This window comes from Manihot esculenta, chromosome 3 (genome assembly GCF_001659605.2).
Source record: "Manihot esculenta cultivar AM560-2 chromosome 3, M.esculenta_v8, whole genome shotgun sequence".
Lineage (NCBI taxonomy): Eukaryota > Viridiplantae > Streptophyta > Magnoliopsida > Malpighiales > Euphorbiaceae > Manihot > Manihot esculenta.
Window position 1 is genome coordinate 13975840 of NC_035163.2, and position 72089 is coordinate 14047928.

At 31.9% G+C, this 72089-nt stretch overlaps 4 protein-coding genes across 5 annotated transcripts; all 4 read right to left on the reverse strand.

Annotated features, from left to right (window-relative positions):
* Window positions 1-23051: 23051 nt before the first annotated feature.
* On the reverse strand, window positions 23052-24562 carry LOC110612246 (xyloglucan endotransglucosylase/hydrolase protein 22). Its single transcript, XM_021752977.2, has 3 exons — window positions 24149-24562; window positions 23789-23982; window positions 23052-23560 (listed from the first exon to the last, which is right to left on the reverse strand). The coding sequence occupies exons 1-3, from the start codon at window positions 24413-24415 to the stop codon at window positions 23158-23160; spliced, it is 864 nt and encodes a 287-aa protein (XP_021608669.1). The 5' UTR covers window positions 24416-24562; the 3' UTR covers window positions 23052-23157.
* A 13990-nt stretch (window positions 24563-38552) lies between these two features.
* On the reverse strand, window positions 38553-42476 carry LOC110611884 (inosine-5'-monophosphate dehydrogenase 2). 2 transcript variants are annotated; one of them, XM_021752426.2, is made up of 5 exons: window positions 41940-42476; window positions 41180-41766; window positions 40507-40686; window positions 39600-39857; window positions 38553-39066 (listed from the first exon to the last, which is right to left on the reverse strand). In XM_021752426.2, the coding sequence occupies exons 1-5, from the start codon at window positions 42343-42345 to the stop codon at window positions 38995-38997; spliced, it is 1503 nt and encodes a 500-aa protein (XP_021608118.1). In that variant the 5' UTR covers window positions 42346-42476; the 3' UTR covers window positions 38553-38994. The 2 variants fall into 2 exon arrangements, with proteins under 2 accessions (XP_021608118.1, XP_043811374.1); XM_043955439.1 differs by lacking the exon at window positions 39600-39857.
* Window positions 42477-56923: 14447 nt separating this feature from the next.
* LOC110612363 (extensin) lies at window positions 56924-58934 on the reverse strand. Its single transcript, XM_021753133.2, has 3 exons — window positions 58734-58934; window positions 57349-58200; window positions 56924-57274 (listed from the first exon to the last, which is right to left on the reverse strand). Exons 1-3 carry the CDS (start codon window positions 58819-58821, stop codon window positions 57243-57245), a joined length of 972 nt encoding a protein of 323 aa, XP_021608825.1. The 5' UTR covers window positions 58822-58934; the 3' UTR covers window positions 56924-57242.
* Window positions 58935-63399: 4465 nt separating this feature from the next.
* Window positions 63400-66873, reverse strand: LOC110612372 (zinc transporter 1). Its single transcript, XM_021753145.2, has 3 exons — window positions 66138-66873; window positions 65225-65374; window positions 63400-63824 (listed from the first exon to the last, which is right to left on the reverse strand). Exons 1-3 carry the CDS (start codon window positions 66747-66749, stop codon window positions 63519-63521), a joined length of 1068 nt encoding a protein of 355 aa, XP_021608837.1. The 5' UTR covers window positions 66750-66873; the 3' UTR covers window positions 63400-63518.
* Between the last annotated feature and the right edge of the window lie 5216 nt (window positions 66874-72089).

Genomic DNA, 72089 nt, shown 5'->3' on the forward strand with positions numbered 1-72089 from the left:
GCCCTCATCAAATGCTCCAATGGGGTAACTCATCATACATAAGCTTGGTGGAAAACATAACCTCATATCTCATATCATAAAGACCATGTACATGCAAGTGGGATTAATAATCTGTATTGGTCAAGCACAACTCTATCCTCAATATTCAAATTACATAATCATAACTTAAAACTCTTTTACATTACATCATAAAACAATTGTCATGTCCACAATCTAACTATTACATAACATCACTTCGTGCTCTGGCTAACCTCCTGGTCTACCCTGTACCTGCACATCTGGGGTTAGGGGAGAGGGGTGAGCTATAAAGCCCAGTGAGCAGAATGGAGAAAACATATATTAAATTATTTCATGCTTCCATGAAATGCAACACATCACAAACATATCACATAAGGATGGTATTGTCACCTATAGTCCTCAACATAGTCCAATCGTGCCAGGGGCGTAGAATGGGCCTCACTGGTCTTCCTCTTACATACATAACATAACATAACATTCCAATATGCCAGGGGCGTAGAATGGGCCTCACTGGTCTTTCTCTTAACATAGTCCAGGGGCGTAGAATGGGCCTCACTGGCAATCCATACCGTATCATCATCATATCATACCATAGGAGGACTAGAGGATCATCCAATAGCCAATCCGCATCCACATCATATTATGCAATGCAACATATTCGTGAATACTAATGCAAACAACCTAAAATATCACATGGCATATATGATGCATGAACATGCTCCAAAAGTTATATTTCATTTATTTAAAAACTTAAGGTTCATTCCACTCACCTCTTAGCTGAAGCTCAACAGACTCTGAAGCAGCTATCTCACTGCTGGGGTCCCTGATTTCTCGGGTCCGAACCTACACAGGTGGACTCAAATGAGGGACCGAACATTCATGAACATGACTCTAAAATACTCCCCAAAAACCCCCTAGAACATCATGAAAACATCACATAGAAATATGCATGAAATGGCTGAACAGTGCACTTTCGGCGGCACCTTCGGCGGCCGAAAGTCCTGGACAGATCCGAAAGTCAGGCACTTTCGGCGGCACCTTCGGCGGCCGAAAGTCCCAGACAGAGACGAAAGTCTCTTTTCGGGGGCAACTTCGGCAGCCGAATGCTGCCTCCACAAAAAAGGGTTCGGCAGCCGAAAGTCACTTCGGCGGCCGAACCTGAGCTTCTCCCGAAGGGCAGAAACTCAGCTCCTCTATGCACATTTTGCCTCCCAAGCTCAAATCATGTAAAAACTAGTTCTAAAACATGCATACCTCACATACATTACACCTAGGGGTCTCAAGCTATCATATACCCCAACTACAACACTTCAAACACACAAAAACAAGCTACATTGTTCATCAAAGCATCAAAACCCATAAACTCAACATATACCCCAACATGCATTTCTACCCATAGATCTTGCATAAAACTTAGTTAAAACACATAAGGAGCTTAAGATCGGCTCTTACCTCTTGAAGATCGAGAGGGAGACGACCTAAACTTGGAGATTCACGAAAATGAGCTCCTGAGTTCCCAAAGCTCCAAAACTTGTTTCAAAAGCTTAAATCTTCAAAACCAAGGGAAAACAAGTGAAAATCTTGAAAGATTTAGAGGAAGAACATCAAAAATGGGTGAGGGGCGGCGGAAAGCTCACCTTGGCCGAAAATGGGGAAAAACTCGCCCGTTTTCGGCTAAGGGACCCTTTTATAGTGGCTGGCCAGACCACGTTCGGGGGCCGAATGTGCCTCCGCATGCATGCCATGTTCGGCGGCCGAACATGAGGTTCGGCGGCCGAACCTGGACTTCCCTCACTCATGCTTTCGGGGGCCTAACGTGCCTCCAAAACGCATGCATGTTCGGCGGCCGAACTTGACTTTCGGCGGCCGAACCTGGGTTTTCCTCCAAAGACTTTTCATGTAAAAACTCATTAAATTTCATACTTAAAATCATTAAAAACATGAAAATATTTCATAACAACATACTTTTACCCTTCTAGAAGTTTCCGACATCCGAGATTCCACCGGACGGTAGGAATTCCGATACCGGAGTCTAGCCGGGTATTACATTCTCCCCCCCTTAAGAACATTCGTCCCCGAATGTTCCTCAACTAGTACACGTATAGAAAAACAACATAACATACGTACAAAACACATAGGGACTAACCTTAAAAGAGGTGGGGATATTGCTGGAGCATAGACTCCCGTGTCTCCCAAGTGCATTCTTCTATGTTGTGGTGGTTCCAAAGGACTTTCACCATTGGGATTTCCTTGTTTCTCAACTTTCTGATCTGAGTGTCAAGAATCCGCACTGGCTGCTCTACATAGGTGAGATCCTCTTGGATCTCTACATCAGGCTCACTAAGAACCTTGCTCGGATCTGACACGTACTTTCTTAACATGGAAACATGGAAAACCGGATGGATTCTTTCCATAGATGTAGGCAAGTCCAGCTTGTACGATACACTCCCAATCTTTTGCAAGACTTCGAAGGGTCCGATGTACCGTGGAGCTAGCTTACCCTTTTTACCAAACCGAACCACCCCTTTCATTGGAGACACCTTGAGCAATACTAGATCCCCCTCCTGAAACTCTACTAGTCTTCTGCGGATGTCTGCATAACTCTTCTGTCTGCTCGCAGCTGTCTTGATTCTCTCTCTGATGATGGGTACCACCCTGCTGGTGATCTCTACTAACTCAGGCCCTGCTAAAGCCTTCTCTCCAACTTCCTCCCAGCAAACAGGGGACCTGCACTTCCTTCCATACAAAGCTTCATATGGAGCCATCCCGATGCTAGCATGATGGCTGTTATTGTAGGCAAACTCCACCAAAGGTAGATGCTGCCTCCAAGAACCGCCAAAGTCCAGCACACACATTCTTAGCATATCTTCTATGGTCTGGATGGTCCTCTCTGACTGTCCGTCTGTCTGTGGATGGAAGGCAGTGCTAAAATCCAACCTGGTACCCATGGCATCCTGCAGACTCCGCCAAAACCTGGAGGTGAACTGGGGCCCTCTATCTGACACTATAGAAACGGGAACCCCATGCAGTCTGACAATCTCGTTTACATACACCTGCGCTAACTTGTCCACAGAATAGCCACTCCTGACAGGGATGAAGTGAGCAGATTTGGTGAGTCTGTCCACAATCACCCATATGGAGTCCAATCTGTTGGACGCTGCCGGTAACCCCACTACGAAGTCCATAGCTATATTCTCCCATTTCCACTCTGGAATAGGTAGCGAGTTAAGCATTCCAGCCGGCTTCTGATGTTCCAGCTTCACCCTCTGACATACTTCGCAGGCTGACACAAACTGTGCCACTTCCTTCTTCATCGCTGGCCACCAATAAACCTTCTTTAAATCTTGATACATCTTGGTGGCTCCGGGGTGAACGTTGTATCTTGCATTATGAGCTTCTCTCATAATGTCTCCCTTAAGCCCTATGTCATCTGGTACACATAATCTGCTCCCATAGCGGAGGATCCCCTTACTGTCAAATCTGAACTCATTATCTTTGCCCGACTGAACAGTCTTGGCAATCTTCACTAACTCTGGGTCCTCATGCTGTTTCTGAGCCACCTGCTCCAGAAACACGGGTGTCACCTTCATCTGTGCAATCAAAGTACCTGTACCAGACAACTCCAACTGTAGACCTTCATTCATGAGCTTGTAAAACTCCTTCACCACCGGTCTTCTCTCCGCCGTGATGTGGGATAAACTGCCAAGTGATTTCCGGCTTAGGGCGTCTGCCACAACATTCGCCTTACCCGGATGGTACTGAATCTTGCAATCATAGTCACTCAGCAGTTCTACCCATCTCCTCTGTCTCAAATTCAAATCTCTCTGACTCAAGATGTGCTGCAGGCTCTTATGATCTGTGAAGATCTCACATTTTACCCCATAGAGGTAATGCCTCCACATCTTGAGTGCAAAGATGACTGCTGCCATCTCAAGATCGTGTGTGGGGTAATTCAACTCATGCCTCTTCAGCTGTCTAGAAGCATAAGCGATCACCTTGCCATTCTGCATCAACACACAACCCAAACCTACTCTGGATGCATCACAGAACACTGTGAAGTCCTCATTGCTAGTTGGCAGAGCTAACACTGGTGCTGAAGTCAACCTCTTCTTAAGCTCTCCGAAACTCTCTTCACACTGGTCGGTCCATACGAACCTCTGGTTCTTTCTGGTCAATCTGGTTAGAGGAGCTGCAATCTTTGAGAAGTCCTGAACGAACCTCCTGTAATAACCAGCCAAACCCAAGAAACTTCTGATCTCAGTCACTGTGGTGGGTCTAGGCCAATTAGTCACAGCCTCCACTTTCTTGGGGTCTACCTCTATTCCATTCTCTGACACTACATGCCCCAAGAATGAGATGCTCCTCAACCAGAACTCACACTTGGAGAACTTGGCATATAAGCCATGTTCCCTCAAGGTCTGCAGAACTATCCTCAGATGATGGGCATGCTCCTCTGCATTCCTGGAATACACTAAGATATCATCTATGAAGACAATAACAAAGTGGTCCAGGTACTGTCTAAACACTCTGTTCATGAGGTCCATGAATGCTGCAGGGGCGTTGGTTAACCCGAACGGCATCACAAGGAACTCAAAATGCCCATATCTGGTCCTGAAAGCTGTCTTCGGCACATCTTCATCCCTTATCCTTAGCTGATGGTACCCCGATCTTAGATCTATTTTGGAGAAACAACCCGCTCCGGCTAGCTGGTCGAATAGATCATCGATCCTTGGCAGAGGGTACCTATTCTTGGTAGTGACTTTGTTCAACTGCCTGTAGTCGATACAAAGTCTGAGGGATCCATCCTTCTTTCTTACAAACAGCACTGGAGCACCCCAAGGTGAGGTACTCGGTCGGATGAAGCCCTTATCTACCAGATCTTGCAACTGTTCTTTCAACTCTTTCAACTCAGCTGGGGCCATCCTGTAGGGAGGGATAGAGATCGGTCTCGTTCCAGGCATTAACTCTATCTCGAACTCTATCTCCCTAGCAGGTGGTAAACCTGGAAGTTCGTCTGGGAACACATCTAAAAACTCATTAACCACTGGCACTGCGGCGGGCTCTCTAATCTGACTCTCTAGCTCTCTCACATGAGCCAAATACCCCTGACATCCCCTCCTAAGCAACCTACGAGACTAAAGAGATGAGATCAAACCTCTAGGTGTACCCCTCCTGTCTCCTCTGAAGACTACCTCTGATCCATCCTGACCTCTGAACCTGACTACCTTGTCCCTGCAGTCCAAGGTAGCACCATGGGTAGATAACCAGTCCATCCCTAGAATGACATCAAAATCTGTCAACTCTAGAACCACAAGGTCGGCGGACATGCATCTCCCCTCAACAAACACTGGACTACATTGGCAGACTGACTCTGCCACTGATGGATCACACTTGGGTCCACTGACCCAGAGAGGACACTCTAACCCAGAAGTCATCAATCCCAACCTCTCTACGGCCCTCGGAGCAACAAAAGAATGAGATGCACCAGGGTCCATCAATGCATACACATCAGAACAACCAATGATGAGATTACCTGCCACCACGGTGTTGGATGTGTTAGCCTCTTGCTGTGTCATTGTGAAGATCCTTGCTGGAGCTGACGGACCTTCACCTCTGAAACCCGCTGAAGAAGAGGCTGCTCCTCTCCCTCTACCTCTGCCACTGGCTTGAGTTGGTGCTGGGGCTACTGGCTGAGCTACATTGCCTGAACCTGTCTGCTGGGACTGTGCCATAACAGCTGCTCTAGGACAATCCCGAGCCATATGTCCCTCTTGCCCACATCTGAAGCAGGCTCTGGACCCATAGAGGCACACTCCCCTGTGTGGCTTACCACACTTCACACATGCTACATTGTCTGCACCTGAGCTCGAGCCACTTCCTAATCCCAGACCTGACTTGATCTTGCTCCAGAACTTGTTCTTCTTCTGCTTCTTGGTGGTACTGCTCCACCTCTTACTACCTGAACTTAAAGAAGAAGGATCCACTTTTCCCCTACCTGGGGTTTTGGAACCGGAAGGCTGTGCTGCTGACTGTTTGACATTTCCCTCGATGATAGCACTAGCCTCCATCCTCCTAGCCATATCCACTATGGCATGAAAACTCTCTCTATCTGCTGACTGTACCAAGGAGGAATACCTGGGATGGAGCTTCATGATATACCTCCTTGACTTCTTCTGATCTGAATCAAGGTTCTGCCCAGCAAATGGCAGCAACTCCATAAACCTGTCAGTATATTCATCTACACTCATGTCATCAGTTTGCCTCAACTGCTCGAATTCTATCATCTTCAATTCCCTTGAACTATCAGGGAAAGCCCATCCTGCAAACTCATTTGCGAAATCCTCCCATGGAAGACTGTCCACCCTCGGTTTGATGTAGTTCTTGAACCACTCACGGGCCTTCTTGCATTTTAGGGTGAATCCAGCCATCTGAATGGCTCTACTGTCATCCGCCCCTATCTCATCTGTTATCATTTTGACCCTTTCCAGATACACAAATGGGTCATCACCACTGTCATATTGGGGAGCACCCAGCTTCATGTAGTCGGTCATCTTGACCTTGCTCCCTCTGGATGAGCTAGGGTTAGGAGGTTGAGTAACTGGGGCTGCTGGTTCTGTAGGTGGTGGAGGTGGTGCAACATTTTCTGAGGTAGGGTTTGCTGGATTTGGATAGTAGGGTGGAGGTGGATACATTGGGTACTGAGAGTACGGTGGATAGTATGGTGGGTATGGCATCTGTGTGGGATAAGGGGTGAAACTAGGGTAATCCGATGTACCTCCCATCGAATACCCGGGATTCTGTGAGAAAGGTGGGTAATGAGGTGGTTGAACAAAACCCGAGGCCTGAGTGCCTCCTTGAGACTCTCCCATGCCTTCCTCTGACATACTCATTCCCAAACTGCCATCCCTCCTCTGCTCTACGTCCATACTGTCCTCCACATCCACTGACATTCTCCCTTGTACTGTTCCCCTCACAGATCTGCTTCTGTCCAAATCCAAAGACCTTCTAGGGTCTCTCATTGCTCGGTCCCTGCTGGACCTGCTAGACATTGCCCTAGGCAATGCTGGAGGACGGGCGCTCATGCCCTCATCCTCGGGTGGTACTCCAGTCAATCTTGCTGATCGACGAGTTCCTCTCATTCTGTTTTCTGAAAAACAGCGCACATCACAAGCAACATTAGCATCATATGGTTCATGTGGGCACACAAGAACCCTCATCATAAACATCACATAGCATAGCATATCATTTATGCACATGTATATAATCATGGCATATCACATCATTATTCAAGACAGGACTCTACATCCTATCCTAGTGGACATGACCTTTCCTATTGTGCTTGACCTTCTATACCTCTATGAGCCCGACACTCTAGGTCCGATCATATGAACCTAGGACTCTGATACCATTCTGTAACAGCTCGGAAATCCGGACCGCTACCGGCGCTAGGATCCAGATCGGCGTAAGGCCGCCGGGACCCGTAGCAAGCCTGACATATATCCTGTAAACCTGTAAATCCCATACATGATCAACAAAACTCATAAACCTGTAAACATTCTCATATAACAACCAAGCTCAACCTGTACATAAACATAAACATATCATAAACCTCCACTGGAGCCCTCATCAAATGCTCCAATGGGGTAACTCATCATACATAAGCTTGGTGGAAAACATAACCTCATATCTCATATCATAAAGACCATGTACATGCAAGTGGGATTAATAATCTGTATTGGTCAAGCACAACTCTATCCTCAATATTCAAATTACATAATCATAACTTAAAACTCTTTTACATTACATCATAAAACAATTGTCATGTCCACAATCTAACTATTACATAACATCACTTCGTGCTCTGGCTAACCTCCTGGTCTACCCTGTACCTGCACATCTGGGGTTAGGGGAGAGGGGTGAGCTATAAAGCCCAGTGAGCAGAATGGAGAAAACATATATTAAATTATTTCATGCTTCCATGAAATGCAACACATCACAAACATATCACATAAGGATGGTATTGTCACCTATAGTCCTCAACATAGTCCAATCGTGCCAGGGGCGTAGAATGGGCCTCACTGGTCTTCCTCTTACATACATAACATAACATAACATTCCAATATGCCAGGGGCGTAGAATGGGCCTCACTGGTCTTTCTCTTAACATAGTCCAGGGGCGTAGAATGGGCCTCACTGGTCTTTCTCTTAACATAGTCCAGGGGCGTAGAATGGGCCTCACTGGCAATCCATACCGTATCATCATCATATCATACCATAGGAGGACTAGAGGATCATCCAATAGCCAATCCGCATCCATATCATATTATGCAATGCAACATATTCGTGAATACTAATGCAAACAACCTAAAATATCACATGGCATATATGATGCATGAACATGCTCCAAAAGTTATATTTCATTTATTTAAAAACTTAAGGTTCATTCCACTCACCTCTTAGCTGAAGCTCAACAGACTCTGAAGCAGCTATCTCACTGCTGGGGTCCCTGATTTCTCGGGTCCGAACCTACACAGGTGGACTCAAATGAGGGACCGAACATTCATGAACATGACTCTAAAATACTCCCCAAAAACCCCCTAGAACATCATGAAAACATCACATAGAAATATGCATGAAATGGCTGAAAAGTGCACTTTCGGCGGCACCTTCGGCGGCCGAAAGTCCTGGACAGATCCGAAAGTCAGGCACTTTCGGCGGCACCTTCGACGGCCGAAAGTCCCAGACAGAGACGAAAGTCTCTTTTCGGGGGCAACTTCGGCAGCCGAATGCTGCCTCCACAAAAGAGGGTTCGGCGGCCGAAAGTCACTTCGGCGGCCGAACCTGAGCTTTTCCCGAAGGGCAGAAACTCAGCTCCTCTATGCACATTTTGACTCCCAAGCTCAAATCATGTAAAAACTAGTTCTAAAACATGCATACCTCACATACATTACACCTAGGGGTCTCAAGCTATCATATACCCCAACTACAACACTTCAAACACACAAAAACAAGCTACATTGTTCATCAAAGCATCAAAACCCATAAACTCAACATATACCCTAACATGCATTTCTACCCATAGATCTTGCATAAAACTTAGTTAAAACACATAAGGAGCTTAAGATCGGCTCTTACCTCTTGAAGATCGAGAGGGAGACGACCTAAACTTGGAGATCCACGAAAATGAGCTCCTGAGTTCCCAAAGCTCCAAAACTTGTTTCAAAAGCTTAAATCTTCAAAACCAAGGGAAAACAAGTGAAAATCTTGAAAGATTTAGAGGAAGAACATCAAAAATGGGTGAGGGGCGGCGGAAAGCTCACCTTGGCCGAAAATGGGGAAAAACTCGCCCGTTTTCGGCTAAGGGACCCTTTTATAGTGGCTGGCCAGACCACGTTCGGGGGCCGAATGTGCCTCCGCATGCATGCCATGTTCGGCGGCCGAACATGAGGTTCGGCGGCCGAACCTGGACTTCCCTCACTCATGCTTTCGGGGGCCTAACGTGCCTTCAAAACGCATGCATGTTCGGCGGCCGAACTTGACTTTCGGTGGCCGAACCTGGGTTTTCCTCCAAAGACTTTTCATGTAAAAACTCATTAAATTTCATACTTAAAATCATTAAAAACATGAAAATATTTCATAACAACATACTTTTACCCTTCTAGAGGTTTCCGACATCCGAGATTCCACCGGACGGTAGGAATTCCGATACCGAAGTCTAGCCGGGTATTACATTTTGAGTTCCTTGTAATGCCGTTCGGGTTAACAAACGCCCCTGCAGCATTCATGGACCTCATGAACAGAGTGTTTAGACAGTACCTGGACCACTTTGTTATTGTCTTCATAGATGATATCTTAGTGTATTCCAGGAATGCAGAGGAGCATGCCCATCATCTGAGGATAGTTCTGCAGACCTTGAGGGAACATGGCTTGTATGCCAAGTTCTCCAAGTGTGAGTTCTGGTTGAGGAGCATCTCATTCTTGGGGCATGTAGTGTCAGAGAATGGAATAGAGGTAGACCCCAAGAAAGTGGAGGCTGTGACTAACTGGCCTAGACCCACCACAGTGACTGAGATCAGAAGTTTCTTGGGTTTGGCTGGTTATTACAGGAGGTTCGTTCAAGACTTCTCAAGGATTGCAGCTCCTCTAACCAGATTGACCAGGAAGAACCAGAAGTTTCTGTGGACCGACCAGTGTGAAGAGAGTTTCGAGGAGCTTAAGAAAAGGTTGACTTCAGCACCAGTGTTAGCTCTGCCAACTAGCAATGAGGACTTCACAGTGTTCTGTGATGCATCCAGAGTAGGTTTGGGTTGTGTGTTGATGCAGAATGGCAAGGTGATCGCTTATGCTTCTAGACAGCTGAAGAGGCATGAGTTGAATTACCCCACACACGATCTTGAGATGGCAGCAGTCATCTTTGCACTCAAGATGTGGAGGCATTACCTCTATGGGGTAAAATGTGAGATCTTTACTGATCATAAGAGCCTGCAGCACATCTTGAGCCAGAGAGAACTGAATTTGAGACAGAGGAGGTGGGTAGAGCTGCTCAGTGACTATGATTGCAGAATCCAGTACCATCCGGGTAAGGCGAATGTTGTGGCAGACGCCCTAAGCCGGAAGTCACTAGGCAGTTTATCCCACATCACGGCAGAGAGGAGACCGGTGGTGAAGGAGTTTTACAAGCTCATGAATGAAGGTCTACAGTTGGAGTTGTCTGGTACAGGTACTTTGATTGCACAGATGAAGGTGACACCCGTGTTTCTGGAGCAGGTGGCTCAGAAACAGCATGAGGACCCAGAGTTAGTGAAGATTGCCAGGACTGTTCAGTCGGGCAAAGATAATGAGTTCAGATTTGACAGTAAGGGGATCCTCCGCTATGGGAGCAGATTATGTGTACCAGATGACATAGGGCTTAAGGGAGACATTATGAGAGAAGCTCATAATGCAAGATACAGCGTTCACCCCGGAGCCACCAAGATGTATCAAGATTTAAAGAAGGTTTATTGGTGGCCAGCGATGAAGAAAGAAGTGGCACAGTTTGTGTCAGCCTGCGAAGTATGTCAGAGGGTGAAGCTGGAACATCAGAAGCCGGCTGGAATGCTTAACCCGCTACCTATTCCAGAGTGGAAATGGGAGAATATAGCTATGGACTTCGTAGTGGGGTTACCGGCAGCGTCCAACAGATTGGACTCCATATGGGTGATTGTGGACAGACTCACCAAATCTGCTCACTTCATCCCTGTCAGGAGTGGCTATTCTGTGGACAAGTTAGCGCAGGTGTATGTAAACGAGATTGTCAGACTGCATGGGGTTCCCGTTTCTATAGTGTCAGATAGAGGGCCCCAGTTCACCTCCAGGTTTTGGCGGAGTCTGCAGGATGCCATGGGTACCAGGTTGGATTTTAGCACTGCCTTCCATCCAAAGACAGACGGACAGTCAGAGAGGACCATCCAGACCATAGAAGATATGCTAAGAATGTGTGTGCTGGACTTTGGCGGTTCTTGGAGGCAGCATCTACCTTTGGTGGAGTTTGCCTACAATAACAGTCATCATGCTAGCATCGGGATGGCTCCATATGAAGCTTTATATGGAAGGAAGTGCAGGTCACCTGTTTGCTGGGAGGAAGTTGGAGAAAAGGCCTTGGCAGGGCCTGAGTTAGTAGAGATCACCAGCAGGGTGGTACCCATCATCAGAGAGAGAATCAAGACAGCTGCGAGCAGACAGAAGAGTTATGCAGACATCCGCAGAAGACTAGTAGAGTTTCAGGAGGGGGATCTAGTATTGCTCAAGGTGTCTCCAATGAAAGGGGTGGTTCGGTTTGGTAAAAAGGGTAAGCTAGCTCCACGGTACATCGGACCCTTCGAAGTCTTGCAAAAGATTGGGAGTGTATCGTACAAGCTGGACTTGCCTACATCTATGGAAAGAATCCATCCGGTTTTCCATGTTTCCATGTTAAGAAAGTACGTGTCAGATCCGAGCAAGGTTCTTAGTGAGCCTGATATAGAGATCCAAGAGGATCTCACCTATGTAGAGCAGCCAGTGCGGATTCTTGACACTCAGATCAGAAAGTTGAGAAACAAGGAAATCCCAATGGTGAAAGTCCTTTGGAACCACCACAACATAGAAGAATGCACTTGGGAGACACGGGAGTCTATGCTCCAGCAATATCCCCACCTCTTTTAAGGTTAGTCCCTATGTGTTTTGTACGTATGTTATGTTGTTTTTCTATACGTGTACTAGTTGAGGAACATTCGGGGACGAATGTTCTTAAGGGGGGGGAGAATGTAATACCCGGCTAGACTCCGGTATCGGAATTCCTACCGTCCGGTGGAATCTCGGATGTCGGAAACCTCTAGAAGGGTAAAAGTATGTTGTTATGAAATATTTTCATGTTTTTAATGATTTTAAGTATGAAATTTAATGAGTTTTTACATGAAAAGTCTTTGGAGGAAAACCCAGGTTCAGCCGCCGAAAGTCAAGTTCGGCCGCCGAACATGCATGCGTTTTGGAGGCACGTTAGGCCCCCGAAAGCATGAGTGAGGGAAGTCCAGGTTCGGCCGCCGAACCTCATGTTCGGCCGCCGAACATGGCATGCATGCGGAGGCACATTCGGCCCCCGAACGTGGTCTGGCCAGCCACTATAAAAGGGTCCCTTAGCCGAAAACGGGCGAGTTTTTCCCCATTTTCGGCCAAGGTGAGCTTTCCGCCGCCCCTCACCCATTTTTGATGTTCTTCCTCTAAATCTTTCAAGATTTTCACTTGTTTTCCCTTGGTTTTGAAGATTTAAGCTTTTGAAACAAGTTTTGGAGCTTTGGGAACTCAGGAGCTCTTTTTCGTGGATCTCCAAGTTTAGGTCGTCTCCCTCTCGATCTCCAAGAGGTAAGAGCCGATCTTAAGCTCCTTATGTGTTTTAAATAAGTTTTATGCAAGATCTATGGGTAGAAATGCATGTTAGGGTATATGTTGAGTTTATGGGTTTTGATGCTTTGATGAACAATGTAGCTTGTTTATGTGTTGTTGGAAGTGTTGTAGATGGGGTATATGATAGTTTGAGACCCCTAGGTGTAATGTATGTGAGGTATGCATGTTTTAGAACTAGTTTTTACATGATTTGAGCTTGGGAGGCAAAATGTGCATAGAGGAGCTGAGTTTCTGCCCTTCGGGAGAAGCTCAGGTTCGGCCGCCGAAGTGACTTTCGGCCGCCGAACCCTCTTTTGTGGAGGCAGCATTCGGCTGCCGAAGTTGCCCCCGAAAAGAGACTTTCGTCTCTGTCTGGGACTTTCGGCCGCCGAAGGTGCCGCCGAAAGTGCCTGACTTTCGGATCTGTCCAGGACTTTCGGCCGCCGAAGGTGCCGCCGAAAGTGCCCTGTTCAGTCATTTCATGCATATTTCTATGTGATGTTTTCATGATGTTTTAGGGGGTTTTTAGGGAGTATTTTAGAGTCATGTTTATGTATGTTCGGTCCCTCATTTGAGTCCACCTGTGTAGGTTCGGACCCGAGAAATCAGGGACCCCAGCAGTGAGATAGCTGCTTCAGAGTCTGTAGAGCTTCAGCCAGAGGTGAGTGGAATGAACCTTAAGTTTTTAAATAAATGAAATATAACTTTTTGGAGCATGTTCATGCATCATATATGCCATGCGATATTCTAGGTTGTTTGCATTAGTATTCACGAATATGTTGCATTGCATAATATGATGCGGATGCGGATGGGTCATTGGATGATCCTCTAGTCCTCCTATGGTATGATATGAGGATGATACGGTACGGATTACCAGTGAGGCCCATTCTACGCCCCTGGACTATGTTAAGAGAAAGACCAGTGAGGCCCATTCTACGCCCCTGGCATATTGGAATGTTATGTTATGTTATGTATGTAAGAGAAAGACCAGTGAGGCCCATTCTACGCCCCTGGCACGATTGGACTATGTTGAGGACTATAGGTGACAATACCATCCTTATGTGATATGTTTGTGATGTGTTGCATTTCATGGAAGCATGAAATATTTTAATATATGTTTTCCCTATTCTGCTCACTGGGCTTTATAGCTCACCCCTCTCCCCTAATCTCAGATGTGCAGGTACAGGGTAGACCAGGAGGTTAGCCAGAGTATGAAGCAATGTTATGTAATAGTTAGATTGTGGACATGACAATTGTTTTATGATGTAATGTAAAAGAGTTTTAAGTTATGATTATGTAATTTGAATATTGAGGATAGAGTTGTGCTTGACCAATACAGATTGTTAATCCCACTTGCATGTACATGGTCTTTATGATATGAGATATGAGGTTATGTTTTTACCAAGCTTATGTATGATGAGTTACCCCATTGGAGCATTTGATGAGGGCTCCAGTGGAGGTTTATGATATGTTTATGTTTATGTACAGGTTGAGCTTGGTTGTTATATGAGAATGTTTACAGGTTTATGAGTTTTGTTGATCATGTATGGGATTTACAGGTTTACAGGATATATGTCAGGCTTGCTACGGGTCCCGGCGGCCTTACGCCGATCTGGATCCTAGCGCCGGTAGCGGTCCGGATTTCCGGGCTGTTACAATGATCAATATCAATAACTGAAGTGAATCCAATTCTTCAACTAGAGCTTTTCTCATTATTGAATTCCTTTACTTTATTATTTCTTTTACTTTATTGCTTTCAGTATTAGTTTAATTCAACCAATCTCAAAACCCCCCTTTTATTTTACTTTCAGTTTATTTACTTGGTCTTGATAAGGAAAATAGGTAAGTATCAATTTCCTGTGGATTTGATCCTTTTGCCACTATCTACAGTTGCAAAATTGTTGATAACCAAAAAGATTATTTTTGACCGGCTTCGACAACCGCACAGTCAACCCCCTCAAAAAAAAAAATTTCTAGTTCCGCCCATGTTTTAGAGGACCTGTCAGGTTTACCACCTGATAGGGAAATAGAGTTTGAAATTAAGGTGTTGTTAGGTATTAGACCCATCTTTATTCCTCCTTACAGGATGACACCTGTAAAGTTGAAGGGACAATTGTAAGAGCTTATAGATAAGGATTTCATTCAATCTAGTACCGCATCTTGAGGTGCTCCAGTGTTGTTTGTGAAAAAAAAATAATGGATCTTTAAGACTTTTTATTAGCTACATTAAATTGAACAAGTCACCACTAAAAATAAGTATTCTTTACTCAAATCAATGATATGTTTGACTAGCTAGCAGGAGCTGATTGTTTCTCCAAGGTAGATCTAAGATTCGGGTATCACCACTTGAGAATAAGAGAAGAGGATGTGCCTAAGATAACTTTCAGGACTATATATGGACATTATAAGTTCCTAATAATACTGTTTAGGTTAACCAATGCCCCTGCAGCATTCATAAATCTCATGAATAGAGTTTTCAGACCATTTCTAGATCACTTTATTATTATCTTTATTGATGATATCTTAGTATATTCCAGGAATGTAGATGAGCATGCCTATCATTTGAGGAGAGTGTTGTAGACCTTGAGGGAGCACGAACTATATGCCAAGTTTTGCAAGTGTGAGTTCTAATTGAGGAGCATCACTTTCTTAGGGCATGTAGTGTCAGAAAATAGAATCGAGATAGACATTAAGAAAGTGAAAGCGGTAGAAAACTAATCCAGACCCACTATAGTAATAGAAATCAAAAGCGTTTTGATTTGACAGGTTATTATAGGAGACTTGTTCAAGATTCCTTAAAATAGTTGCTCTTATGACCAAGTTGACCCAAAAGAATTAGAAGTTTATTTGGACATATTAGTGTGAAGAGAGTTTTAAATAGTTGAAGAGAAGGTTGACATCTATACCAGTGTTGGCTTTGTCTATAAGTAATGAGAACTATAATATTTTGTGATACTTTTTCGAGTGGTAATAGGTTGGTATATTAATGTAGAATAATAGGATAATAGTGTATGCTTCTAGGTATGGCTTTGTCTATAAGTAATGAGAACTACAATATTTTGTGATACTTTTCGAGTGATAATAGGTTAGTATATTAATGTAGGATGATAGGGTAATAGCATATGCTTCTAGGCAGTTATGGTCGCAGGTGGAAGGAGCTAGTCGCCCATGGAGGAATTGGTTGCAACTGGTCATATCGTGCTTGGTCGCGTGAGTCACTTGATTGCACCTAGTAGCGCATTGAGCTACTCCACCAGTTTAGTCGCACTTGGAGAAGCCTAGTCGCACCTAGTCGTGCTCCCTCGCTAGTCTAGTCACGCCTAGAGAAGACTGGTCAAGGCTAGTCGCGGTGCTAGATAAGTTGTCCCTCACAGGTTGCCGTCATTGCTGCTGGTCGTGCACTATTGGTGGCCTATGGTTGGAGGAGAGGTGTGGTGGAGGTTTTCTCAAAATGAAAATTGTAAACATAGTATTGTGAATGGCAACTTTAAAAGAAAGAAAGGGTATAGGGTTTTGTATTTTTTAAGGGGTATTTTAAATATATATTTAATGGATTAGTGACAAATCGAATCCATTATTAATTAATAACTTACTCCATGGCTAATTCGTCATCGATCAATCAATAATAATGCTAACATAATTTTCATGTAAATCCATCGCTTTGTTTTTGTAATTCTTTTTTTTTTTTCAACAGATTTTAAGAAGTAAAAAGGTTTATATATGTCAAAATTAAATTAAAATATTATTTTAGTATTTTAGTATTTATTAATAAAAATTTAAAATATGTGAAATTATAGTTAAAAATTAATTTTATCAATTTTTTAATTATTAATGGGAAAATAATATAATTAACAAAAGAAGATATAAATGAATTTAATAATGATAAATAATGATATGATTAAAATAAAAATATTTATTTAAAAGACTTATTTATTAATAAAATAAAATTTGAAAGATTATATTATAATTTATTATTGACTTTTTTAATTTAATTTATTATATTTTTTTAAAATTATAATTAATCTTTAAGTTTTAATTTTATTATTAAAAAATAAAATTTAAAATATGAATGTAATTTTTTCGTAAACCTTTAAATTATTTTGTCCAATACCCTACCCTAAAACAAATTAAGAAAGTGGATTCTCCAAATTTCGATTAACCATCTTGCCATTATATAACTTACCTATTTATAAAAGGATCGAAATTTTTATTTCTTAAAAAAATTACAAAAAAATTATTACTTTATAATTTTAATTTAATATATATATATACAATTGCTTTTCAAATTAAATCATTAATTTAATTTATAATAAAAAGAATTCCTTTATTTCCCTTTAATTTTTAAGTATTCCTGATAAATATTATAACTTAAACCTTGAAATGTCTATAATCAACTTAATAATTATATTTTAAATATAATATTTAAAATTTTATTTTATTAATAAAATAATCTCAATTTTAAACTTTTTCTACAATATTTAATCTCTATGTTTTTCAAATTGATCTAAACATTATAATCATTTAAAATTAATTACTTAGGTAATTATTAAATCAATACCTAGTATCTAATATTTGAAAAACAAAAATCCCATGTAAATTAAATCAATACTTAGGTAATTATTTTGTACTCTTATTAAATTAAAACGAAAAAAAAATTGAATAGAAAGGAGTTCCTTTTTAGTTTGAGTGTAAACGTATATTGCGTTCAATTGTTAATTTAATTTAATTTTATTATTTTGTTTCAATATTAAATATTGAAATTTAATAGGCGTGAGAATGTAAAATTAATAAAAATATTTATTTATAAATAATTATAATATTTAAAAATATAATTTTATTAATTAATTAAAGAAATAGTCATAGATATGAAATTTAAGAATATAAGAATTGATACGGTTGAAATGAAACTGTGTCGCGATTGGTCACTCTGCCATAAACAGAATGAGAGGTGGTTGGCATCTATGGCAGCCATTCAAACACTCAAATCAGTGAACTAAAAAAAGAGCAAATATAAGAAATTGCTTAGAACTCAAGAGTAGTTATGTAAGAATGAGTACCTTGATCTTTACGATCATTGGGTTTCATACTATTAAAAAATGGAGTTAATTATCGCATATCTTGAAAATCTGATTGGTATCGGCTAATTAATAAGGGATATTGTGATTATAGGTATAAAGAGATCTAATATATAATATCTTTTAACGGTAACTTCTCATGGAGTCTCGCCCTGTAAGTTGAGAGGGCGAGTCTTGATGAAGAGCTGAGACTTGAAGCGTCCGAATCATTTTTTTCATCTGTGGAACCAAGTATTTTCTAATTAGACTCTTGCCACGTGGCCTTATCTTTGAATGTCAGTGCATGACTTACTTTGAGTGGTTATTATGTTATATCAGAAGTCTCCTGCTGGTCTTCGATTCTTTAGATTTAAAGGTGACAGTTGTCTTCACGATATTGGGACACGCGGCTTGTTTAGATTGTCCTTCCATACTCGTATCACTTTGCCTACTCCTGCCCATAAATGACGATTGCCTTATGTCTATGAAATAAATTAGGAGAAAAATAATAAATCGAGCTTAACATCCGATCACGATAACGACTTGATGATTTAATCAGGATTGGCACCCGGTCGTTAGCCTGGCGGATACCCTCCTGGTGGCTTGACCATTAAATGCCTTAGATATTTTTTGCAAAACGGGACCAACACTTAGTCATATGACTTGGCGGATACCCGTCTTGTGGTCTTGGTATAAAATGTCTTATAAACTTTTTGAGAAACTGGACTAAAGCCCGGTCGCATGGCTTGGCTCACACTCACCTTATGGCCTGGGCATAAAATACCTTAGATACCTTTTGTGAATCAAGTTTAACACAAGGTTGTGTGGCTTGGTAGATATCTATCTTGTAGTCTGGGCATAAAAATGCCTAAGAAGCTTTTTGTGAAACGGGACTAACACCCGGTCACGTGACCTGGCAGATAGCCGCCTTGTGGCCTTAGCATAAAATGCCTTCTTTAGCAATACTAACTCCTAGATTATGGCCTGGCGGAACCCGCCTTGTAGCCTAGCATAAGATGCATTATTTAGAGGGACCAACACTCGGATTATGTCTGGCGAAACCTGTCTTGTGGCCTAGCATAAAATGCCTTATTTAGCAGGACTAACATCTGGATTATGGTCTAGTGGAACCCGCCTTGTGGCCTAACATAAGATGTCTTATATAGCGGGACTAACATCCGGATTATGACCTGGCAAAACCCAACTTGTGGCCTAGCATAAGATGCCTTGTTTAGAGGGACTAATACCCGGATTATGGCCTGGCGAAACCCGCCTTGTGGCCTGGTGTAAGATACCTTATTTAGCGAGACATACACTTGGATTATGGCCTAGCGGAACCCATCTTATGGCCTGGCGTAAGATGCCTTATTTAGCGGAACTAACACTCAGATTATGGCCTAGTGGAGCTCGCCTTGTAGTCTAGCATAAGATACCTTGTTTAGCGGGACTAACATGCAGATTATGGCCTGGTAGAACCTACCTTGTGGCCTGGTATAAGATGCCTTATTTAGCGGGACTAACATCAGATTATTGCCTGGCAGAACCTGCTTTGTAGTCTGGCATAAGATGCCTTATTTAGCAGGACTAACATCCAGATTATGGCTTGGCGGAACCTGCCTTGTGGCCTGATATAAGATGTCTTATTTAGCGAGACTAAAATCTGGATTATGGCCTAGTGGAATCTGCCTTGTGGCTTGGCATAAGATACTTTATTTAGCGGGACTAACATTTGGGTTATAGCCTAGCGGAACATACCTTGTGGCCTTTTCTTGTCTCTTTCCTATCCTCGCTTCTCTTGTTGTTGGTTTTGCTTTTGACTCATCCTTTTGTCCTCTCTCAATGCTTAGACTTCATCATCCAACCTTATATACTTCTAAGCTTTATCCATTAACTGTTGGTACGTAGTGGGTGGGTTTTTGGTTAAAGAATCCATGAACTTAAGAATAATTGTGTAAGAATGCATAAATTGGTCTCTACGATTATTAGTTTTTATACTGTAAAAGATGGAGTTAATTATCGCATCTCTTGAAAATCCGGTTGGTACCGGCTAATTGATAGAGGATCTAGTGATTATAGGTATAACAAAAATCTAATTTATTATATCCTTTAACAATAACTTCCCATGGAGTTTCGCCTTATAGGTTGAATGGGCGAGTCTTGACGAAAAGTTGAGACCTAAAGCATTCATGTCTTCTTTTTCATAGATGGAAACGAGTATATTATCTGATCAGACTCTTACCACGTGGTTCTGTCTTTGAATGCCGCATGACCTATTTTAGATTGTCTTTGAATGCCGCATGACCTATTTTAGATTATTATTGTGTATACCAGGAATAAAATGATAAGTTTTTACTAAATTTTAAATATAAAATTATAATTTACCTATGAAATATCTTAGGTATAATTGTTGGGATTCTTCTGCTCCATTCTATTCATCCGGACTAACAAGCGTCACGGTTAGTGGAAACTTCTTTTTCTTGTCTTTTGCCCAAGCTCACCATTTGAGTAAGCCGCACTTGCATCCTAATACATATTCCTTGGCGCTGAGGACTGATTAGGTGAAATGATTGATTTTGGGGACATCTCTTATTGGCTGCTTGGTGTTTTTAATAAATTTTTAATAGTTGGCATGTTGAACGGTATGCATAATATACTGGGGGATTTAAATTGAGTTTAACCAAATATTAAGGAATGCAAATACAAATGGCATATGGATACCATAGCTCATGTCATAAGATATTGGATTAAATCTCATGACGAACATAATTCTGATGTTTAGTTGTTACCATTGAGTTATTGAGTTTAGAGTCCTAAACGGATTGCCAATGATAAATCGGAGAAAGTCGAGGCCCATAATAACATTTGCTTCCTATCATTATTATATTTTAACAATTTTTTTTCTTCCACCATTCATCAATATTTTTTATTGTATTTGTATGAACTTATATCATTAATTCAATTGGAATGCGAAAGGAAACCACATATGATTACCTAGACAAGGAGAAATTTCTCCTTAAACATCGAATAAAATTTTAAAATTTTTTAGTTATTTAAAATATAAATCTAAATTCATTTTAAATATATAATGATTAACTGAGATCCAGTAAAATTATTCGATACGGACATTTAAATTGTGATTTGATTTAATGGGTAAATCAATAAATTGCGATTGGTTTAATGAAAAGTGAATTCCTTTGAGATTTCATATGGATTCTTTCATGTTCGATCTTGAGGAAAAAGCTTGCAAAATATAGAAAAAAAATTAGAAGTCTACTAGGGATGTTCCGGTGGAGATCCTGCAATGCTCAAGTCAGAACTTTTTTAGTGATTCGTTATTGGAAAGAGGTGTAAAGAGAAATAAAACAAAGAAGAAAAGAGAAGAGAAAGCTTCGAGAGAAAAGAGAGGATTTGTTTGAGAGTTTCTGTGTGAGTGTTAGAGAGAGAATCTGATTACTATTTTGGATTAGATCAGTGATAAATATACCTCTGATTGTTTTGACACCCTTGTGTCATATCTCATCTTACTAAATTAGTATACTCTCTTACAGGTGTGTCAGGCTACTTATTAATGATAGGTAATTGGATAATAATTACAGACTCAACTAATCCATACCTTATTTATTATGTGTGCTATGTCAATCTGTTTCACTTATGATCCCAATGATATACTAAAAAGACGATCAGCGTGTAAGAGGTTAGCATCCTACCCTAATTTCACCAAATCGTGCACGGCTCACCCAATTGGTATTGAAGTGGGTCCTCTCGGTCACCAAAATTGATAGTGTTTAACTTAATTTCCGATTGTAATAAGAGTTTTAAAGAAGACTATCTATCCATTGCAGGTTTCAGTAAAGTTGAGAGTATTGATAATCTTCACACTCCGTGAGCTTTCTGTAAATCGAGCTTTCTACCTCCTGTTCAAAACAGAGAAAGATATTCGTGTATCCTTTCAAAATTCTATGCACACTTACTTATACATTTATTTATATTTTATCGTACACCAACATTAATTAAAGCAATTAAATAACGTATAGTATGATAACGAATTTATATCAACCAAAAGTGAATATATATATATATATATATATATATATATATATATATATATATATATATATATATATATATATATATATATATACATTACAATTCCTACAGCAAAAATTTGTATAGCAGCATAAAATTTACTGTTATAAAGATAAAAATAAAGAGGGATACATAAAGAATTATATAATAATGATAATATTGACTGACATTAATTTTTTTTCAATAGTAATATTTACCAATAACTATTTTTTCTAGCAACCATAATATTCAGTAATATAGAATTGCTACCATAAATTTTTAATTTTTAATTCTGCTAATTTCAACATAGTGAATCTCTCAAATTTACTTCATGTTTGCCCGTAAATTGATTACATTATTTTCAATATATTGAAACATTCTAGTAGAGCAACATAAATACATTATCAATCTTCACAATATTAAATAGACAAATTAAGTTTAAACAAATGGTTTAAATTTAACAATACTAAACAGACAGTTTAAATTTAATAATGTAAATTTAACAGTAAGTGCATTTGAATAAATCTGAATAAATCTGAAAGTTTTCAAGTTTTACTCTCTCAATCTCCAATTTTTATTTTAAAAAAAATTAAAAAAAAAACAGTTTAAATGTAAAGTTTAGATATCCACGCACAAACAAACAGAAATAAAGTAAAAAATTGTACAATCTCAGGACTCTCAATCCTAACCTGTATTTCTCAAAATCTAACATAACAGAGAAAAGAAAAGAAAAAATATATAATCATTTATAATCCTCCATACTACAAAGCTCGTCCAATACACATTTCTAACTTTTTTATTTTGATATAATATAAAAAAATATATAATTATTTATAATCCTCAGAGGAGGCTCCATGTGGCAGAGGGCTGTAAATTCCTATTTTTTATTCCTATTATTCATCTAATTCAAATTTATTTAATTCAAATTTCCTATTTTTTGTATTTTTTATCCAATTTCGAATGAAAATTCAAGACAAATAAATAACAATAATTGACTAAAAGAGCATATACACGACAGGAGAACTAGTCTTTTATATACATGTTTTAGCTAAATGTACAAACCTTCACATTATTAAAGGGCTACATAATTATTACTAGGTGTAGTTTTGAAGGTAGCCATCTCTTTAATTTGTAGCACATTCTAGAGGAGGGCCCTGAGGGAAGCGCTTTGTGTCAGTGCAGTAGTCATATATCATGTAGTTGTTCTGCACCCACTTCAGCCTTTGTAGGCTTGTTATATGAAGCCTCTTGGTTAGCCATTTATGTCTTGTGGGTCTTGAAGATGGAGAGCTTACACTGCAAGAAGAAGCGCCAGCAGACCACACACAGGCTCTTGCATTGAAGTTTCTAAAGGAAGCTGTGAAAGGAGCTTGTGTCCAATCTGTTTTGATAAGCCCACCTCTCGTCGCCCAGTCATCAGCATTCCAAAGACTAAAGTGCATCTTCATTGCTTGGTTCCTTGGGAATGGAATACCTTTAGAGTTCATGTTCTTGAATTGTCTTATGGGTGTGCCATCAATAAAGAAGCTAAAAGGAAAATGACATACATGACATAATAGACAAAGTTGGTCAATAATCAATATCAATAATACAATATTGGCTGATGGGTTCAGATGTTTTCTCTTCTATATATATCCACCATGGACAAAGAGAGGGTGTATATGTGGCAATCATCAGTTTTGCATTTGGTGCCACGTATAATTTTCTCTTTGTCCACGTGTGGGGCTGCTGATCTAGGGAAGTTTTCATACTTACACCACAGTGAGGGGATTCCAGAGGATGGAGTAGTTGTGAAAATCCAAAGTCGGGTCGAACCAGAGATGAAACTGTTGCTCTCTATCACCTTTACCTTGGGTAATAATATTAGTATGAACAGTGTAAGGTTCACCACTGAGATTCCCCAAGAATTCAAAGTCTATCTCATCCCATGAAGACCCTTTTGAAGCAAACTATGAAGTATTGGCAAAAATACAAGAAAAATTACATGAGTTTCTTTAACTATGTGATATTAGCACCATATGAATCCCACCAGGACGAATCTGTTTTATACATGCCAAGATTAAGAGCCAAGAAGAAAGAAACAATTTTGAATGAAAAAGTAAGAATTAATCATACGTAGTAGGAGGTGACAGTTCCAGCAGAGTTGCCAGGGACAAGCTTGAGCTGCACATTAATCTTACCAAATAGATATTCTCTTTTGGACTCAAAACCAGACCCAGAATTCTTGTCGAGAGACAATGTAATCAAGTCTCCATTGTTGAGTATCCTAGCTTTATTAGATCCCCAAACGATGACAAAATCATCATAGAAAGAAGCTGTACCAAGTGCAAAGCAGATCATTACAAGAGAGAGCAGTAATAGAAAAGGTGATGAAGTACCCATATCGTCGTTGGATGAGAAAAATGAAAAATGAAAAATGGGTTGTGTAAAGACGGGATTATATAAGCATAGTCAAGAAAGTAATGGTGGAGAATAGAGAAGGAGAGGTAGGCATTGTGCCAAGTTGAGGGCTGAGAAAAGAGAGCTGTGCACAGATGGCAGTGAAGAGTAGTGGTGATACTACGAGAAATGCATGTCACCCAAGTGACACTGCCTCGCCATTCTCAAATTACACGTTGTGCGGTGATGAATCGTAATGTTTCTAGAATATGGATTTTTTTTTTTTCCAACTAATAGAGCTAGCCCATTGGATTGTAATAGTAAGAAAAAAAAAAAAAAAAAAAAAAAAGCCTATTGGCTCAATTTCAGCCATGCATTCAGCTGTTTATAGATACCAGCTCCAAATGTTGCTTATGGTAAATCAAAAATCGATCAATTTGACAGGCATCATATAAAAATTTGGTCCAACAATAAACGAAGTGAGCTGCTTTCACATGTGTGTAAGATATGTAAAAAACCAAATTTTTTAGGATGAATTAAGAGAGTCTGTTGCTAAATAATTACTAACGAATTAAGCTTTGTATTTTCAAAACTCATTAAAAGAAAGACTAAAATATTTCTGCAAAAGATGAAATATTAATATTTAGTAATCAGTATTCGGTCAATTCAGTTTAAAATCAAACTAAACTGAATAAATTGAAATTTTATTATTTATGAAAATCGAACCAAATCAATTTTGATTTAAAATCGAATCGAATTGAATTAATCTGATTCAGTTCGATTCAATTCGATTTGATTGATTTGATTTTTTAATAATTTTTTTATTTTTTACACTTTATTTTTAATATTTTAAAATTTAATTAGAATATTTTATCTTTGATATGGTCTAATCTCTCTATATTATTAAAAATAATATATTATTATCACTAATCGGTTCGATTCGATTATTTTGATTTTTTCTGATTAAAATCAAATTGAAGTAATTGAAATTTTTAAAATTAAAATTCAAATCGAACCGAAATGAAAAAAAATCGAATTGAATTTTTAAATTAATTCGATTCAATCAATATTTTTAATTTGAACCGAATACATTTACTCTGTTAATGTCATTTGAAATCAATTTCAAAATAGAAAAAATAAGTGGATTAGTATCTATTAGCAATTATTTCGATCTTATTTTTTTTTAAACTTTTAGATAATGAAAAGAATATTTTAGTTTTAAAAATTGGATACCTTGATAATATTGACATTTTGTTTTGGTTTTTTTTTTAAACACAAGACATTTTGTTTATATAACATAAAATCATGAAATTAGTTATATGTTTTTCATGAAATTTAAATTTTTAGCTCATGGATCCTGTGTTTATAACGATAACCTCTGATTTTGTTTATCTTGCTAACAGTAAATGTAACGTAGGTTAACATCAAATGGATGATCGTGTGATAATCATACTCGATTTCATCATCGAATGGATGATCATATCTTGATTTCGTCACTCGGAGCTACTCATGATCCTTGATACGAAGAGAATGCGGCTATCATCAATCAGTCAAAGTATATACATATTTATAACTGTTAATTTAAATCGATTACTTCTTGAAAAATAAATTTTCATGAAAATAAGTTAAACCACTTTCAATTTCTCAAGAAATCAAGTAAAAATCTCAATCAAATACCTACAATTTTAATATTTTCTAAAAATTTAAAATTTTTTAGTTGAATTATTCCAACCAAATAGATACCTTAAAAAAAATAATACTAAGAGAATTATTTTATTTTTTTATTAGCGTGTAAAGTTACAATTAGAAATAAGCAGTATTAGGTTTAAAGCTACAATTAGAAGTGAGCAGAATTAATTCGATTCGATTTTTTATTTATTTTGATTCAATTTGATTTTTAATTTTAAAAATTTTGATTATTTTAATTCGATTTGATTTTAATTAAAAAAAATCAAAAAAATTAAATCGAACCGATTAGTGATAATAGTATATTATTTTCAATAATATAAAGAGATTAGATCATATTAAAGTTAAAATATTATAATTAAATTTTAAAATAAAAAAATAAAAAATTTATTAAAAATTCAATCTGATCAAACTAAATCGAATCAAATCGAATCAGATTAATTCAATTCGATTCGATTTCTAATTAAAACCAATTCGTTTTAATTTTTATAAATACCAAAATTTAATTTTAATTTAATTTTAAAATGAATAGACTGATTACACTCTCTAACTACAATCAATCCCAATCTACATACATTAAATAAATTTTATCTAAATAACTATATTAAAAGATTTAGTATAGTTCATACTATCATTTATAATAAGTCATGTGGATTCTATATATATATATAATAATGAACGGTTATTTGGTAGTTTCATCCTATGAGGTGGGCTGACATCAGAATCAAGATTTTAAATGAAGTGTAACAGAGTTTGACTGAATCCATTTAAAACTGTCCGCAAGGAGCTGTGATTCTGTTAATTATTGAAAGTATTTAACAAACGGATGTTAAGATAACAACTAAATTGAAACCTCAGAATTCTCATTGGTAAAGATAAGTTTGGTCTTGACATCCCGAAATCACAACCTTGATTGGGTAGGTTGCTGAACTAAAACCTTGTCTTACTAATAATACAAAATATCTAATTTACTTTTAGAGGTAAACTTTCCTCATAATTACACTCTTTTTTTCTTATTAATTCTTTTTTTAACTGTATATCTTCTTTTTCAGTAAATAATAATTATTATGTTATCATTTTCTAAGTCACAAATAACTACACTTTGAATAATTTTACAAGCTTTACTCTCTCATACACATTTTAGAAGGTTTTTCAAATAATGAAATAATTTAATTTTTATTTTATAATGAAATAATCTAATTTTTATAATTATCATGTGATATTTGCACATTATTATGTTTAGGGGTGTAAATGAGACAAACCGTTCGTGAGCTATTCGATATTCGATTCGATAAAAACTCGACCGAGCTCGACTCGATTTCTAATCGAGCCAAGCTCGATCTTAATTTTTAGGCTCGTTTAGTAAACGAGCCAAGCTTGAGCTCCATAGTATTCGGCTCGTTAAGGCTCGTGAGCTCGACTCATTTATGAGTTTATGAGCAGGCTCGCGAATAGACTCGTGAACAGTCTCGTTAAGTAAACTGAAATTACTATCATAAGAGAAATAAACTAAACCCTACATATACTTTCATGAGCCAAATCTAAATTTTTTAAAATTCAGCTCTATATAGTTTAGTTATACTCTTAAACTTGCATATATTTAGATCATTAAGATTTAAAAACTCATCTTTATAAGTTTACATGCTAATTTATAGATATACTTATTTAACTAAAATTATTTTAGTTTTAAACTTATAAGTTTTAAACTAAAACTCATTATACATATAAATAAATTAAATTACTCGTGAACTATTTGAGACTCAGCTCGATAAAAGTTCGACTCAGCTCGATAAAAACTCGATTCGTCTAAGCTCGTTTGCTAAACGAGCTAAGCTTGAACTTTTTAATACTCGGCTCGAGTTCGATATGAGTAAAACTCGAATTCGGCTCCAGCTCGAAAAAATTTTAACGAACCAAGCTTGAGCTCTTCAAAGCTCGGCTCGGCTCGGTTCGTTTACACCCCTAATTATGTTATTAAATAATTACAAATTAAAAAAATAATATATATTTTTATTTTATAAAAATAAAATTATTTAAAATTTAAAAATAAATAAAATGAAAATAAAATTGAGAAGTAAAATGACTTTTATATGAAAAGATTAGAGGTTAATCATGCACAAGAAACGGTAAGCTGGAGTATTAACTTTTTGTTCAGTATTCATGAGAAACGATGTCATTATGTGAATCAATTTTAATAAATTTAATGAAGTGGAATCCTGTGAAATAAATTTTATCAAAATTAAATAAATTAACTAGTGGAATCAATTTTTATTCAAATTTAATATATGTAAAAAAAATTTAATAAAATCAATTGATTAATATATTAGGATAAATTATATTGTATAAATTAATAAAAATAAAATTATATTTATTACGTCAATCAGTTGAATCCATTACATGTGATTCTATTTAATTACAAGTCAAATTAAATTAAAATAATTTCATGTGATTCATGAGTCAATTTACTTGAGATTTTAATCATATTGAATTAATTTTACTTGAGATCTTGATCAAATTGAGTCAATTTAAGATGGAGAGAATCAAATTGATCTACTATGCTTGATTCAATTTAATTATGAGTCCAATTAAATTGAAACTACTTCATTTGATTTACTATATGTGAGTCAATTTACTTGAGATATTAATCAATATGAGTTAATTCATTTGAAAATTTAATCAAATTGAAGATAGATTAAATCAGATTGAATCCACTCTACTTAATTCAATTAAATTATAAGTTAAATTAAATTGAAAAAAAAAATTCATCAATTAATTTTATTTAAAATAAAATTAAATTGAATCTACTATATATAATTTATCACGTATGATTCGATTCAATCATATTTAAATTAACTCAATTTAAAATTTAAATATGAATAAAGTCTAGTTTATATCATGTCAATTTGAAAATTGAGATATATATATATATATATATATATATATAAATTTTGAATGTGAAAAAAAAAGCATAAGATTTTTTTAACCTCAATTGCCAAATATACCACACTGGATGAGTGGTGCCCTTTGTATACCTAATGAATTAAAATCTTTCTTATCCAATTTTTTATATTATATAAACTACAAAAAGTGGCTCAATTGTATTAATATTAGCTCACTTTAGATCAACTAGAAAAATACACGATTTGAATTAAGAATTAATTTATATTATATTCACTCTATGCGAGTAAATTTAAATAGATCAATTTATATTATTTTTATAATATATGACTCAATTTTAATTTTTTATATATTTTAATTTAAAAAATAAATTTTATAGATAAATTAATTAAATTTTTATACGAAGAATGTATATTATCACATGCAAGTGTTAAAAAATATCACACGATGCTATTTTAAATAGTTAGTTTTATTTGCAGTTTTCAGAGGGAATTAAATAGGAAGATTTATCAATGACTCATTTATTCTCGATTTTCTTTCATATCAAACATGTCTTTCAGTGTGGAGAAAGGAGAGCTAGTATAGGCATATAACTTGTTAGTTGTTTCTTCAGTGAAAGAAAAATTCTCTCCTTGCAAAGTATAATTCCTATTAAGTTTCAAAAGGTATCTCTCAGCAATACCCAGCATTCAGTTTTGGAAGAAATCTCTCTTGCCGTCTCATCTCTCCAGCCGACAATCGATTTAAAAAGAAAAAAAAATCTCTCATACCATCTCATCACTACAATTAACGATCAATTTGAGCTATAAAGATTATGGTATTTTTGACCTAATCATTCCTTCAAAGGGATTTGAGTCAATTTTAATTGAGTTTGATGTAGTAAGCCTGAGTTTGTATTCTTCTTGAACCACTAAGGCCACAGGCTTTCAGCATTTTTAACTTAGTGGGTCTAATCTATAATTATCAGTCCAACCCGCCAGGAATTTTTCTTGGACTCTGATATCGCTGTTGGAACTTGAAGATGGACGTGGTCCAATTCTAAGAGTGGTGAGAGTGTGAGGCTTTAAATGTTGCTCGATTGGATTTATTGTGGTAGCCTTTTCCAAAATGTCCTTAGTCATTTTAAATTGGGCTCCACCTCCAACTAACTTATAAATCATTCATTCTTCTTTCTCTTCTTCGACGTGGGATTACTCCCGCTTGCTTCTTCTTTTTTCTATTCTCCAACACTCCCTCTCTTTTTACCGATATGGGATTCCCATCATGGGGTGAGAGTGGTGAGAGCGTTGGGCTTTAAATATTGCTTGATTGGACTTGTTGTGGCGGCCTCCTCCAAAATGCCCATAGGTATTTTAAATTGGGCTCCTCCTAACTTATAAATCATTCATTTTTCTTTCTCTTTTTCGATGTGCGATTACTCCCATCTCTTTTTCGATGTGCGATTACTCCCACTTGCTTCTTGCTTTTTCTATTCTCTAACACTCCCCTTCTTCCTTTCTCCTTTTTTTTTACCAATGTGGGATTCCCACTTCTCCAACATAAATGCTAGCCCAACCCGCCAAGAAATTTCTTGGACCTTAGGTCTTCATAGGCTATGAGGCCATTTGGGCTCTGATACTACTGTTGGAATTTGAAATTGGGCTTGGGCCAAATCTGAGAATGGTGAGAGTATTGAGTCTTAAATGTTGCTTGATCGAACTTGTTGTGATGACCTTCTCTAAAATGCGCTTAGGCATTTTGAATAGGGCTCCACGTAACTTATAAATCATCTTTTTTTTTCTCTCTTTTTTGATGTGGGATTACTCCACTTGCTTCTTCCTTTTTATATTCTCCAAAAGATTTATTGTTAAATTTTAAGGATATTGATACTTTCATTTATCCATATGATTTTCATTACAAAAAGTCCATGAGATTTATGCTCTTTCATGTTTACACAAAGAGAAATATTGAATGAAAAATCCATTTAGAATTTTAACTAATTCAAAAATTGGTAGAACTTGTACTTTTTGTTAGAAGATAAACTATATAATGTTAGAGGTGTTACAACTTTATTCTCACACTATATTGGGCGTAACTCTGGCTTTATATTCATTGCTCCCAAAATCAAGGCGAGTTTTTATGACATCTTTAATTTTCTGTTCATATTCATATTGATTCTAACATATTATCACATATATTATTTTCAATATGCAAGACATTTAAGTTATGGCATAGCAGAAGGGTTCTCTAATATGGAAGCTAAAGAATATACTTTTTTATTCCAATTATCTCCTCCTAATTTCATATGAAATTACTTTTCTCATATGAGGAGCTTTAGTTAATATGACACTTTTAAGATCATTCATTTGATCAAATATATCGTCTTCTAATTAGGTGGTAACTATTATTCTCTTGTGCCATCAAAAGATTTCTTATCATTTAGCCATTTGTGATTAAAAGGTGATATCATCGATGACTGATAGGTCCTAATCAGAGCTTTGAAATTTTTGTTTTTGAGAGATATTCTGCTTGGGGTGAGAATACAACCACATACTGAATTTCGAGAGAATAGGATTGTCTTTATTCTAATATGAACTCCTTTAAAGAAATAACTACTCTCCCCATAAAGTAGGGGCACATTCCTACCACATAAAATAAAATTGCATACTAAAATTCAAATAAAACAAACTTGCCTACTGAAATTCAAATTCTATTCCTAAATGATGACAAGGAAAGATGTGGAAGTGATTACGAGCAGAGAACATGTCCCACTATAACCTGCAACTGCATGGAGTCATGTCCTACGTAAATCACTATATGGAGTCATGACGCACGTAAATCTTTAGGCCATATAATGAGGATTTTTCTTAGGAACTCGAAGGGATCAACGAGGCTTATCAATATCCTTCCCATTGATAATGACCTTGTCCTTAAGGTCATAAGAAAAGTTATCGTGGATAACCTGTGCATCTTCCCACGTGGCTTCTTCATTTGATAAGTCCTTCCATTTAATTAAATTTCTCTACAAACTTAGAGCCCATTTTTATCCAATGAACATCCATTATAGCTTGTGGTTTCATGGTCATGGATCCATCATCAGTCGTAGGCAATAGGTGAGTGGTGAGGGAGATTGATTCTCCTTTTTTTTTTCTTAAGGAGAGAGACATGGAAAATAGGGTACAATCAGGCATGGAGTGGTAATTTGAGCTTGTATTCTACCAGACTAATCTGTTCTTCAATCTGATAGGTTTCATAGAATTTACTAGGTAGCTTTTGGTAGGCATGTTTGAAAAGGAAATGTTATTTGTATGGATGCAGTTTAAGAAACACCCAATCTCACACTTGGTATTCCACATCCCTGCGAAGGTGATCAGCTAGTTGTCATTCTATTATTTGCTACCAGTAAGTTGGATTTTATTTGCCGCAATAAGTCATCATAGTTGAATAGGTTTTGGTTGACTTCATTGATGGGACTATGATCTTCATTGAAGTGAGGAATGACAGGTGGAAAACGACCATAAAGGGCTTGGAAGGGCTCCATTCCAATGGAGGCATGGTACATGGTATTGTCCTAATATTCTGCCTAAGGTAAAAACAAATGTCATTTACAATAATAGTGTTGATTAATAAAATATCGGAGGTATTGTTCAATATAATGATTTACCACCTTAGTTTCATTGTCCATTTAAGGATGATACACATAATTCATCTTTAATTGTGTCCTAAATTTTATGAAAAATTCCTGCCAAAACCTACTGATAAAAATTGGATCACAGTCACTGATGATAGGTTATGACATTCCATATAATTTTACCACACCTTTAATGAATTTTTTTGCCACTACCTTTGCAATATATGGGTGAGTGAGGACCATGAAATGCGCTAACTTACTCAGACGATCAACCACAACCATGATGGAGTTCTTGCCGTTTGAGGAGGGCAAGTCGTCAATGAAACCATTGAAATGCCATTCCATACTTGACAAGATATTGGTAGTGGTTGGAGAAGATATGTTGGTGACAAAGTTTCAGATTTTACACGCTGGTAGGCATCACAAGATCCGACATAATCTCTAACAGTTCGATGTATGGAAGGCTAATAAAATTGTTGGGCTAATAGCTTTGTAAGTTCTCAACACTCCCAAATGTTTGCCAATTGGTGAGTCATGAAATTCAAATAAAAGTTGCTTAATGACTGAAGAGTGGGGTAGAACCACCACCCAATTTTTGTAAAGCATAAGCCCATTTTATAATCAATAAGGTTCGCCTAGGTTAGCAGTAGCTTTTTGAGTAATGTTACAATTGATGAGATTCCAAACTAAAATTAAGGGGGAATGTTATGGAAATTTTAATCTATTTAATATAGGATGTATATTCGTAAATAGATAGAATAATTTTATCTATATATTCCTATGATTATGGGATTGATATATTCCTATTATAGTTGGAGAATCCCTTCATTTATGGTATCACATCATATATATCTTAGATATTCCATTATAAATAGAAAACCCTTTTGTTGTCCCTTAGAGCAACCCAAGAGGGGTAAATTGGGTTTATAAAAAATGTTTAAAAGTAAAATCACAAATTAAAAGAGAATAAGGAAGGAATAATCAACACAATAATTTATAGAGGTTCAACTATCTCAAGTCTACATCCTCTCCTCAAGACCCTCTTGAGAGTTCAACTCCACTATCAAATCTTCTTTGGATAAAAAATAAAACCCCTTACAATTATAGAGCGAAATCCTTACTCTTTACAATTCTCTTTTTCTTACAATAGCAATCATTTGCTCAAAATCACACCCACTACAATAAATTCACTCAACAACCTTCACTTAATCTTAAAATACAAACCAATTATAACTCAAGGTAAACTTTCAAGAAATTAATGCTATGGCTCAAGGTTTTGAGAGATATAGTGAAAAAGGCTTTAATCTCAATAATTGTATACTTAGATGGTTGTTGTAACTTATTCCAGATTAAAAATACATTATATTTATAGTTCTGACATAAATATGACCATTGAAGATGCATTAAATGCAAATAGAGCCGTTTGTGTACATAAATAATCGTTATGTCATGCTCAAAAAAACTCAGGTTTGGCGGCCTAAGGTTAAAGTCCAACAGCCGAACCTTTGAAGGTGAAGAATAACTTCTTGAAAATAGACTTTCAGCGGCCTAAAGTCTATGTTTGGCAGCTAAACATTTGAAACTTTTGTCTTTGTCCTTCACTTTCGAAAGCCGAACATTTGACTTTAAGGGGCACAAAAATATTTCATTAAATCTTTGAAAAATTGTAACTTAAGTTATAAAACTCCATTTTTCAATCCGTTTGAATTCTTGCAACCTATATTTTGAGATCTTTTATTTTGATGAAAAAAATTTTCAAAATCACTCCTTTTGAAAAATTTTATTTTGGTCCCTCAAAGTCAATTACTTAAACTTGGCCATATTTATAAGCTTTTAGGATTAAAAGAAAACTTGAGCTATCAGAATTAATTAATTAAAATTGACAATGCATAAAGTAAAAATTACATTCTGATCCCTTTCCTGTGGTATGCTTCCAAATTTGACACTTTTCATTCTTGAAACTGAAGCGATTTCATTTGTTTTAATAAGAGACCTATCATCTCAACACAAACACTTTTGAAGATAATTAGTAGCACACTAATTATTTATTAGTCATCAAAATAAGGATTAGAACACTTAGGTCCAACAATCTCCCCCTTTTTTATGATGACAAATAATTAGTGGATGATAAGATAATGATCACAAGTGTAGTGTGTGAATTTTAAGAATTACTCTCCCTTAATGTGCTCCCCCTTTCAAAAATAATTTATGTCATATTTAAAATTTGAGAAGATACATAAGGGAGGTTTTGACTCAATAAAATAAGATGTAACGAATCCTATATGAATAAATGAGCCTATGAAAAAGATAGAAAAAGGCATCTCAAGAAGAACTATAATCATACAAAATATTCATAATTCAAGAGAGTCAAAATATGTTTAATTCAAAAAAGTCAAAGAGTTATCAAGGTATCATCAAGGTACTCCATAAACATCATCTAATATATGTGCATATACATATTTCACCCTTTTGACATCATCAAAAAAAAAAACAACAACAACAAAAGCACCAAAGGGGAAAAACAAGGCGAGACAAGCAAAATAAAAAGAAAGTAAAAAAAGACATAGAATATCACTGAGGTTGACTGCTGAAAGAACTATAAAATCTGCCTCTGCTGCTCAATAAGGATCTATTGTTGATCAGTAAGTCGTCTTAATTGTTGCTCCATCTGAGTCTGGCAATCAGACATGTGAGCAACCTGCAGCTCTAGGCGACACATAGCATCAAAAAGATCATATGTAGTTCGGGAAGATGTAGCTCGCTCGGTAGACCTGCCTATACTAGCATCTCTTCTAGGAACCTGCTCTGTCACTAGATCAGCAGGAGAAACATCATCCGACTCCTCCTCATCGTCAGTATCATTGTCCCTCTGTGCTGATGCTCGTACTGCTCGTCGAGCTGCAAAGTCTCTCCTAAAATTATAGAACTTATTGCCTCTCTTGGTTAGACTCATATGGAGGAGAGTAGCCTCAGTGTAAGGGTAGTACTCACTAGATAGGGGGTAAGGCAGACTCGGTGTTTGGGTCAACCCCTAGCGCTCAGAGAATGATGGTGAGATGATGACCAAAAGGGAGACAGCCCTTACTCAACCTAAAAGAGTCTGCTATGGTATGAAGCATAATGTGTGGTAGATTTAGAGCTTGACCCTCTAGGAGGCAAGACACCACAAACATGTCAGAATAGGAAAGAGCAGTCCTATGACCTGCTCGGGGGAGAACCTCGTATGTAGCAATATGATGAACAACTTTAGAGAGAGTAGTGAGGTCACATTTCATAAGTCTAGATGGTTGCTCACGCTCAGGGTCACCTGAAATAACACGAGATTGGTGAAGGGAAGAAATCTCATCAGAGATCCACTTATGAGTGGTGGATACTACCGCTCCAGAATTATGAATACCCAGGTGCTGAGCAATGATGTCAGGAGTGAGATAAATTCGCTGATCATTAATAAAGCTAACAAGGTGAGGAGAAGAGTGACGAGTGAATGTGTGCAAGTTAGTATAGAACTCCCTAACAATCCTATGGTGAGTATCAGAGGGAGTGATCAAGAGATGTTCTCAACCCTGAGCTATAAAAGGCTGAAGGAAGCCATGAGTACAAAATAACTCAATACTATTAACATGAATGGTTCTCCCAGGATGAACAAATCCCAGAGAAAAAGGCTGAAAAGAAGGATCTTTCTCTCTAACTATAGGGTATTCAAAAGGTGGAGGTGCAGAAGAGTCTGGTGAAGAAGATTTAGGAACCTCTGCTTGCCTACTTGAATGACCTCTAAAATAGGGATGTTTACGGGCTACATATTTTTTTTCCATTTTCAAAAAAAAAAAAACTAGAGAGGCATATGTTATAAACCAAAAAGAGACAATGACACAAAAAGTCAATCCATAAGCAATACAATACCATATAATAGGCAAATTTATATAACATATCACCATACCCATAAACAATATCAAAAAGAGTAAATAAAAAAATTAAACCAAGCTTTGATCAATCTATAATTTGCATTCAAAAATAAAATTATAAAACAAAATAAGAGAAATAAGACACCCATATATATATAGCAAAATATACCTAAGAGATTATATAAATCAATATCAATAATTTCTACAAAAACATAATCATAGGCAGATTAGAGAAACAAAAACAAAATTAAATCAAAAGAAAATTATTAAAAAATAAGAGAAATAAAGCAAAAAGCATAAAAAAAAGTAGATTGAGAGAGTTCACATACCTAAAATTAAAATCCTTCAAATGGATTTCTTGATAGTAAAAGAGAGTGTTTCTATACGTTTTAATGAAGGAAAAGAAGAAAAATAGAAGATTTTAGGAAAAAAATGGCATAAGGTAACCGATTTTTGAGAGGGGGACGGAGGTTCGGGAAGAGAGAGAAGACGCGTGAAGGAAATAAAGAAGAGGATGAGCTGTCACGGAGAATTTAAATCGCGCAGATTCGATGACTGAACTAAGTTTCGGCGGCTGAAGCTGGAAAAATTAAACGGTCGAAAAAAATGGTTAGACAACCGAAAAAAAAATTTCGCTGTTTATATTGCTCTTGAAACGTAAGGTTAGGCGGCCAAATATATTTTTGAATTATTTTTTAAAAAAAAATAAATAAAATATCATAAAAATATTTAAAGTATTTTAAAAAAGAAATTAAATTATTGGAGAGAATAAATAATTTAAAACGTCATTTGCATTTATTATTCATTTTAGATATGTAAATCATGATAAACTTACCTTTTATAGAAATCAAAGGATATTAAACATTTGATAAACTTTCAAATAAAAAAATAGAACAAGTAAAAGTATTTAAAAGAATTAAAATCATATAATCAATCAACAATGCATTTCTTTTAATAAAGTTAAATTTTTTATTAAGTGATATTTTTAATAATTATTTTTATGAATACAGTCATTATTAATTAAATTAGTGCTAATTGACAGCTGTGTAAGACCATTGACCTGACCCATTGCCCATAGCTATGTTAAAAGAAAGAAGTATACAGTGGATTGGGTTATCTTACAGAATTGGCACTAGTTTATTCAGTAAACTAATATGTGCCGGCAAAAGTAATTATTAAAAAAGTATGGAGCTTAGTCAGCATGGCTCATGCTATAAGTATTTTATTATCACTGAAATTAAAATTCATATTTTTTTAATTATAAATTAATTATCAAATATCACTAAAATTGCTCCTTTTATATGTTTATTATATTTATTTGCTTTATTGAATTGATCCCTTATGCATATAATGTACTTAGATAATTAGTATTAAATTTAAGATTAATTTTGATAAATCAAAACATAATTTTGCATGATAAAGCTTAAGATTTTACAATTTAGAGATAAAAATTACTGAGATTTCATTTGAATAATGAAAAATAATTAATTGATCAAATATACATTTATACTATTTTAAATTTTATTAAAAATCAATATAATCTTACTATATTAAGATCAGGATATCATTTTAATTTTATTTTTAAATAAGTCAGATGTGTTATAAAATATTTTTAAAATTTAAACTCCACAAATAAGGGTTTAAAGATGTAGTTGATCTAATTAATTAAGATAATTTAATAATTTAAATATAAATGTTAGACTTACGTTAATTAATCATCTGCGTGTTGTGTTGTGTATATTGCATGTAGGAAAGATAGTAAAATTATATACCTACTTCTATTTCGATGTGCAAATGAGTTTTAAGAATTTATTTTCAGGAGCTCAACAAAATTAAATATCTAATTTTGGTAATTTAATTAGAATTTCTGTGAATGAGAATTATTATTTATTTGTATAAATAAAATGTGTTTTTAATATTTAGTTTGCATAATTATACGTTAAGAAAATTAGTAAAAGAAACAATATAGTAAACTTTAGGAGTCAATAATAAAGGACCGAAACGAAAACAGTTTGAATTGAAGAGTAGATTGAACTGAATTAGATGGACCAAAAACACAAGCAGCTAAAGCATTATTCATTCCTTACGATAATATGAAACGTCCAACGTCCACTTATTGCTTGTAAACAATAAGGTTATTACTTCGTCTTTTCGTCCAAAGAACAATAAATGAAAAGTTCTATTAGTTCATAAATTGATAAAATAAAAGTTATTCAACTAAATCCCAAAATTGACTAAGAGATGAATTCCACACTGCTCTCATACCCTTCCAGAAAGAGCACACAACAAATTAGGCGTTTCTGCTTCTGGTTATCCCAGCAAAAAAACCTCAGCAAACTGATAGCAAATTGCCATAGCAGAGCCAGATTCCCACCTCTCTAGATCATAGCAGTAGACTCAAATGTTGCTCTCATGCTCTCCATCCCAAATGCAGGAAACCAATCATTGGCAGCAAGAATAAATGCAAGAGGATTTTTTTTTCCAATTCAAAACGCCTTCTTCTCATAAGAATCCAGCCCATGTATTCCACCTTCAACTTGTGCAGCACCTGTCCGAACCTGCACCATGTCAAGTGAATGTAGTCAAGAAAAACCACGAACATCAAAAGTAGAAAACACACACACAAAACAATTGCACATAAAACTTGAACATGTCTCAGCAAAAAAGATGAATGCAGAGCTTACAATTCATCCGCACTCTATGTGGCAGTCACTAGCATAACAGATTACACAAAAAAATGTGACCATGAACATCCATCAACAGAACATAAGAATCTCACATCAAAATTATGGGGGAAAATCAGCATTTATGATTTTGATTGATGCAAAGATTGTTACATGATTATGTCCTTTGGTTGATTTGTATAAGCTTTGAGTCAATGACATTCAGTCGAATTCCTTGGATGACTTTTTCCCCCCATTTTTCAAGCTTCAAAATGAAAAATGCAGAGAGGCCATGATCCGTAATAAATTAATAATACATAAAGATCCAGGTTCAAGTACAAAACTACAGATATTTCATAATGCATATGGACAAACAACCAACAGAACAACCTGATAGCCACAGCATAATAACATCAGGTAGGCCATACCTCAAGTCTCAAAGTCTTTGATCTCAACAAATCATGAGCAGACTGGAGAGAAGTAGCACCAAGATCTTGGAACCCTTGTTTGACTGCTTGCATGGTATAAGGCAATAACCTCAAAATAGAGCCTTTATCCACAACTGCTCCCACAACTCCCTGTGCAATCTTTAGCTTAGCTGTATCTCCCAAGTATCTTTGATCACTTCCTTTTGTCATGGCTTCTAGAGAACCCATGCCACGATATTTTTTAATTCGATAACCATCCTGCAATCAATGCCAAATCAGGTATCCACCCAAAAAGGCCAGTTCTCATATTAACTTAAGTGAAATGATTAGGCACAAGGTGGCATGTGACTGCTGGAAAACCATAGAAAACATACAGAAACATATTTCAGTACATTTATCCATTTGGATACAAATAAAATTTCCCTCTGTTATTAGACTGCCTTGTGTTCAATATGATAAGAGTAGTCTCATCTAACTCTGAAACCCAACTAAAGCTCAAGAACATTCAAAGACATAAATTTCCACTAGTGGACATGTAATAAAAGATTTGCCTTGGCCAATGCTGCCCAAGATTAGGTAAATAAAAGCCTCACAGATTATATATTTATATAGTGAAGGGGGAAAAAAAACTAAAATTGTGCTTTGTAGTTAGATTTTTCCAACATATATCTGGATACTTAATTACACTTTCAATGCAACAGAATTAGTAATTTACTAAATTAAACAAATTGAAATGATGAACATCAGAATATCAGTAAAATCAATGAGTAAGAAAAAATGGCAGTATGTAATTCCACAAAAAAAAAAATCAAAACCATTAACAAAAATTGCAAACTTCAATAAAGACACTTTGAAAAAATAAGAAGCAAATTTGCTTAGTATCAACTTTTCATGGAACCCACAATACCTTATACAAATAGGTCCCAGGAGCTTCAGTACTTCCAGCTAAAAAGCCTCCCATCATCACTGTAGATGCACCAAGAGTCAAAGCCTTGACAATATGCCCAGAGTTTGAAATGCCACCATCTGCAACGACAGGAACACCACTCTGTGCAGCTATAGATGAAACCTTGTAAACAGCAGTTGCCTGAAAAGTTTGGAAACTGTCAGCCCATCTTCAAGAAATAATGCCATGCCTAATTAACTCAACCATTTAAAATTGTATTATCGTATTCATACAACTTTCTAGTCTGTAAAACAGGTTGTGCTTGTCCACCATTATCTTTTTCTTATTTATTAAGGAGAAAAATAACTATACATAAACATGAAGAAACCTGAAAATTATCCATAGAAATTACGATGCGTAGTTCCTAATAAGCGGTCAGATAGTCTGCCAATATAACTCTTCTGATTAATTATGATGTGGTAAATCTGGCACCACTGGTATCTACACTGAAGTAGTGGGAAAGCAATGCAAACTGAAGAGTAATATGAAAAAGCTTCTTTCATGTTTAAGATATAGTCATATAGAGTAATAGGCCGTTTTTGAGTTTCAGAAAAACAATTGCAAGAAAAACCAAAGAGACGAGCCAAATAGCTATGCTAAAACTATTACACAAAAGTAGAGGAAGTGCCTTTACCTGTCCTCGTCCAACTGCACAAACTTCCTGGGTGGTACAAATTGACCCAGATCCCATTCCAACTCTCAATCCATCTGCACCTGCCTTAATCAGATTTTGCGCCTGATTCATAGTCACCACGTTCCCACCAATCACATCCAACTGTGGATAAGTTCGCTTAATATAATTTATCATTTCAATCTGATAAATGGAGTTCCCTTGTGAGCTATCCAACACCACTGCATTCGCCCCTGCTTTCACCAAATGCTCCACTCTCTCTTTGTCAGATTCCCTAGTCCCAATGGCTGCCCCAACCATCCATTTACCATCAGACCCCACTGACCCCTTACCTATCTTGGGATAGCCCTTCACCCTCTCCACCTCTTGCTTGGTGATTACATCCAGCACCTCTCCACCCTCCTCCAGCAGCACAAAATCACGCTCTTCTTTTTTAAGATAGGCATCAATCTGTGCCAAGTCGTAACTCCACGGCACAGAGATTGTTGAATCAGCAGCGCGCATATAATCAACCAATTTAGCATCTTTATCACTTAGAGACATCCAATCGGACTTGAAAACATAGCCTAATAGCTTGGACTTAGCAGTACCTAATTAAATTCAATTCCAACAAGGAAAAACCAAGTGAGTGTAGCTGTAACTGCTAAACCCAAAAAAAAATACATAAAGTTTAAATTTTCCCGGTTTCTACCAATAAGAAGCAACCCATCAACGTAAATAAACAAAAAAAAATCAAGAGCTTAAAAAAATCCAAGCAGAGTACCTGACTCGGTAACTAAGACACAAGGCAGAGAATCATCATCGAAGTGATCAACAATTCTGGAATCAGGGGACTTAAAAACAGGATTGGACAAAATAGGAACGCGGCGAGACTTAACAGATCTGACCATATGAGCTTGGTGAGAAGGGGGCATATTAGAATGAATAATACCAATACCTCCCAAGGCGGCCATAGCAGCCGCCATGTAAGATTCAGTGACGGTGTCCATAGGCGAAGATACACAAGGAATAGAGAGAGGAATATTCCGCGAAAGATTAGTAGAGAGAGAAACAGCATCAGTTGGGAAGTCGATGTAGTGAGGAAGAAAGATAATGTCGTCATAGGTGTATGAGAAGCCCTGGTTAAAGAGCCTCTCCGCCGCGTAACCGTCCTCAAATTCTACAGTCATATTTAGGGCCGCGACGAGAGGAGAGGGAGAGAGTTGTTTCGGCTAGGGTTTTAGAAGGAAGAGAGGATGATGAATGCTCAAAATGTGGAGGGAAGCCAAGGATAAAGACGGAATTGACCGAATATATGAAAACTGGCTGTGCCTGCCTGGCGACAATATAGATATATATTATAGCAATGTCCTACGTGGAGTAAACAAGCTTTGAGTGGGCCCCATTTTCAACCGAACTCATTGCTCATCTATCTACGCCATTCAATAATTTATGCCTATTTCAAAATATTCCTAATATAAAAAGTATATATTAAATTTGGTATCAATCAAATCCTAACCAAATTAGGGCATCATAGTAATCTTTATTTAGTTATCCTACTTTATATAAAATTAATATTTTATCACTTTATATACTTTTAATGGTATTTTATTTTTTAAAAAATTAAATTCATATTTTATTGAATGTAAATACTTATTCAATCACGGAAAGAATTGTCTATTCGATATTCTTTTATATTTTAAATGATGAAGGTTGATCATGATATCATCACCTTACAAATAAGGAGTCCATTCATATTTAATTTATATTTTATTTAAAAATTATTTAATTTTATATTCACGTTTCCACTAAACAATTCAAGTATGGCATGTGTTTATAAGCCATAAAAATGAGCTAAAATTTTTTATAAAATCATTATTTATATTTATATATTTTTATCTCATATTTATTTTAATTTAAATACATAATTAAACTATAAGTGTTTAAATTCAATTACAAATTTAAAAGTTAATTTTTAGAGTTACTATTATTTCATATTAAACGATAAGTAATTTAAAATATTATGAAGAGTTTCTCTATTTTATATTTTAGTATTACTTTTGAATATATTTTAAATTTATTATACAAAATATGGATACACATAAATATTTTAATATGGATACACATAAATTTATTATACAAAATATGGATACACATAAATATTTTAATATAATATTACTTTTAATACAAAATATGGATACACATAAATATTTAGCATCCAAACGTGATATATCGCCCACTTTAGGTGTCTTAATGTCACTCATGCAATATTTCGTCCACTTCAGATACCTTAGTGTCCACTTTAAACGCTTTAACATCCATTCGGATGAAATTCACCTACCTTAGGCAATATTTCGCCTGCCTTAACCACTTTAATACTCACTTTATACAACTTTTTACTTTCTAGGACGATTAGTTGTTAAAATTTCGATAGCTTTCTATCGACATAAAATATATCCTGGCCACTTCAAAGTGAATCCCACCATTCTAAAATTTTAATCGTTTGAAGGTGAGTTTTCATCATAATGAGGTGTTTTTTTATTCTTAGGATGACTATTTATTATAATTTGCTCAACAAATATCCTAATTAGCTTAACAATTTATCACTTAAATGCCAATAAATTACTAACATTTTGCAGGGCGCAAGGATAGGCAATGTCTTCAATTTTCAAAAAAATAATTTATTTAAAAAAATTTTTTAGCCAACATCTTCTTTAAAAATCTTTAAAGGAGATCACTTTCCTCAATTTTTTTAATTTGCAAAAAGTGTTTTAAAGTAATTCGAACTTTGAAGGACTACGAGTGTAAAAATCTAAAATGCTTATCTTGACATCCAACCTAAAAATTGGATCACTTGATGGGAACTAATGATATAAATTCATATAAAAATATATATTAGGTTTGGGTCTCAATGATCCAAAATGTATTAAAAATTTAGATACTAAATTTTTTAATAAAGTGGTAGAATCATAACTACGATAAAATATCATCTATATTAAATTATTATACTTATATAGTTATATTTTCTCGTATGGGATTTTATATAATTTTAGAAGAAATTATGTATTTTTTTTTAATTAAATCATACCAAATGAGATGATAATATTTCAGATTTTATAAAATTAAAAATATTTTATGTGAAAAATGTTGTTTGTGGAACTTATCTTTCATTATTTAATTTTATTTTATTTTAAAAAATAAAGTTTATTAATAAATTTATATATAAAAACCTTAATAAAGATTGTGCGAAAATTGATATTTTTTTAGAAAAAGAAATTATTTTTCTTAAAATAGTTTACTTTCTTTTTTGAGCAGAAAAATAATTTTCATTCATTAAATTTTTTAAATATCTAAATGCTAGAAATTACGAAAAATATTTTTTCTCAAAAATATTTTCTGTAAAATAAATGAACTTTAAATAATATAAAGATTTAAGTTCAACAATTATTTTTAGAATAAGTATGAAATAGTTTAATTAAATAATTTTGAAGTAAAAATTAAGCAATAATTTTTTTAAAATCAAAGGACATGATATTAATTATTCTAAATTATTTTATGAAAAAATTATATTTTAGTTTATAAGATATTATATAATTAACGGATTTATCCCTCTATTTTTAAAATCCAATATTTTATCCCTAAGATTTAATTCGGTCAAAATTATAAATCATTCCATAAAAAATTTATATTAAGTCAATGATTTATACTAGGTCAACAGAAAGATATTAAATATAATTTTAAAAATATCATTATCAATAATAAAATAAAAATTATTATTTAATTTCTATAATATAGAGAAACTCACTACTTAATCCCTTGATTTTAAAAATCTATTAAAATATTATCGACATTTTAAAAAGTTTACTAGTCAATTCCGCCATTAATTTTAATTTTATCATTAAATATTTTACTATTTAGTCTCTATAGTTTTAAAAAATTTATTAGTTGATCCCTCAAATTATTAAAAAGATTACTAATTAGTCCCTCTATATAAGAGTATTTTAGATTTTTATAATACTTAATGATTAAAAATAACGGAATGACTAAATGGTAGATTTTTTAAAATATCAGAGATATTTTAATATATTTTTCAAAATTGAGAAATCAACTAGTGAATTTCTCTGCATCATAAGATCTAAGTAGTAATTTTTCCTAATAAAAATTTCTTCCACACTTTGATTATCATATTTTCATCTACTTCGCATACCCTCTTCATTATTCTTTATTATTCATGTCTAACCCATACCCAAAACTATAAAATTTATATGTTTAAAATCTAATTTATAGTAATTGAGAAGGAGATGGAGGATCGGCTAGCGACATAAGCAAGCAGCAAGTGACATGAGTAGTCGGAAATGCAAGCAGTAAGCAGCGAGAGATAGATTTTAAACATATAAATTTTATAATTTTTGAGAGCAGTGAGCAACTCGAATGGCTGGAGACGTAAGCAGCAAGAGACATGAGTTGTAGGAGATGTGATTAATGAGCAATTTCAGTGGCTGAAGGTATGAGCAATGAGTGATGTGAGTTGTTGGAGATGCGATCAGCGAATGGTTCGAGTGGCTAAAGATGCAAGGGTGAGTAACACGAACGAGAGGCATATCAAGTGGCAAGCAATCGAGCAACGGGCAACTGAAGTAGCGAACTGACGAGTAGTAAATAGCGAGCTGCATCACAAAAACAATTTATATTGAGTTTTAATTTTTTATTTTTAAAAATTTAAATTTTATATATTTTAATTTTTATTATATTTGTTGAATTTGAATATTGAATTTATTAAAATTTTTATTTGTTTGTGAAAATTGATTTTGAGATTTTTTTTTAAATTTTGAGAGAATTAAATTTTAGAAAATAAATTATTGAGTTTGAAAAATATAGAGATAAATCTGTTAATTATGTCATATGTAAAAATATGTTATATTTGTTGAGTTAGAAATTGATATATTGAAAATTTTTTTTAAATGAAGATTGGAGATCGAAAGAGTAGAATTTGAGATCTTTCAGATTTATTCAGATACATGTATCTTCAAATTAAAACTGTGAGCGTTGAGTGTTTATATATTGAGTTTTAAAAATAAAAAGAAAATAAATTTTTTAATTATGTTATATTAAATGAAAAAATATTTTCCCCTTATTTTATTTACTTTCTAAAAACGGCAAGTAAGCTGTAAGCAAAGGAGGTGACGGGACGATACTGCTCATCGGTGGCGTGCACTATTGTTCTTTTTTCTAAAGCCGTGCACCATTGTAACCAGCGGTTTTATAGGGGGGTTGTTGGAATTATTTAATTATTTTATTTAAATAATATAATAAAATGTTATAAATAATTATATATGTTAAATTTTATTTTAAAAAATTATTAATTATTTTATCTGAGAGTATAATAATTTTGTACTTGATTCTTTTTTTTTTAAAGGAATTTTGTACTTTATTCTTTACCGTAAAATCTACTATATTAAAAATAAATCATGTTCATATAGTATCAGTGTACTAAAAAAAATAAATATTAATTTTTTTTCAGTGAATTCACTGTAAATAAATATTATTATAGATATAACAATTAAATTTTATTTAAAGAATTTATTATTATTAAATTGATAATATTAATTAATAAATTTATATTTTTTATTGTAATAAAACTTTACTATTAAGGAAAGTCATATAATACAAATATTAATTTGCAGGATAAAATAAAATGTTAAAAAAATCACTTTTCAACTATTACCAAAAGGCTTACAAAATAAGTGTTTTTTTGTGCAAAACCAGCCTTTTCAGCTTCCCGCCGCAAAATGGTTTATTTATATGACTTGACCACTGTTTATTTTACGAAGGATGATTTATATATGTAAAATAGTATTTATTAAAAAATTATTTTTATTATTTAATTTTAATTTAAAAATAAAAATATTAATAAATATTTTTAAAAAATTATTTTTAAAAAAGTTACTAATTTACTAATGTTAATATTTTAAATATTTTTTTTACCACTTAACAGTTAAAATTGATAAAAATTAATTAAAAAGTTTTTAAAAACATTTTAAATATTTTTTTTAAAACTGAATAACCACTTTCTTTTCTTTTCTTTTCTTTTCTTTATAAGTATGGAAAAATGTAACTAACTGTGTTTAAGGGGACTATCGTAATTGGTTGAAGCTACTTTTCAGTGTTAGAGTGGTCGACTATGAGGCGTAAGGAGCATTTTTATTTTTTGTTTGAAATGATTTATTTGTAAAAAAAAAAAAATGAATTCTTATAAATTAACACAAGATTTCAATTTTTCTTAAATATAATTTTTTTAAAGTTTAATAGAATCAAAATTTTATTTTAAATAAAAAATCCATAAAAAATAAATTAAAGACTGAAAATCTTAATTCCAAATAAAGGAGAAAAAATAATTTCTTTAGGAATCACTCTTTTTGTTATTATTGATTGGAGGTCAACATTCGGTCGGTTCGGTTAATCGAATAAATTGAAAATTAAAATTTTAGTATTTATAAAAACAAACCGAATTAATTTTGATAAAAAACCGAATCAAATCGAATTAATCTGATTCAGTTCGACTGAGTTTGATTTGATTCATTTGAATTTTTAATAATTTTTTATTTTTTATATATTATTTTTAATATTTTAAAATTTAATTAGAATATTTTAATGTTAATATGAGATAATCTCTCGATATTATTGAAAATAATATACAATTATCACTAAATCGGTTCAGTTTGGTTTTTTTGATTTTTTTTTCTAATCATAATCGAATTGAATTAAAATAACCAAAATTTTTGAAATTAAAAACTGAACCGAACCGAATCGAAATGAATAAAAAACTGAACTAAAATTTTAAATTAATTCAGTTCGATCAGTTTTTTCAGTTTGAACTGAATGCTCATTTCTAATTAGTTGTATTGATTTTTTTTTAAGATTTTTTCAATAGTTTAGGGGTAATATTTCATTATTTTTAATACATATATATATAATAATTTTTAAAATATTTTTAAAAATATATATTATTTTTAATATCTATTAATTTTAACATTTAGTTATTATAATTAAAATTTTTAGTTGGTGGTGAACGTTTTCTTTTATTAAAATATCAGAAGTTTTTTTTCTTTGAAATGGCAGAAGTTTAATTTTATAAAATATGTAAATATTTTGATTGGTAATTTATAAACAAAAACTAAATAAATACTCTTAACAAAATAATAAGTTTATTCTAAAAGAAACACAAAATAGAAAGCTATTAATAATTATCTCCTTTCAATAGATATTTGGAGGAAAGGGAGGGAATCCAACTCTTATTTTTAGATATTACCATATATGCCTTCTCAACTCATAAAAAATTATAAATATATAAAAAATTACAAATATATAAAAATAAGGGAAGAAATTATGCTATAAAAGTCTTTTATTAAAATACATTTCATGACTTATATTTTCTATAAATATAAAAAATTTAATTACATCAATAATTAGTATATATTTTTTATAAATTTATTAGTATATTTAATATTTATAAGATAAATAAGCATTAATCAAAATAATTTTGTTTGAATAATTTAATGTTTATAATGAGATACTCGTTGATGTGATATAGCAATCGTCCAAAGTAAGTCATAAGTTATTACCATAAAATAGAGTTACATGATAAGGGTTTGATAAACTGATATGCGGTCACACCCATAGAAAGAAAGACTCAGACACCGTAGCACTTGATTTTTCATTAAGACTCGCCCTCTTTTGAACAGAGTGAGACTTCACGAAAAGTTACCGTTAGCATATACAATCCAACAGATCTCGATTACATGTATAATCGTGAGATCTCTTATCCACTAGTCGGTACCAGTCGGATTTGCAGGAGATTTGATAACTAACTCCACCTTCTTACAGTATAAAAGCTAATGTATACAGAGATCAAGGTACGCATTCTTACACGACCGTTCTGAATTCTAAACAATTCATTATATTCGCTCATTCTACTAGTTTACTGACTTGAGTATCGGAGTGGCTACCCATAGGCGCCAACCATCTCACATCTTTTTTTTTTTAAGATTGATCAATCACAACTCAACTCTATTTTAGTTACATCATTTAGTTCCATTGCCGAGATATCTCTATTGAATTCTTCCTATTCATTTGGATTGAAATCAGTCTTTTATTTATTTTATTTTAAAGACACTTCTCTTTTTCTTCCACTTTCTAAATGGTTGACAATTCACGAGCTGCTACTAAGGCTGCTGCCAACAAAGGGGTCATCATTTCTTCCGCCCTAGCAATGGACAAAACACACTCTTTACAATTGATGAGTTTGACCTCAACAATATGAGTAACGAGAAAATCCTCCAGTATATCAAAAGATTACAGGCCACTCTCGAGCAATATAAGACTCGAGAGGAGGTCTTATTATGACTCCTAGGATAAGGGAGGAAGCTTCTATTGATATCCCAAGGACTTGAACAGAAGCAATCCAAACACAATTCAAAGGGAAGGCTAAGCTGGAGGATGAGAAATCATCAGACGAGGCTTCAAAGGACATTGATTGGAAGCTGGTCGGAGCTATGCAAAGGTACTAGAAGGAGCAAGAGGAGGACTATGGTCTGAACGATGCTTCGCCCCTATCAGAAGAGATCCTAGTAGAAACTTTCCTTTCCAAGTTCAAGTTGCCAAGCTTAGGCAAGTATGACGGAACAGCTGATTTCAAAAACCACTTGGCGACTTTCAGGACAATGATGCAGCTTCAAAACGTCAATAACTTTGTGTTGTGCTGAATATTCCCGTCCACGCTCACAAGTTTGGCTCAGAAGTAGTAACAACATCTGAGCCTAAGTTCTATTCATAATTTTACATAGTTTCCATGTTGTTTAAGTATAGATTTATTACTTGCATACCTCATAAAAAACTCTTTTTTGACTTGCTGAAGATCCGCCAAGGAAAGGATGGGGCCTTAAGGAGTTTTATTTTACGTTTCAATGCTGAAGCAATATTGGTGAAAGAATTAAATCATGAAATAGCATGTGAGGAGCTGAAAAAGAGAACTCGTAATATCAAGTTCATGGATTCATTGATTAAGAATCCTGCCGCTACCTATTAGCAACTGATGGATAAAACTGAAAAATATATAAGGCTTAATAATGAGGTCCAGGCCCTAAGAGAAGATAAGAGGATGAGTCAAAAGTAAACCCAAAAGCTGGAGAGGTGAGGGTATGAAGGAGACAGCAGGAATTATCTAGTGTCCCGAGGAAGGAACAATTGAGATAAGTATAAGAATTACACTCCATTGAATGGCTCACGGACACACATTTTAATGTGAATCAGGAAGAATGATAAGGAGGTTAGATGGCCTTCCAAGCTCAATACTAGAAAGCTGAAAGACGAGATAGGATCAAATACTGTCATTTCCATGAAGATCACGGGCATACAATAAAGGAATGCCAACAATTAAAAGACGAGATCAAGATGTTGATAAGGGACGACGTTAGAAAGGACAGAGAAGAGAGGAGGTCCGAGTATGAAGTAAGAACTCCTTAAAATACCCTTGACAGTGAACCTGTAGGGATTATACATGTGATTACAGCAGGACCTAACGATGGCAAGGGAAAGAACAAGCACGTAGTTGAAGACATCTTGTCTATAAAATAAGAATCATGAGCAAAACAGGAAATAAAGTTTAGACTGCAGATAGGGTGACGAGATTTTTTCAGAATGACCCGTTAGTTATCAATATCTAACTAAATAGGTATTAGGTGAGGCAGGTCTTGGTCGACATAGGTAGCTTAATTAATCTCATCACCCTAAATGTTTTTAATAAGCTAGGTTTAGATAAGAACAATCTTGTTAAGGTATCTTACCTGTTAGTAGGGTTAGGGGATAAAACCGTGGCAGTACTGGGTACCATTAATCTCCCCCTTATGGTGGGTGATGAGAAGCGCAAGTAGGAGCTGTATGCGGAGTTTGTGGTGGTGGACATCACACTCGCCTACAATGTAATATTCGGTCGCTTAGTTTTAAGCTGTCACGATATAATTATTAACATGGGTGCTATGTGTTTAAAGTTACCAGCTCCAGGAGGATTAACTGTTATTCGAGGCAGCTAGAAATCAGCTCAAGAATGCTAGAGGCACTCCACTAAAAGTCTCGAAAAGGCAATGATGCCTATCGATCTATTGGAAAACTCAGACTCCCACATTAAACCAGAGCCAGGAGACCCCGTGGAAGAAGTCCAGCTAGGAGCTGAAAAAAAAGTACGATTTGGAACTGCATTAAATGGTGAAGTAAAGTTTTAATTAATAGAATTACTAAAACGCAGAGTGAGCAATTTTGCTTGGTCTCCAGAAGATGTAACAGATATTGACTCGACTCTTATCACCCATAAGTTATTTATTGACAAGATAATAAAATTGGTATAACAAAAGAAAAGAACGTTTACACCGAAGAGGAAAGAGGTTAATAAAATGATAAACGCAGGGTTGATAAAAAAGGTCCAGTATCCTATATGGCTCGCCAATGTAGTACTAGTTAAGAAGATAAACAGGAAGTGGAGAATGTGCATGGACTTTACAGACTTGAACAAGGCATGTCCAAAGGATCACTATCCACTCCTGTCTATCGACACGTTAGTAGACTCTACCTCGGGGCATGCAATGATTTCTTTTCTTGATACTATTTTAGGTTACCACCAAATCCTGATGGACGCTGAAAATGCCGAAAAAACCACGTTCATCACCGACGTAGGAGTTTTCTGTTATAAGATGATGTCGTTTGGACTAAAGAATGTAGGGACGACCTACTAAAGGCTGGTGTCATGCATTTTCAAAGATATGGTGAGGTCAACGGTTGAGGTATATGTGGATGATATGGTAGTAAAAAGTCGATCCTTAGAATATCATTCAAATGATATCCGAAAGGTCTCCAACGTACTAGATAAGGCAGGTATGAAGCTTAATACTGAAAAATGCACCTTTGGGGTAAAGGCTGAAGGGTATATAGTTTTAGAAAGAAGCATAGAAGCGAACCAGAAAAAAATTAAAGCCATCCAATAAATGGAGGTATCTAGAACTATAAATGATGTACAAAAATTGAATGAGCGGGTCACGGCTCTTGGCTGATTTATATCATGCTCGACCAAAAAATATCTCCCGTTTTTTAAAGCCTTAAAAAGTAAAAATAAATTTGTATGGGGGAAGAGTGTGTAGAAGCGTTTGAAAATTTAAAAACTTTTTTAACATCTCCCCCTTTGCTAATCTCGCCCCTCGAAGGCGTGGTCTTATTTTGTAAGAAACTGTAACCTCTATGCTCATTTGAGAGGACAAAGGGGAGCAAAACCTAGTCTACTATGCCAGCCAAGCCTTGAAGAGGGTGAAATTGAATTATCCTCCTCTTGAAAAATTGGCATTCACAATCTTGATGTCTGCCATAAAGTGGTGTCCCTACTTTGAGTCGCGCACCATAGATGTGAGAATAAATTATTCCTTACAAAGGGTATTTAATAGGTCAGAATGTCAAGGCAATTGGTCAGAATTGTCAAGGCAATTGTTCGATTATTGGCTCTATCGAGGTAGAGAAGGAGAAATTTGGATTGGCACAAGGTGGGCAAAGAAAGGGAAAAGAGGAAGGAAGATGGGAGGGGACAAACTTGGAGTGAGTTAAGGAAGAGAAATTGGAGCAAGAGAAGCACTTGCTGGGGGAGAGGGGAAGAGTCGTTGAATGTGAAGCAAGAAGGGAAGAAAGAGAAAGGGTGAAGACAGAGAATACATGAGGTGTAGCGTGATAGATGCCTTAAAGATAAACTTGATGGAAAAGTTAAGTTTCTTTGGAGTTGCAGTTATCGTATTCTTCGATGGAAAATATTTATGAGTTAAATTTTAATTATTATTTATATATATATTATTTTTAATTCAAGTTATTATTTAAATAAGTTGACATTCGCTTAAAGTCGTGTGCATCCACGCGACTTTCTGATTAGGAATTTTGAAACTACTAAATATCAGTATTATAACGTTAAGGAAGTAAAAAACTGAAGAGGTAAAAAGATAATTTATGAAAAGTTGAGGAGGCAAAAGATACTTTTTATCAAACTCTTGGAGCACATACTTTTTTCTATCATACATATGTAAGACCTGCATTCTTTATTTAAAAAGAACTGAACAATAATAAATATAAATGTACTTATCTTAAGTATATTTTCATGTTGTCTAATATTTCGCACGTGGTAAACTAGTATTTTGTGATCACGTAACATTTGCAAAAAGAGGAGTTTATATAAACCATTTAATAAATGTTTAATTGAAAAATAAAAATTTCATTAAATTTTATTTTTATATAAATTTAGATTCCACCTAATAAAATTTTAAAAAATAAATAATTAATCACTGTTTAATCATTACTAAAAAATAGATTTAAGGGAGCAAGAAAAAAAAAATTAAGGCAGCAATAGTAGATTTTTATCTTATATATTTTATCTGTAATTAGGGGAGTATTTGATCGGTTTAATTTAAAATCGAACCGAATCGAATAAATTGAAGATTGAAATTTTGATTTCTAATAAAAATCGAAAATGAATCGATTTTTATTAGAAATCGAATCGAACTGAATCAGTCTAATTCGGTTCGGTTTGATCGATTTAAATTATTAATCAATTTTTTTATTTTTTATATTTTATTTTTAATATTTTAAAATTTAATTAGAATATTTTAACCTTAATATGATCCAATTTCTCTATATTATTGAAAATAATATACTATTATCACTAATCAGTTCGATTCGATTTTTTTAATTTTTTTCTGATCAAAATCGAACTAAACTGAAATAATCTAAATTTTTGAAAATTAAAAACTGAACCGAACCGAAATGAATAAAAAATCGAACTGAATTTTTAAATTAATTCGATTCGATCGATTTTTTCAATTTAAACCAAATACTACTCGCCTCTGATTGTAACCATAATTTATTAGTAACAATTTGAAATTTAAAAGTATATACTTCTGCTAATATAAGCTAATAATTTATTTATTTTTAAGACTCCAGATAAAAAATATGATTGAAATTTTAATTTTATTAAATATAAAAGAATTAATTTATTAAAATGTATTATTATATGTAATAAAAAATTATTTCTTTATAATTTTATATTACTGTTAAATTATTATTTTAATAATATGAAAATAATAAATTTATAAATACTGTTAAAATACAACAGTCTAAATCGTTTAATGATTTTTCTCTTTCAGCAATGGGTAAGATATATTTTTTTGTTTTTTTTTGCCAAAAGTTTAGGTATATATGGAACGATGATTTTTGCTCCGGTCTAGCAATTAGGATATGTGAAAAATGTGGAGAAAAAGATGAACAGATGAAGAAGAAGGAGGAGACAGATATGAGGTTTGAAAGATTTTTTATTTAATTAGTATTTATTCTTCTTTTAAATATGACCCACATTTATTATTAAATTTAAGTAATTGATGCCACGTGATAAGCATTAATATTGGTATTGCAATTTTTGTTTAAAAAGCAGTGTATAAACGCAAAGTTTATTTTATTATAAATATCATATTTTAATTTGAAAATACTTTTTAAAATAATTTTTTCATGTTACATAATTATCACTAATAAAAAATTATGAATTATTATCATAAATAAAATTATACGGTAAGAATTTGATAGGTCAATATACGGTCTTATTAAAAAAAAAATTTTGAAAAATACCGTTACACATAATTTTTCATAAAACAGCGTTAAAAAAATCAACTTTCATATAAAATTATCGTTAATAAGCACAATTCAGTAGACTTTTATTGTACTTATAATTATGAAATCTCCTACTAATTAAACCGATAAATTTTTTTATTAATTAATTAATTATATTATCATCATATTATTAAAAAATATTATATTTTATTTTATTTTCTTACCATATAAAAGCAGAAAATTACAAAATAAAGATACAAAATTTTTACATAAATACACTCTTTTTAAAATAATTTCTCATATTCGCTCAATTTTTCAATTTATTGACTTAAATAAGTGGTTGTTGTAGGTGTTCATGGCCTCAGATTCTCTTTCTTGCAAATTTAGTCAATTATAGCGCAAATTTTTTTTGACCGCATCAAATTTTTTTTAATATATTGAAAATATGTTATAATAGTTGAAATATAAGGTTTGAGATGCGTTTATATTTTTATAACATTTAAAATAATTTATATTAAAAAAAATATTGAAACTCATTATCATAGAATGAATTCTCGTAATAATGTAATGGAGATAAGTGGTGGCAATTGGAGTTTGAAATTAATAAAGAAACAAGAGAAGTGCGTTATGATAAGAAGCACATTAACACATTGTCCATTGTACATTCTCATTTCTGCTCTCTCTTATTTAATAGACAATTAATTAAAATTAAAATTAAAATTAAAATTATATAATTAATTATCCCATCACATTAATAAATAATTATACAAACTTATCCAACTAAATTAAGTATTCCAACCCTCTAATTTTTAAGAGTGCCTAGCTCTACCTAGTGTGCATCCATTTTATATGAAATATCTTTATTACCCTTTTTAAAATAGATAAATTACACTTAAATCCTTAAATTTTAATATAATTAATGAATCAATCTCTATATTTTTAAAATCACTTACTTAAATCTCTCTATAATTAGTTCATCCTCATATATTATAATTTAAACAATTTGATCTTTTATTTTTTATTTGAAATAATATTTAATTCTTCATTCATTTTGTAATATCTCATTTAACTAATTTTTAACACTTTTTATCTTTAATTTTCATTCATTAAAATATTTTAATATTTATAATTTCAAAACTTAAAAAAAAAAAATATTTTTAAGTGGTATTAAATAATTTTTAAATAAATTATAAACTTTTATTAAACAGTATTTTAAAAAGAAATTATACTTTTAGAAGAAGTTTGACCATCTATTAATTTTAAACTAATTTCTATAATAGATAAAAGAGTGGTAAGTTTAAACGGATTAAATACAAAGAGATTTAATGATTTAATTTTAAAAATATAAAAATTAATTTATTAATTTAAATTTAAAAAGTAAAGTGTAGTTTATATAATATAAAATTTTTCGTTAGATAAAAAAGAATTTAAGTATGTATAAAATATTTTAGTTATTTAAAATATTTATTTTTATTTTAATTTGTTAATTAATAAAATTATAAATGAAAAAAAATTTTATTTACATAAATTAATTATATAAAAATTTAAATATTTAATTTAAAAAAAATAAAAATCGATTCATTAATTATATTAATTTAAAAATTAAAATATAATTTTTCCACAAATAACAGTTGGCATCCTAATAATGTGGAAATCTTTCAAAAGCTATGTGGCATTACAGCCTACCAAAAGCGGGGATTCTGTAATTTAAACTATTTAAGTGTGCACGTAAAATTTACTTGGAAATACATTATGCTTCATTAATTGGAGTAGTGCTTTCTAAATATTTTTCAATAATTAATATACATACTGTTCAGAAAATTTAGAAATTAATTCAGTTCATATTAATTTTTTAAATCAATTCTTGTATTTCTATTGAAAACATGAAAAGTGAAAGAATTTAATTATTTTACTAATAGAATAATTTTAAAAATTAAAATTAAAATTAAAAATAATAGCGTGAGAAAATTTAATAATATTGAATGATAATTAAATTATTTTTTTATTATATATAATTTAAATGTGTAAATTTCATATAATTTTTATATAAAGACACCGATATATAAATATTTTGGATTTTTGGCAGTGGAATCTAGACAAGAATTGTCGGAAGGCAAATGGGTTTCAAATACATTTACAAAAACTTTCTTAATATCTCATTTATGATACAATAAATGTTTCTTAAACAATTTTTAAAGAGAGAAAGGAAGGGCTGGGCGAGTCATCCATCTACACAAGAGAAGGGGGGAATTTCGAATTTTTAATCTACAATCCACCTAACATAACCATTTATGAATATTTACTTAGCAAAAATTTTAAGCTTATTAATTTATGAAAAGAAAAGGAGATCTGGTTTCTGTACTATTTCCTCTTGCCTTCTCCGAAGCACTGAACTTTGTCTTCTATCTCATCAGGAGTATACAAAATGGCAACCATCATAACCTGTAAAATTAAAGAAATTAATGTGATTTGATTTCAGAAGACAATAAATTTTACTTTACGTTTCAGAAACTCACTTGGATCCACAGTCACAAGTATGGCAGTTCCTCCAAAGGAGCAAGTCCCACCAGCCAACTTTGTCCTTTGCCAGTAACTATTGAAAGCATAGGATGCATGGGCAAACAATGTATTGGGCTCAAAGCATGACCTACTGGGCTGAATCGACTCGCAATCTGCACCAGATCCACAAGCATAGTTCATAGCTTCTTGAATGATTGGGTCCGGCACCGACGGTTTTGCTACACACCACAGAGCCTGTGATGGTCCTGTTCTCGGAGGTGGTGGCCCTGTTGGTGGAGGATACACCACAGGTGGCAGAAAAATTGGAGGGCTTGGAACGTACCCTGTTGGAGATGGAACAAAAGTTGGTGGGCTTGGAACATAACTTGGTGGACTAGGCTCATAATAAGGACTTGGAATGGACCATGGTGGGCTAAGAACTATTTCAGGTGGATTTGGGAGAGGAGTGGTTTCGGGCGGGCTGGGTACGATGCCAATTGGGCCCGGAGGAGGGCTTAGAATGGGAAGAATAGGTGGGAGGTAAGGGAAGGGTGATTGGGGTGGCAAATTAGGTGTTGATCCTGATGGAGTTGGAATTGTTGTGGATGGAGGTAGAGGGGTATTTGGGGGATAAATGCAAAAAGGAGGGGCATTTTCGGGCAATGGATTTGGGGGCAAGGAATCATAAGGTGGCAAAGAGAATGGTGAACTCACATAAGGGTTAGGATTGGATGGATCCATAGTTTCTTTCTGGAGAAGTAATGAAGCCAAATCAAAGTGCTTTGTCACTTTTAATTTTTTAATTTGTTGGATGATTGAACTTGTTGGGTGCACTTGGCTTCTCAGGAGATGCATAGATTTTCTTGCTTCTGCTCAACAGTTAATACAAATTTGTGTCAAAATAATGCATGGATTAACCCACCAAGTCTTTCAGAAAAATTTATTGATGGAAAATATTTTATAAGTTTAGAGAAAGTTAAGTTATTTAGAGCTGCAATATCTGAATCTGATTTAGTGCTTTATGTGATTTATACTCCACAAATATAATAATGGTGAATATTCAAAGGCAGAAAAAAAAAAAAAAAAGCAAAAGAAAAGATTCCATTGGTGTGATCATGGGATATATTATAACAAAATAACAATGCTTAGACTTGAAGGAATTTGGCTCAGGAAAAGTAGCTGCATGCCCATTTAGATTTTTATATATAATAATGAAAATCATAACTATGAGCTTTTGGTTTCATTCACTTCCAAAAAAATTATTAAAGAAATTAAAATTACAAAAAAAAAAAAAAACTCATGGGATGAAGTTTAAACTAGGAGTTATGATCGACGGTTATGATAAAACTATTGTACGTATACAGAATTCACTGAATAAAAACCCTATATAGACTTTGCTTACCGCAATTATTAGCAGCAAAAGAAAGATGAAGTAGAAGTAGAAGTAGAAGAAGGCAAACTCCATTATAGTAGTTTAGATTCCTTCCCATGACGCCTTTGAAAGAAATTGACCAGCCAGCAGCTCAAAGCTAGTACGCTAAAATGTAATGAAGAACTTGGACCAAAATGAAAGACCCCAAAGAAGACACGAAGCAGAAGCTTACGTATATATAGAGAAGGAGGGACAGCCTCGGACAAGCACTAGAATATATAGTTCAAAGGAAGTGACAAGTGGTTAGGTTGGACATAAAGAATTTTGATTCTTTGGCAGTTTCACTTTGCTACACACTCACTTTGCTTGGAGATGTGCACTTGAAGAAATGCTTAAAAGGGTTAAAAGTTGTAATGAGTGGTGTTATATTGGGAGATTTACTATTAAGTCCTTGAAGTTTTAGAAAATTTATCCATTCGTCTTTATTTTAAAACTGTTGAATTATTTTATAAGATCAAACTTTTTATTCAATTTCGCCAAGAAAACCAACCAACTTAAATATTTATATTATTTTGTTCATATAATTTTATCTATACGTATTATTTAATTTTTATAATTTTAAATATTCATACTATTTAATCTTTTCAATTAAATCAAAATAATTAAGGTTGTTTTGACATACTATCAAAAAAACAAATTTAAGATACCGCCTATAGATTGATGTCTTGCATATTTAAACCGTAAATATAAGTAAAAAATAACAGTTTAAAAATTGTTATATCTCTTTTTTACTGTTATAATATAAAATAACGATTTATTTTTTTTATAACAAATAAAAATATGATTTAAAATAAAATATTTATTAAAATCTATTATTATATATCGAAAAAAAATTAAATACCGCAGTAATTTTTAAACGAATTATTGTTTTAGATTTTAGTAGTATTAGGACAATAATTCCTATTAAGATATTAATCTTATTTAAACTCTAAAATGTATTAATGACAAAAGGATTAAATAATTTGATTTTATTAAAATGTGGAAATATTGTAATTGATTAATTTTGAAGACAACTAAGATAATTTTTAAAAATTTAAGGATTTAATAGCAATTGTCCTTATTATTCTATAGGGAAGAATGGAAGATGATCATTATCTTTCTTTTTTATTGTGTCTTTTATGGGTCATGTGATGGAGTGTCTTTTTTAGGCCATGAACTATATCATATATGCTTTGCCTTGATATGAGGAAAAATCTAAAGTGTTGATTTTATTTTTTGCTTGCTTTCCACTCAAACCTCTTCATCATCTTTCTCTCACATATATTTTCAAACAAACAATACCATTTTATTAATAATAACCTTCTTCATTTCGTGCGAAGATTGACATGGTGACGTGGATTTTTGTTTTTCTTAATTAGAAATTTCTAATTCGAATTAGTAAACTTATCTTTTTAATTGATTTATTTAGAATGCGAATTCATCGAATAGTGAATTTTAAATACTGAATAGTTTATAATTCATGCAAAATAACACACCTTTTAACATTTAAAAAAGAATTTAATTGAGCAATGATTTAGCACAAATTTAAAATTAAACTGTTTGTATTCACTTAATTAATTCAGATCTTGATATCAAAATCAACTTTTTTTATATATAAAAAGATTTGACAATTAACGTGAAATAACTCGCAAATTAAATATCATTTCTTTGTAGTAACGCAATAGCTAATTTGAATCAAACAATAAACCAAAAGTTCCAACATGATCTTATTGAAAAAAAAAAAAAAGAAAAGATTTGAGTGATCCACTAATAGTGAATAAAGTAATGAAAGATTAATGCCTAAATACCTCAATTATTGAAGAACTTAGCTCAAAATTTTCATTTTACGTTTAATTTAGCTTAAAAATAATTATGAACAATAATAAATTAAGATCCATGATTTTTAAGCTAAATGAAAAATCGAAAAATTTAGCACAAAAAATAATAAAATCTTATTATTTTTTTTAATTCAGATCATTAAATAAAATAATCTAGCTGAAAATAATTTATTTTTCATTACAAAATAATTAGATTTTCTAACAGAAAAATTTATTGATAAAAATTAAAATCCATTAATAAATTAATTTATATATGGATTTATAACGAACAACATTTGTTATTATAATTCTCGTTCATATACTTATCAATGAATTAAAAAATTCATTATCTTCTGCTTAGCATAATTCATTACAAATTTATTCCTAGTACTAAGTCAATAACCATTCCAAAATGTATACTATATACACAAAATAAATGAATCATGAGAGAGGCTCATTGTCTTTGTTTGAACCATGAGCATCCGGTGCATGCTGGGAAGGACCAGAGGAGGAGCATTTGGCTGATGCTACTACACTGCACTCTGCTGGAACATGAGGCATACCTTAACTTCCTTGATTTTACTACACCTCAGAATGTAAGTTGCTCTTTCACTCTTTATAAAAGTAAACTCATGTCTTTCAATGTTAACTTCGACTCTGGCTATAAGACTATTCTGGATGCTTGTGATTGTGTAGGGAAATAAGTAGATGCCACTTCTTTTTTCTACTAATTGTCTCCTAATATAAATACACCTCATCCATATTTAGAATTTTAATACATCTTTTTAGTATTTATGATACAATTTGACTTAAGCGATAAGATGCGTTTATATACGTAAAATTTTTTAAAAAATTATTAAGAAAACAAGCAACTTATGTTAAATATGAAAAATAAATAACAATTTCTTCTATCGGAGCAATTAATTTTACTTTACAAATTATATAAACTATAAAAGAAATGGTATAATGATAAATAATACTTGCATGAATTGCTTGGGTTTGTGCATGTACAAATTCATTTAAACCCTTTTTCTTGTGCATAAGCATCAAGTACTTCATGGGCATGTCGACACTTCAAAATAAATTTATAATAATTTTTTAATGTAAGAAATATAATATTTTATTATTATATTTTATAATAAAAATTATAACATATTTATATATAAAAAACAAGTATCTAAACAGGAAAAAAAAATCAAATTTATGATTATACAATCCCTAAAATTAAGTAACTAACCCATCAATCAATATTTATTTTCTATATTAATATATTTACTTCCTATAATCTATAATACTCCCCCCTAAGTTGGAGCATAAATGTTAATCATGTCCAACTTATTATATATATAATCAACTTGTCCCATACAACTTAGCAGACACCGAACAGTATTCAATTCAAATAAAAAAAATCAATTAAATTAAATTAATTCAGAAATTTAATTTGATTTTTTTATTTTTTTTAATTTGGTTCAGTTTTTCATTTTAAATTTTTTTATTATTTTATTTCGGTTTTTATTTTTTAAAAAAAATAAAACCAATTGAACCATATTATTTGATAATATAGAAATCATACTATAATTAAGATTGAAATACTTCAATTAAATTTTAAAATATAAAAAATAAAATATAAAAAATAAAAATTTTATTGAAAGCGATAATTGATCTAATCGAATTAAATTAAATTAAATTAAATTAGATTAATTCGAATCAAATTGATTTCTACATTAAATTAATTACATTCAGTTTTCACAAAATTAAAATCTCATTTTTTATTTATTCAGTTAAATTCGATTTTAAACCGAACCGAAAAACACTCACAGCTACTCATTATTGCATAAATATAGTAATACACGTTACATACATATATTTATTTATTTCTTCCTTAAACTCTTATTAATAGCATTCCTTCACCTGCTCAAGAACAATCTTTGAGCAATGACCTTCTGCAACCAATAGAAAAATAAGCTTGCTTGTGTCCTTCAATCCCCTGCATTAGAAACTACAGGATAAAAAATTAATTTTTTAAAATATTATTTAAAACATAATTTTATATTATTTATCGAGTGTGCTGTCAATGTATGCAATTGTATTATTTAAATTTAAAAATTGATGTAAATATTTGGTTTCCATATGGTAAAATTTCATTTCAATCCATAAAACTTAATTAAAGTTGCCACTAATAATATAGATATTTATATGGCCGATTGGTAAAAAAAAAAAGCAGACGTTTATATCATTTTCTATTTTAATTTAAACATTTAAATTTAGAATAAATTAATCTTAATGTAATTTTATCTAATTTTAAAAATTAAAATAGAATAATTTAAATAGCATATCACATGTAATATTTTATTATTTTTAAATATAAATTAATTCTATATGCAAAAATAATACAAATTCTCATTTAAATTTTATTTAATATATTTTTAATAATAGATTGATTTTATTTTGCAATAATAATTATGAAAATTTATAGTAAATATGTTATTTATTATTATTATATATATAATGCTATTTTAAATTTATTTTATTTATACTACTATTTTAGAAATATTTTATGGATGATACACTTTAAAGGGTTGATGTTTATTAACTTTATAGGATCAACTTTTATTATAATATTTAATTTGATATATTAAATAATACGTTTGTTATAAAATTTTTATAATTATTGCTGTAAAATTATTTGTCGTTATAATTAATATTTATATTACTTATTTTTGAAATTAAATATATTAGTTAATTATAGTGAAAAGAGAGTTAATATTATTTTTACATGATATACTATTTAAATTTTTAAAAATTATTAAAATTACACTCAAATAATATAAATATCTGGCATTTTTCTATTAAATAATCTATTTAGAAAGAAAAAAAGAAAAAAAAAACAAACTGAGCTGTCTTGTTTATGTGATCTGAAGAAATATTATGGTAATTATGTGAAAATAAATAAAATTGTTCAAGCCCATATGGCCAGCAGAGACATGCAACCAGCTCCTAAGAGAAGAGAAACATCAGCTCCAAATTGAATTCTGAAATTGGTTAGCACTCTTGGGTTCATGAAATCAGCAGCTAGAATATCAACAAGTGCCATATAAATCAAAATCCCAGCTGAGGCTGAGTTCAATATTCCTTCAACAATTAGTGCTGTGGGAGTATTCTCTTTGTAAACACTTGATATGCCAATTCCAATTCCAATCCCTGTTGGAGTTGTGAGACAGAAAAATGTTGCCATAATTGCTGTAGATTTGAATTTGAATTTTGCCTACAAAAATTCAACCAAATATTCATCCATCTAATTATATGAATATTCATAAATAAACAGAAAAAAAAATCAAATTTAATTATTAAAGAAACAGGAATATGTATCCAGCTTTGTCTGATTAAATAATTTATCTTCAAATTATGCTGTTCTATTTGTTGGGAGATTTTAATAATTAATAATAAGATACCGAATCTATTTATTGTGTGGAAAATGATTTGCACGTGAAGAATACTTTTAACCAAAAAATTATTTTTAAAAATAGTTTTTTTTTTATTGCATAATCGTAATATTGCTTTTAAAAAATATTATATAATTTCACTCATTTTTAATTTGTGATTCAATTTGTATTATTATGGTATTGTGTTATTAGTAAATCGGGACAATTTTGAGATATCATAATTGTTTTTATATTTATAGTTAAAATTTTTAATTTTAAATAAAAAAATTTTAATTTTTAAATTTATTTTAATTATAATAATGATTTAGATTTAAAATAGCTCATATAATATACGATGTGTCATTATTTTTATCTGATTTAAATTAAATTTTGATTAAAATCTTAAAATTTTAATTATTTAAAATTTTTAATTAAATTTTTTATTTAAATAATAAAAAATTAAATATGTCAGGTATATAATTTGAAAATTTTATATAATTAAAATTTTAAAATTTTAATTAGGTTTTAATTCTAGATAATCCAGTTATTTCTTTGATAAAAGTAATCATATTTAGCATGTAGCCGTGTAAATTAATTTAAATATGATTAAAATTAATTTAAAAAAATTATTATAATTATAATAAATTTAAAAATGGAGTCATTCGGTCGAAAATTAAAATTTTAAATATAAATATCAAAAATCAAGTTGCAATACAAAAAAATACTGTTAATTAATCTTTATCTTAATATTTTTACAAGAAAAATATAAAAAAATGTTATGTGATTTTATTTAATTATTTTTATTTTAAAATTTATAATTAAATTTATATTAAAATAATATTTTAATATATAATTTTATATTAATATATCTTGATGACGTTTAAAAATTATATTTATTGACTGATAATTAAATTATAAAGTATTTTTATATATTTTTTAAAGATTAATAAGATTTGAAAAGTAGTGATGTTAATAGAAAATAATTATTTTAAATAATAAAGTTATTTAAAATTAGTTTAATATTTTTTTTAAGTAAAAGCTATTTTGTAGTCATCAAAGTGCTGCTATAAATGGAAAAAAAAGAGGCATGAAAAATATTTTTCTCAAAAAAAATTCTAAATTTCAATAAAGTTTTTCTATATATAATTCTTTTTATCTAAATTGGATACTGCAAAAGATAAGAGTATGTAGGACTGAATTCATTATATTCATATTTGACTAAAAGAATTTATTTTATTCTTACCTCAGAAATAGAACCACCAAGTCCCATGCCCTCAAAGAACTGATGGAAAGATAAAGCCACTAAGAGAGGCTTTATAGTTTCAGTACTTTGGGAAGCTCCCAAAGAGATTCCAATTATCACTGAGTGAACTAATATCCCTAGCTCCAGTACCTGCAACACTCATACCATATATTATTACTATTATTAGAAAATATACCTATTTATTCTGTCTTATAAAAAAATTTTAATTAATTTTTTAATTTTTAAAAATATTTAAAGAGTTTTTTTTTTGAAATGGGACTCGAGAACTGAAAGAGTAGAATTTCAAATTTTTTAAATTTACTCAGATGCATTTACCATTATATTAAATTGTAAGTGTATTTAAAGAGTGTTTTATTTGGCTTATAATTCAGGCAATCGCAAATCAGTGAAAATTGATTTATAAGTGGAAATGATGCATAGATTAAAGGGGTTTATTTATAAATTTTAGAATATTTTAAGTCAAAAATAAAAATGAGCAGCCAAATTATGTACTTTTTATTGACAAAGTAAAAAAGTATATTTTTATTCCAATAGCTTTACAAAATAATTAAACTACCTAAAAAAACTTTTAAATAATTTTTTAATCAATTAACTACCTATTTTCAATGAATTTAAAAATTAAAAACTACATTATAAGTAAAAAAAAATTCATTTTATTAAAGATTTGTTTGTGAAAAATTATTTTTAAAAATTGATTTATTTTATTAAAAAATAAATTTACATATAAAAAATATAATGGTTTTAATAAAATTTAAATTTTAAAAAATAACTTCTATTCTTAAAAATAAGAAGTAATTTTTTTTAAATAAATAAATATTTTACATTGATAAATATTCTTGAATGTTATAAATATAAAAAAATATAAAACATATTGTCTAATAAAACACCTTACTTGTGATATAATCCGTCGTCGGATCAAATCAGGGAGCCCCAGATCTTGAGTTGGGGAAGCAAAACCATTGGCATGACCATGAGTAGCATGAATATGACCAGAATGGTCATCTTCACCAGAAAGCTCATCTTCACCACTCTTCTCTTCATCTACATTTACATGTTTATTATTCTTGAAGTGAAGCCTCTTATAAAACCCAGTAGCAAATGAATCCAACATCAAAGTCCCAATTGCAGACACCATAGCAAAAAGTCCAGTGAAGGGAAAATTCCTCCAAGCATTTTGCTCAAGGCAAGGAGAATTTAGGGCATCAAATGCCTGAGGCAGTATGTGAATAAAGGCAGTTGATAGAATAACACCTGCAGCAAATGCCTTGATCATGAAGAATATGTCATTTTCAGGCCTTAAAGTTGGGATTTTGCTTCTTCCCAACAATGGGAGACTAACTCCAATTGCACCACAAACAAGAACTGAAGCTATTGAAGCAAGCTTGTAGTTGAGTGCTCCTCTATTTCCTTGATGTGATTCTTCCAAAATATTACATGTACACTCACTAGAAACTGTAGCTGGGAAAAGAAGAATCAGAAGACAAGTGATTTTGAATTTGATCATGGTGTATGAGCGATTGATGGAATGAAAGATCAGTGTGCTTGTTTTGTTATATAGAATGAAAGTGGATGGCTAGAATAACAAGAGAATCTTTACAGAATGAAAAAGAGAAGAAATCTATGGCCTACAATTCGACCGGCAGATCCTCCATAGCGCCAAGGGCCATGACCTCCCTCAAATTTTTTAAATTATTTAGGATTACTTTAATAATTTTTCCTTAACTTTAAATAATTAAGAGGAAAATTATTATTGAAACCTTAAATTTTTGAAAAAATATTAATTTATCTTGAAAATTTATATAATTAAAATATTTTTTGTATTTTATAAAATTAAAATTTAATTAAATATTTATATTATTTAATTCATATAATTTTAACTATATATATATTTTTAATATTTATAAATTTAAATATATTTTATTTCTATTTTAATAGGGAAATAAACTAGTATATTTTTTAAAAACTCAACAACTTAATAATAATTCTCTTGTAAATAAAATCACATACTATTTTTTTACGGCCACCATACATCTTTATTTATTTCAAATTTAATAAAAATTTATTTTTAATTTTCAAAATTTTAAATATTTTATTTATTTTTTTAACTTATAATAAGTTATTCGTTGATTATTTAATTTATTTTTATATAATAATTTTTTATTATTAAAACGTGATTGTTATTTTTATTTAAATTATTTTTATTTATTTTATTTATATAATTGAAATTATATGTTAAACCATTAAAATTTATTTTTTAAAATTATGAAAATAATTTTTTAATTTTTTTTTGGAACTGTATCAATAGAATGTTCATATATTTATTAGGAAAGGTGAAATATTGGTATTATCTAATTTATTTCTAATTATTTATATTATTTATGATATTATTTTTATTGTGAAATTAATTTGAGAGTTTATGTAAATTTTTAATTCAACTTATTTTGTATTATAATAATAAAGAAGTTAATTTGATTGGCTATTAAAAATTATTAAAAATGTGACTAATTCATTTGAAAATTAAACTAATAATTACAAATTCATATCTTTTCAAAAAAAAATGATAACATTATAAAAAATCGATAATGAAACTCGATATATATATTCTGAATTTTTTTTCAATTAAAATTTAAAAATATAGTTAAAAATTAATGAAATTATCACATCACTCATTACATTAATATTATATTATTATGTTGTGTAAAAAAATTTTAAAATTAATAATTAAAAAACTATCAATAATTTTATTCTTTTAATATTTAATCAAATGATCTCTACTGATATTAACTTATTATTATTATTATTATTTATTTTTTCATTTTTATCAATAATCTCATGTTAACAATCTATCTTTGATTTTATTTTGACTAAAATTATTATTAATCCATTTTTATTAAATTTGTCTAATATACTTATTATTTAGCATTACTTTTAAAACCATGCGATTAAGAATATAAATTTTGTTAAATATATTTGTTATAAAATATTAAAAAATAATTTAAAATAAGATTTTGATATGATTTAACTTAAAAATATAAAAATAAAAAAAATATTTTTTTAGGATATTTTTTTAAATTGTTCTTTTAATAACTCTCAAGCATAATGCTAATGAATCACTTTTTAAATTATGCTAATATTTAGAGTAGATTTTAAGAACAAAATATGGATTAAGTTAGAATTTAATTGTGTAATCTAATTTGATTAAATATCTCAAAGTATATATAATTCATCTTGAGTTATATATTCAAATCTCCTCTCTCCATTTCCAACTAAAAAAAAAGATTTTATCATTATGATAGGTAATTATCAAAAAAACCTCATACTTTTATTTTTATTATAATTTCATTCTATACTTTATTTATTATTATTTTTTTGCTAATTACACTATGTTCTTTTAGAAAATTTAACAATTCTGTGTTAAAATTTTAAATTATTATCAATTTTATTTTAAAATTTACTGATATCGCATGATAATCTGGTAATAATGTGTCGAGCGACATGACAATTCTATTAATTTTTATTAGTATAAATAATAATAAAATATAATTAGAGCAATTTTAAAAGATTAAAATTTAATTGGTAAAAAAAAAATTTATGACATAATTGTAATAAATTTAAAAATTTAGAATTTTTTTTTTACTTTCTCTATTTTTCATGGTCTATAAATTACGTTTGAGAGGATAATAGAGGAATTATTTAAATCCTCATTATATTTTTATATTATTAAAAAATAAGGTTAAATTTAGTTAATTGATTTTAGATATTTACTATTTAAATTATTTATAAAATTTATATAAATTTAAAATTCTTAATCTTTTTATAATTAAATTCTTCTAATAAAGTTTATTTTATTATATTAAATTAAAATAAAAATGTATTTTCACCTTATAAGATTGAAAAATTATAATAATTACATTAAATATATTTTTAATAATAAACTAAAAAAATATTTTCTCTTTTAAATTATTTTTATTAAAATTGATTTTAAAAATAAAAAAATTATAAAAGGTTCCATACAGCTTTTAAAACTAAAAAATTAAAATAACGATTTAAATATATGATGTAACATCACATACTTCTTAAAAAATTAAAAAAGCTTTTTTCCTTTTAAATTGATTTTTATAAAATTTATTAAAAATGAAAAAGTAGAAATAAATAAATTTTAAATATTTAATTTGTTTTAGAATTATAATGCATAGATTTGTGATATAATTTATAAATTTATCATTTATATAATTTAAAATAGAGAAAAAGTAACTATACGTATAGTACAAGCTACTAAAAAAAAGCATCTAATAAATTCTTCACAAAATACAATAGATTAGATTAAATGAGATAATGACATTATTAGGGTGTTACGGTATTTGATTCAAGTCGAAAAAATTGATCGAATCAAATTAATTTGAAAATTCAGTTTGATTTTTTATTTATTTTAATTCGGTTTAATTTTTAATTTTAAAAATTTCAATTATTTCAATTTGATTCAATTTTGATAAAATAATCAAACTGAACCGATAAGTGATAATAGTATATTATTTTCAATAATACAGAGATTAAATCATATTAAGGTTAGAATATTTTAATTAAAGTGTAAAAAAATAAAAAATTTATTAAAAATTCAAATCGATCAAACTGAATCGAACAGAATCAGATTGATTCAGTTCGATTTGGTTTCTAACCAAAATTGATTCGGTTTGATTTTTATAAATATTAAAATTTTAATTTTTAATTTATTCAATCTGGTTCAGTTTTAAATCGAACGGATCGAATGCTCACTTCTAGATATGGTAGTCTTTTTATTAACAAGTAATTAATAGCTTAGAATCATAAAAAAAAAAAAAACTTCACTTTTTAAATTATTTATAAGAAAATTTTAATAATTTTTATTCATTAGCATCTTAAATTTTAATATTAGATTTTATTTATTTTTATTTTCTACAAAGAGTGTAGAAAATATATAATAATTAATATTAAATTCATTTAACAAATATTGAGTAAATTTTTTAATCAATTTCAATCTAGTTAATATCTTATAAAAATAATATTTTTGAATAATTTAATTAAAATTAATGACTTTTTTATGATGTAAAAGTTAAAGGTTGATATATGTGAAATAATGATAAATTTTTACTTTTAAAAGGATTTTATATAAATAAATAATTTACCATAATTAAAAATTTTATATTTTTTTAACAGTGGTATAAAATGATAATTTAAATATTAGAATTAATATGATAGTTTAAAAACAATTTAATAAACATTTGAATTTTTTTAATGTGGTAAGGTCGAGATTTGAAAAATATTGCAGAGACTAATAATGAAATATTTTTCTTAGATAATAAAGTAATTTGTATGGAAGTAGACATAAGCAAAAAAATTTAAAACAATGTAATAATTTCTCGTCACTCCAAGAAATTGACTCAACAAAAAAAATAAAATTAAAACAATAATTTTAAATTCTTAAAGAATCAATTTAACTGTAATATCCGACTCGTATCAAAATTTTAATTTTCTTATAAAATTTTCGTTAAAATCTAAAATTTTGAAATTAAAAACTTTAGAAGAATAAAAATTTAGTCGCCCAACCTTAAAATCTTTTAAAATATTTTTTTATTTCATTTTTTTAAAATTATTTAAAATTTATTTTATAAAATAAAATACTTTTTTAACCTGTTTATAAAAGGAATTCAATCCGAAAAAGAGAGAAATCTTTCTCTTTTTTTGGGCTTATCTTTTTTTTATACTTTTAAATTTTCTTTAGTCAATCCTCTCACATCATATATTTCTGAATTTTGAAGATCAAGCTTGGATTTTGAAGGTTGAATTCTTTTAAAAACTTCTTCTATTTTTCATTTTCAAAGTATAAATCTGGGTTGAATCTCTCAAGAGATAAAAATTCTGCCCTCAAACTTCTTTGTTTTTAAAGCATAGAGAATTTGTTTTTAAACTTACACGAGAGTTTTTATTTTTTTTAGGTTGATTAAATTTTATAAAAGTTGAATTTTCAATACTTAATGAATGTATGTGATTTCTTTTCTTGTTTTTTAGTTATTTTGAGACTCTAGTTGTATTTTTTAATAGTTTTATAGGTTTATGTGTTGGTTTGGTTGTATTTGAGGGCTGAATTACATAAGTAGAATCGGGATTGACATTCTACCAAAACCTAAGTTTGGCTGTCGTACATCCCTTCGACCGCCGAACTTGCACTTGAAGTAGCCATCTTTGGCCGCCAAAAGTGTCTGCAAAAGTTTGACTTTTGGATTTATAAGGGGAATTTAGATCGCCGAATTTGCCACCGAAAGTTCCATGTCCAGTCGTTTTTAGCTCGTTTTTTGCATACTTTCTTATATGTTTTTAAGGATTAGTTGTAAAAGTTATATTTGATCCATCATTTAAATCCATCTATATAGGATCAGACTTGGGAGATCGTAGAGGCCGACAATAAAATATCTACTTCAGAGCTAAGTTTGCATCAGTTAGAGATGAGTAAAACTAAACTAAACTATTATTTTAAAAGAAATAAAATGTTTTAAGCATATTTATGAATCACGAATGGCATATGTATATGATTAAATTGTTTTGCATTATAATTCATGAATATGATACATTGCATAATTAATTATTATTGTAGATGGATGTTGGATAGCCAATTAGTCCTCGAGTATGTTATGTTATGTATGACAAATATGAAAGTTTAAGTCGAAACTCATTCTATGTCCCTGGCATTATGTAAGAGAAAGATTATGGTGCACATTCTATGCTATTAACACTATGTATATGTTATGTTATATTTAAGAAGAAGTCCCGAAGAGCACCCATTGTGGGCACTATTGAAATTATGGAGGGT

What these genes read in the sequence shown, in the direction of transcription:
- LOC110612246 (XM_021752977.2), bottom strand. Translation starts at nt 24,415, where the DNA reads ATGGGTACTTCATCACCTTTTCTATTACTGCTCTCTCTTGTAATGATC. An exon ending in GAACTGTCACCTCCTACTAC is followed by an intron (nt 23,983 to 24,148) that starts GTATGATTAATT and finishes AATACTTCATAG; the next exon opens with TTTGCTTCAAAAGGGTCTTC. An exon ending in TGGAATCCCCTCACTGTGGT is followed by an intron (nt 23,561 to 23,788) that starts GTAAGTATGAAA and finishes TTTTCCTTTTAG; the next exon opens with CTTCTTTATTGATGGCACAC.
- LOC110611884 (XM_021752426.2), bottom strand. Translation starts at nt 42,345, where the DNA reads ATGACTGTAGAATTTGAGGACGGTTACGCGGCGGAGAGGCTCTTTAAC. An exon ending in TGTCTTAGTTACCGAGTCAG is followed by an intron (nt 41,767 to 41,939) that starts GTACTCTGCTTG and finishes GAATTTAATTAG; the next exon opens with GTACTGCTAAGTCCAAGCTA. An exon ending in CAAAGACTTTGAGACTTGAG is followed by an intron (nt 39,067 to 39,599) that starts GTATGGCCTACC and finishes GACATGGTGCAG; the next exon opens with GTTCGGACAGGTGCTGCACA.
- LOC110612363 (XM_021753133.2), bottom strand. Translation starts at nt 58,821, where the DNA reads ATGGGAAGGAATCTAAACTACTATAATGGAGTTTGCCTTCTTCTACTT. An exon ending in TTTTGCTGCTAATAATTGCG is followed by an intron (nt 58,201 to 58,733) that starts GTAAGCAAAGTC and finishes ACTGTTGAGCAG; the next exon opens with AAGCAAGAAAATCTATGCAT. An exon ending in ACTTGTGACTGTGGATCCAA is followed by an intron (nt 57,275 to 57,348) that starts GTGAGTTTCTGA and finishes TTAATTTTACAG; the next exon opens with GTTATGATGGTTGCCATTTT.
- LOC110612372 (XM_021753145.2), bottom strand. Translation starts at nt 66,749, where the DNA reads ATGATCAAATTCAAAATCACTTGTCTTCTGATTCTTCTTTTCCCAGCT. An exon ending in GACGACGGATTATATCACAA is followed by an intron (nt 65,375 to 66,137) that starts GTAAGGTGTTTT and finishes TGAGTGTTGCAG; the next exon opens with GTACTGGAGCTAGGGATATT. An exon ending in TTGGTGGTTCTATTTCTGAG is followed by an intron (nt 63,825 to 65,224) that starts GTAAGAATAAAA and finishes GAATTTTTGTAG; the next exon opens with GCAAAATTCAAATTCAAATC.